General features: G+C 36.2%; 1 protein-coding gene across 1 annotated transcript; it reads right to left on the bottom strand.

Annotated features, from left to right (window-relative positions):
- Positions 1–13,369: 13,369 nt before the first annotated feature.
- On the bottom strand, positions 13,370–56,264 carry PAIP1 (poly(A) binding protein interacting protein 1). The gene is given in 12 exon segments (XM_020996656.2): positions 13,370–14,698; positions 16,403–16,496; positions 19,443–19,497; positions 19,877–19,994; positions 20,922–21,028; positions 23,908–24,033; positions 40,108–40,219; positions 42,603–42,715; positions 50,423–50,611; positions 55,144–55,307; positions 55,915–56,137; positions 56,139–56,264. Coding segments are annotated over 12 exon segments (1,440 nt in total). The 5' UTR covers positions 56,184–56,264; the 3' UTR covers positions 13,370–14,604.
- Positions 56,265–58,292: the final 2,028 nt, after the last annotated feature.

Genomic DNA, 58,292 nt, shown 5'->3' with positions numbered 1-58,292 from the left:
TAAAAGTTGTAGTAAGTCAACACGTTTACTATAAAACAAGTCCATTTCTTCTCTAGACGCTCGTTAATGTAGGCATCCTAATTATATCCCATTTAGACTTTTTGTCTTGAGTAAGATATAGCATGCCCTGTAAAAATAATTCAGGCTACTTTACATTCATCACTTATTGGGAACAGCATCTGTGGGAATTCATGAGTTTAATAAAAATTGGAACTCCAATCTGCCTCAGATACACCCTTCACCCAAAATTAATGCATTAGACCAATAATCAGTGGGAGAGGTCCGAGGAAATTAATATTATAAATATTATTTAATATTATACATAATATAAAACCTCAATTTCTTGTTAATTCTACATCAAGGAAATGGGGACATCACCTGACCTCGCTGTAACTAAGACTTTCTCATGTATAAACGGGAGTTGGACTAGCTACTAGGATGTAGAGAAGGGACCCAGGCATTTAAAGTCATGCTGGTAATAAACGGTAGTCCTGGGTTTCTATTTAACTTCTATTTTGAAGTCAGATCTTCTGATTTAAAACAGAGCTGTAGGATTGTTCTATCCAGACAGGAAATACATAATGGGTGAATATGGCATTGTCCAGACTATGATAGGCAAATTGGAGAAACAGCTCTTAGTGGAAGATTTACAGAGGCATGCAGAAAAGCCCCACTGAGCAAGAGGAGACGGAAAGGTAAAGGTAGTGAGTTGTAACACTGGAGGCCCATCGGTAGGTATACTGCAATAGATGACACAGATGTGAGAATGCATTTTAGAAACTGAACAGTCCTTTCAATGAGCTCCAGATTCTGCTCAAGATAAAAACCGCATCTTTTAAATATCAATATTAACCAGGTGGAATCATGGAATACAATTTCAAAGGAATCAAAACTGCTCTCAACTCAAAGGGCAAGGCAGTAAGAGACACATAGTGGGTAATAAAAAGGCTACAGTATGTCAATGAAAAATTGCATGTAACAAAAGCAGAGAAATGTGTGACCAGAAAGGAAGTGGGTTGGTCCTGCAGTAAGAGATAACAAGTGGAAAGGCAGAATGCTGCTTCATCTGAATAATGGGGATAATACCTACAGTACCTACAACTCAGGGTTGTTAAGCTCAAATGTTAATAAAGTGTTATGGAAGCCTTAAAACACAATATAAAATGCTGCTATTATGATTGTTGCACCAATTCTGATGTAAACAATTTACTATTTTTAAATTTCTGAACCCAAGTTGTCAATATTTTAGTGGTCTCTTCCCCCATCCATCAGAAACATATACTTGTGTGAACAAATTCAGAAACCAACAGCAGCAAACATCTGGTGAAAACAATGTAAAGAGAAAGAGAAACACTTTTGTCAAACGTCTTTACTATACAGCCTTCCTGCACAGAAAGAGAAACAAATGGGTTCTGGACCCATCAGACTCAGAAGCCTGAGAGAGGCAGTATATATTAGTGATATGAGACTTTAATCATCCAAACATCTGCTGGAATGCTCCAACTAAAAGACTAACAGGCAATGATTTCCTAGCTTACCTTCATGATATTTTCATTCTTAAAAAAAATAAAGGAGGAATAACCAGAAATTTCTATTATGGATTTAATTATTACTTACCAAGAAAGGAAGGCTGATAGTTGTGGCAGAAATGGGGGAAGGCTTGGAGGAAAATGACCACTCCTTTCTAAGGTAAGTAAAGAGAAAAGCCTACTTATAAGCCAAACTTGTACCCTAGATCAAATTTGGGAAGGTGGATTTAAAAAGGGTTGAAAGGAATTAGAAATACGGTGGTCACATATTTTTTGACAAGTAGTATTTTTGACAGTTTAATTTTGTGATGGTCATGCATGTGTGCTTCTGACAGTAGGCTGAATCAGAAGACTTGACCTGGATGAGATGAAATTGGATTGAGCTGGTTTTCCTGCCTTTAATAAGTTCTGTAATGAGTGCTCCATTTGGCTAGAGCCACATACCAAAGATGGATAAACTCTAACTGTGAAACTGTCCAATTAATCCATCAGAATCCAAGTGAAGACCTCCCTCTAGAGGGACCTAGCACCTGGAAGGGTTGTTAAATGATTCCTCTACAGTGGGTATAGGTTTTCTTGGCATTGGAAAAAGCAAGACTGGGGGGGAAAGAAGAGGGCTGACCACAGATACGAAGAAAAAAAAATTTGTCATGGCCAAAATGATTCAGAACTTGAATACTTTAGACTAAAACAAAGTAATTGTTACTGATGAAACTCTGAAACACAATTTTTCCATTCAAAGCCATATACTAAAACCACTGTAGTAGTTTTGAGTGAGCCTGTAATATCTAGTAATCTTTAGATTAAAACATGCACCCCCAAAATGCTTGAGACTTGACTTCTAGTTACCCTAGTCTTGTTCTCGTTGAGGAAATTATTAACTTTGATAAATATATTGATAGACTGAGCAGCTGAATTACAGAAATTCCCAAATGAAGATGGAATGTTGGCAAAATGAACTTATACCATGCACCCATGACAAAAGCTTTCTCCAAGAGATGAAGGTAAACATATTTCAATGGTAAAAGAAACTCATGTGATTTAAATCCTCATTGAAAAACCCATGTGATATAATTTTGGCTAGTCTTAGAAAAAGTGGATTCTTCAAAGAGAGGCTTGATATCTAATGTGATAGAAATGTGGCTTCATGATAAAAAACTTTAAAAATCTGTTGAAGTACTATGAATTTAATGTAACATCATGCAAAACAAGTGACTAGCAAAAGGCATATATAAAGTCAGTTCTGCTATATCCCAACATGTTACTAAAAATCACACTATGAAAAATTGTGCAATAAAAACCATAGAGCTTATGGGGAAAATGGAGCACAACACGCAAAAACTTTGAAACTCATAAAAAAAGGATAGATTTCCTGGTCATATAAGCAACAAGATGGAGGTTTAGATATTTTCTCTGATCCCCATGATTTCTCAAATCTCTCCAAAACAGAAATTACGCACCAAAGATAAAGCAACTTGAGCTATCTCCATATTCTAGTATGCCTAGAATCCAAAAGGTTAAACATACACACACACATCCATGAATTGAGGCTTACTGATTCTGAGCTCACTCTGCACCTCTCCCCTACCTCCCACAATACCAGCAGTGAGGCTGCTGAAGCAGGTTCAAAGATATGATACAGGTTTACAATAAAATCTGTCTCCACATACTGGTCCCCCCCCCCATTTCCAGTTTTGTGAAAACCCCTTTTCCAGGTTTACAGAAATTTGCCTTGGCCATGACAGCCTGCCAGCACAGCCCCAGTTCTTTAAGAGCAAAAGCCTATTAGGGGACACAATCCTATAGCACCACCAGTGCAGTAAAGCTCTGAACTGCCAGTATTGGGACAAAGGACTAAGCAATACAGGGAGTGGTGCAGGATACCAGGACAGGACAACATACAGGTAGGGTTGCATGTGGTGTAACACTCTACTAAGCCAGAGGAAAAGGGCACAGCATCCAGCTGGGGCTAGTTCTGACCACCCAAAAGTCACTTGGCACAAAGATCTATACTGGAGAACTGTGAACTACTCAGCATGGGAGGAGGCTGAAAAGGTTTGAGATTCAGAGGAAACCACAATCAGAGGTGAGGGAGCTATAAGGGAAGATAAGGGGAAAAAAAGACTGAAATAACCAAAGACCTCAGGAAGAAAACTCAAAGACTTTGAATATAAACAGATAAATTAACAGGAAAAACAGTAACTACAGGAGGAAATATGGCCTCCAAATCTAATAAATGAATTCAAGTATCTACAAATTAAAACAAAGAAGAGTAATCCAACACTTGATTGAGACAGAGGGTCCTGTGAAATTTCAGAAGAACCACAACACATTATTCCTCAAAAGAGAAATGAAAATTATGAAAGCAAAATTTATGGTGTGCACAGCAAAAATAATGGGCAGAATAAAAAAAAACTGGAATTGAAATGGCAAGCCTCATCAAACAAAGAGAGACCAATAGGTTGGGAATGCAAATACAAAGAAGTGAAGTGTATTCTAGAAGAGAAGCAAAAACAGTAACATTAAAGTAAAATATGCTCAACACGCAAGCAAAATACACCGATCTCAAAGACAGGATGGGTAGAGAAAATCTAAAGATCGTAGAAGAACAGAAGAGCACAAAAGGACAAAAAACCTTAATATCATGATTCAGTAAATAACAGAATTGCCCAGAACTTGTGAATATAGAAAATGAAATACCAATTGAAATAATTCACAAATCACTTCCAGAAAAAAAAAAACCCAAAGCCTCAAATTCCAAGACACACAGTGCTTAAATTGAACAATTCAATTCATAAACAAGTTTTATGAGATCAGAAGACCTTCAAATACAAAGGAAAGGATAGAAAATGTAAGAGGGACTCACTAGAAAAGATAGGAAGGAATGGAATAATATGTTCTGAAGAGCAAGGGAGGTCAGGATACAACTTAGGGTGACATACACTGCAAATCTGAGCTTAATCATACAGGGAAAAAAAGATTGATATTCAAAAATAAGGAAGTGTTTGAAATATTTTTAGAAATACCAGCACTGAAATGATCATTTTGCTTCTCTCCCATCCCACATAACAGAAATGAAGGTAGAATGAATAAATGCAGTAGCCAAAAACACCAACAGCAACAGAGTACAGCAGAGAGACCAATAAGAGATTTTTATCCAAATGTACACAGAGAGGCAGACATGAAGGTGGAAATCTGGGGGAGGCAACAGTGAAGCGGCAAACTGGGAACATTAGAGACAAAATCTAGTGATACTGTCTACAGGTAAATCAGTGTTTCTTGTGGGGTGACATTACAATGTGGGAAGGCACATGGGGGGGTGAAAAGGAGCGGAGAGAGGTAGAGGAGTATGTAATATGCTGGGTTCAAATCAAGGGCTAGCAACGAGGGGAATGTGCCTTCTGGTCTAAGAAAGAGCCCATAGGGGAGTGGGTGAGGAGGAGGGGAGAAGGATTGAAAAGGTGGGGAAAATGAGATCTTGCTTTGGTGGTTGAAGGGAGTTCCAGAGATGAATGTTTTCTGTAACTGAAGAGAAATGGAGATCTTGTGCAGGGTATGGACTAGGGGATTTGATGTTTGGTAGGTCTACTCATTCTACCTCAAGAGGGGTGAAATTGCAACTCCTTGCAACTGGCAGTTGGGGGGAGGGCATGGACCCATGAAGGAGCTTTTGAGGTAAACAGGGAAAAAAGATAGCCAGGGAAGGATATAGCCAAGTGATGGGCTACATAATCATTGACACAGTGGGATAGGGTCCCTATCATGGAGAATGTTCTTTCTGACACCAGCAATAATTGGTATTCTTCTGGGAGTAAGGCACAATGGAAAGGGGAATTCATGGGGCAGGTCCAGTAAAGGAGTAGCAAAAACCACTCAGAGCAGAGAGAATAGAATGGGTATCTTGTAAACTTTGCATGAGGAATACCGAAAAAAGAAAGACCAGATAATTATAGGGGTCACAAATCAGATGAGGGTCTAGGGTAAACAGAAATAAAAGATGAATCATGTAAAGAGTGAGGAAAAAAAATCATTTTTGGAAAGAGGCACAATAGAAATTTACTAAAGTGAAGAACAGGATTAGTTGTGAAGGAGAAGAAAGAGGAAATCTATTTGACTGAGAGGAAAAGAGGTGGGGTGGGGAAGAATTATATAACCACATTAAAACAGGAGAGAAAAATGAATAACTTCACTTTTCCAAATGGAAAGGGGGTAACAAATGAGAGGATGGGATGAAGGGTGAGGAGAAGAGAGGCAGTGGGAACAGGGCCACCTTAAAAATAATATTAACTGAAGGAATAAAATACTGTGTTTACAGCAGAAGGGGGAAAAAACCGTAACTTGGAAAAAAAACAATGCTAGAAGACAAGTGGAGAAAAATATAAACCTAACATAACTTTAAATGTAAATGGATTAAAAATCCAATAAAACGAAAAAGTGGCAGACTGGATAAGAAAATCTGTTGCTTACAAGAACTTGATTAAAAAAATTCATTTTGAAAAACAAAAAAGCTAGAATATAAAGGGAAATGATGAAAACAAGTAGGAATAAGGGGAGACTAGTATTGCAGACCTTAAACTATATTGTAAAGTAGCAGTCACCAAAACCATCTGGTATTGTTTAAGAATAGAGGGATAGATCAATGGAACAAACTAGACAAAGGCAATTCAGAAATAACAGAACTTAATAACCCAGTATTTGACAAAGTAGAGAACTTAAATTACCTAGAAATAAACTCTTCATTTGATAAAAATTGTTGGGGAACCAGGAAAGCAGTTAGGGAGAAATTAGGCTTAGACCAACACTTAACACCATATTCCACAATACATTCTAAATGGATATGTCACCTTAACATTAAAGATCATACTATAAAAAATTAGAATAGAAATATATCATAATTCTCAGAGCTATGGGTGGGGGTGTGTGTGTGCGCGTGCATGCGTGCGCGCGTGTGTGTGTGTGTGTGTGTGTGTGTGTGTGTGTGTGTGTGTGTGTGTGTGTGTGTGTGTGTGTGTGTAGCAGTTGGGGTTAAGTGACTTGCCCAGACTCATACAGCTAGTTAAGTGTTATGTGTCTGGGGCAGGATTTTAACCCAGGTCCTCCTGACTTCAGGGCCAGTGCTCTACCCACTGCGCCACCTAGCTGCCCCAAAGATGATGTACTTTTAACCAAATAAGAGAAAGAGGCACTTAAAAAAGACAGATACCTTTGATTACTTGAAACTGAAAAGCTTCTGCACAGACAATATTAACACATCTAGGATAAGAAGGAAAGTGGTCAAATGGGAAACAAAAAATCTTTTTCGATTTCTCTGATAAGGGTTTGGTATCTAAAACATAAACAATTAATAAATATATAAGGCTAAAAGCCATTCCAATAGATAAATGATCAAAGGATATGAACAACTGTCAAAATAACTGCAAAGAACAGTTTAACAAAGAACACAACCACAGGAAAGAATGCTGTAAATCACTAATAGGAGAAACGCAAATCAAAATAACTCTGAGGCTTCATCTCACTCCCTACAAAATTGGCAAAAATGACAAGTCAACACTGAAGGGGCTGTGAAGGATAAGCACACTTACACACTGCTGGTGAAGCTGTGAAATGGTGCAACTATTTTGGAAATTTGGATATAAATAAAATAACTAAAATGTCCATACCCTTTGAACCAGAGACTCCATATTGCTGGGCTGATAGTCCAAGGAGGTCATTGATTAGAATAGAGTCCCCATGTACTCCAAAATATTTATAGTATCACTTTTTGTAACAGCCAAGAATTAGAAAAAAGTAGAAGTCCATTGGGGAATGGCCATATAAACTGTGATACATGAATGTAATGGAATATTATTGTGCTATAATAAATGATGTGCGATGAATTTAAAAAAAGCATGAAAAGATCTCTAAGAACTAATTCAGAGTGAAAAAAGCAGAGCCAATAAAACAATATACAGAGTTAATTACAATAATGTAAATGGAAAGAATGACACTGAAAGAAAAAAAATCAAAAGTAAACAAAGTTACAAAGATCAAGCAGGACTTGAATGAAGAGATATGAGAAGACAACTTCAACATATGGATGTGGGAGATCCATAAGGTATTAGACATCATCAAATAGTTGTGATGATTTTTTGTCCTCTCCAAAAAATATCTGCCATATGGGATAGGTCTCTGGGAAGGGGTGGGAGGGAAAGATGCTTAGGATAACTATAGTGATGTGAGAAACAAAAAATGTCAAAATAGCACAGTTTTATACATGTTGAATGGTTAAATAATACATAAATACTACAATAAATTGTGGCTGTTTTGGGCTTTGTGCTGTTCAACGGGTTCTGATGTGACCTAGACTGGTAAAATTGATGGCTACAGCTTAGAGAGTGGCTTCTGCAGTACAAATGGGGAACAGGGGCAGTTATAACCATAAATGAAAGTGGAGTGGAATGTATGGGTATGGACTAGCCCTCCTCTGACCACCTCTCCTACTGCACTAGGAAATAAATTATAAACATGGCACTTTATCTTGAAAAAAGAATTGAAAGTTTGCTTGTGGACATAGATGTCAAAATGGTTGTAGTTTTCTAATTATTTTGCAATGGTGTGGTTCTATTTTCACTTTTTTTTTTTTGGTGAGGCAATTGGGGTTAAGTGACTTGCCTGGGGTCACACAGCTACTAAGTGTCAAATGTATGGTCTGAGACTGAATTTGAATTCAGGTACTCCTGACTCCAGGGCCAGTGCTCTATCCACTGCACCACTTAGCTGCCTCATTTGCACACTTTCTTGAAAAAACTGTACATTAGTAACCTCAATTTTATGTTATGTTCTAACTGTTCCTTAATATATCAGTCATGTTATAAATTTGCATTTTCAAAGCAAGTGTTACAGAACTGATTGTATTATATACTAAAAGTATTTTAAAAGATGTAGTAAGTTTAAATGTTTATGTTAATAAATTTAACTGTTTTACTTTGTTCCAGTTAATTTACACAGTGCTATAAGATCCCAAGTACTAAATTTCCACAGGCAACTTAGTCCAAGAGAGATGGAAAGCACATAAGAATGTAATTCTCAAGGGATAAAGGGAAACAATTCCAATATAATGATTTTTCATTTTTCTAACAAAACCTGAAGTTGCTTGAAGAGACAAATGTGAATACACAGGGAACTAACCAACCAACAGAGATTTTAAAATCATATAGTGGCAACAGCATGAATTTTGGAGTCAGGACCTGTCTTCAAATTCCACACCTTTCCTTAAACTTCAGTTTCATCATCAATAAAATAAGGATGATGGACTAGATGATCTCTGAGATTCCTTCCAGCTCTAGAGTTATGATCTTATGATCCTAGGATGGAAGCAGGCCAGGTAAAAAGAAAATGAATATGATTGTGCCACAATCCCATAAAATAGTGTTAAGAAATGATAAAGCCCAGAATCAGCCAAAAACGGAGCAAGGAAAACTATGGACAAGGTGTTGTTATTGAGTTTTTTTTTTTTAATTTTTCATTTTTAATAGCTATATAGGAGAAAGAGCAAAGAATCAAACAAGACATAGGACTGTTGCTTGGGGTGGATAGAATGATAATGAGTTGGCAAGGAGAAAGCAAAGGTTAGTTCAATTACGTTCATAAATCTTGAGTTAGAAGGGACCTCAGAGACCATCTAGTCCAATTTGTTTATTTTAAATATGAAGAAACAGGTCTGCAGAGTTGAAGTGATTTTGCCCAAGGTCACACAAATGGAAGGATCAGGGATAGGAGTCGAATACAGGTTTTCAGACTCCAGAGCTACAGCTTTTCCCACTATAGCTATGTAGCTTTCTTTTTTTTTTGACAAGGAAGACTTTTGCATTTGAAAAGATTGAACAACAAACAACAGCTAAAAGGGAGTTGATACCCAATATAAATAAAAGATAGTAAGAATCCTAAACTGCTTTTGATGATTTTAGGTCACTGGGTCCAGATGGAACTTTGACTTTGAATAATTAAAGAACTATTAGATATGATTAGTAAGTTATCATAATGATCTTTAAAAGACAGTAAGAGAATGGGAGAGTTTTACCTGTCTGGAAAAAAGTAAATATTATGAATCTGCAAACTATAGGCCACTGAGCATGATGTAGATTACTGGAAAAATTCTAGAAAAAAACATTAACAAGACAACTGATGAACATTTAGAAGGAAACAGTGATGATAAAAAGCCTTCAAAAGATACTTCATCAAGAGAGTTATGCTAGACTAACGTTCTTGATAGTATTTCAAAGTAGATCAGGTGAATGCTGAAGATATTTAGTTCACCTGAGGTTTTAGCAAAAAAAAAATTGTGAAAAATGTGGGATTAAAGCAATAATACAATTAGATGGATTAAGTACTGGTTCCTGGATTCAAAATAATATTTAAGGGTTCAATGTCAATTTGGAATATTCTCAGGTGGAGTGCTGCAGGAATCTGAGCTAGGTTGAGTTGTTTTAACATTTTTGTTAACTCCTTGGATAGAAGTATAGTGGCATCCTTATTAAATGTGCAGATGACAGAAAGCAGAGAAAGGTAACTAATGCAAGGAGTGATATGCAATGTTAATATTGACAGTCTAGGTTGAACCTAAAAAGATGAAACTCAATTGGTATAAGTATAAAATTCAACACAGATTTTAAAAAACAACTTTTTACAAGTACAAGATGAGAGAACCATTGTTACAAAGCAGTTTGTCTGAAAAAAGATGTGGAAGGTTTTGTGGATTGCAAGCCCAGTGAGTCAGCAGTATGATATATTAGCCCGAAAAGCTAAAGGGATCTTGGGTTACATTATGATAAGTTTAATGACCATGCTTACAGAAGAGCAGTACTCCGCCTAGTCAGACCACATGTGGGGTATTGTGATAAGTTTTGGGTGCCACATTTAAGGAAGGACATTGACAAGGTGAAGAGTATCCAGCAGAGGGCAACAAACACAGTGGAGTCTATGTCAAAAGGAGAGCAACAGAAGAATTGGGGCTGTTTAGCCTGAAGAAGAAACTTATTTATGTGATAACTGTATTCAAGTGTTTGAAAAGCTGTCATGTGGATACGCGATTATGCTTGTTCACTTGGGCCTGGGAGTAGCAGAAGCAGCAATGGGTAGAAATTACAAAGGGGAAAATTTAGGACACAGGAAAATACTTAACAATTAGGGGTATCTCAAGGTGAAACAGGCTGTCTCAATGGAATTGCATTCACCTGTAATGAAGGCCTTTAAGTAGAGACTAGATGACCGATTATGTCATGGAGGATTTCCTTTTCTAATTAAGGGTGGTACTTAAATGGCAAAAGAGGTCCCTTCAAATGCCACAATTAATGTGTTTCCGAGTAACAGGCTCAAAGAGGGTTAAGTGAGTTGACCAAGGTCTCAAATGATAAAAAGGTCTCAAAACCAGATTTTCTGATTCCAAATCATCTTTCTACCATGCTGCCCTAGGGAGCTTACAATCTAAGATAATTAAATAAGTGACTTGAAGGTATGATCACTCTCAGCAGTGGGAAACAGGGAGGTGGTCCCTAGGTTGGGTCTTTGAAAGAGGAGATTGGGAGGGAAGGAGCCCATTCCAAATATGTGGTAAAGGTAAGACCAAAGACAAAAGAGGTCGGGTGGAAAATACAGAATGATCCATTTAGACAGGGAAGTTGATTAAAGTAGTATGAGATGAGGAAGGGTAGGTTGGAGCCAGATTATTGGATCTTGTACACCATGACATGTAGGTTTTTATTTGCTCAATGGGTAAGATTTTGGGGCACAGGATCAGACCAGTGCATTAGGAAAATTATTTAAATAAGAAATGTTTAAAATGGATTGGAGAAGAGATACACTAGAAGCAGGAAGAAGAGCTAAGAGTCATTTACAATTTTCTAAATGAAAAATGAGGATTTTAAGTACGATGATTACAGTGGAAAAAGGAGGGAGAATGGAAGGACACCTATGTGGTCAAAGTATATGAACAGGCAGCAAGCACATGAAAAAATGCTCCCAGTCATGAATAATAACTAGCACTTACTTTAAGATTAAACTTTAAGATATGCAAAGTACTCTACAAACAGCTCATTTTATCTTCATAACCCTGGGAGGTAGGTACTATTATTATCCCCATTTTACAGAAGAGTAAACCGAAGCTGAGAAAGACCAACTTGCAAAGGGTCAAACAGTTATAGCCTGAGGCTGAACATGGACTTATAAAGTCTTCTTGACTCCAAGTCCAGCATTCTATACACTGTTATATAGCAGCCTCCAATAAAAGAAATGCAAATGAAAACACTACCTCACCAGATATGCAAAAATGACCAATGACAAAAATGGTAAATGTTATTAGAGGAGCTGTGAAGATAGGTACACTAATACATCGGTGGTGGACTTATGAAATGGTTCAACCATTCTGAAAAAATTTTAGAAATATACTTCAAAATGTCACTAAGTGGCACATGTCCTAACCCAGTGATACTACTAACAAGCTTATCTAACAAGGAAGCAACAGTCACATATGCACAAAAATACTGACAGCGACTCTGTGGTAGCAAAGAACTAGAAGAAAAACAGGTGCTCATTGATAGGGGAATGGCTGAACATGAAAAATTCAGAGGAACTTGGTTAGACTTGTAAAAGCTAATCCAGAGCAAAGTAAAGAGAACCAGAAAACCACCAAGATGACCATAATACTGTAAAGGAAAACAATGTTGAAAGATTTTAGAACTCTGATCAATGCACACACCAAGCATGACTTCAGGAGTAAAAAGTGAAGCACTTTCCATCTTTCAGTTTTGAGACACAGCCAATGTGTTGATTTATGAAAGTACAAAAGAAAGTTTTGTTTCAGGGAAGGAAGTTATTGGGAAATGGCAGCAGAAATATTTTTGTACAAGAAAAGGCAATGGACTGAAGAGGTGTTTTTTTTTTCTGGAAAAGAATCATTTAGGACCTAAGCATTTGATTAATCATAGGGAAAGAGTAGGGGAAAGGAAAGAAAATAACTGAAAATTTCAGGACATGTGTATATAGTTAATAGTACCAAAAACATTCAAGTCTGGAGGAAAGGCATGTTTTCAAGAGAAGTCGATCAGTTTAAATTTTGGACATGTTGAGTCTGATCAAGTTCTACGGAAACATCCAGGTGGAGATAACCAGCATGTAACTTGGTATTTGGAAATGTAGTTGGAGGGAAATGTTGGATCTGAAGATGTTAGTTATAATTTGAAAGCTACAGGTAATATTAACAGCTATAATGATCTCAAAGACCTACTTGGTATGCCAACCTGAGTTTTAGTTTGAGAAACACGTCCTAGGCATTATGGTATATATTTTGAAATGCTGTTGTAGTGCTTGGTGGTATTTCTTTTTCAGCTATATGCTAGGTGGAAAAAAAGTTTTAGCTGAAGGGTTTTTTTTCCTTCACATAAACATTTGTTTTAGATTACCAGAATAACATAAAGGAAAACAACACTGAAAAGATCAATTTTTACTTTAGAGGACTGCAAGTGAAGCATAATTCAGAACTGGTGGAATTTAAGTGTGGAAAGAGGCATACATTGTGAAAACATGGCCAATACATTTATTTGTTTTGCTTAACTGTTTCTTTGTTGCAAGAGAGAGTTCCCACTGGTGGTGATGGTTGTGATTTGGGGAAGTAATGGAAAGTAAAGCAATATTAGAAAAACATCAATAGAACATTTAAAAAATAAGTAAAAATAAATTACTCTTTGGTCAGTAAAGTAAGTTTAAAGATGAGAACCTTACTTATGCTAACATGTCACATGTGGGACAAGCTCTTTTAAAGCAATTTAAAAATGAAACAAAACAAAGCCTGGCAACCACTACAAAACTTAATTTAAAGAAATCCAACTCTGCTTTATTTTTAAAAAAATCATTTTAAACTAATATGTTCAACAAATAAACAGGCAGAAAATTTAGTCAGAAAGCTAACTGTATTAACTGACACAAATAAATGTTCCAAATGTGTTACAGTGCATTATTAACAGAACTATTTACATGCATATTTACAATATTTTTTATACATAAGTTTTTGTTTTTTACCTACTTTTAGAAGTTGTAAATAAGTACAGGTTCAAGTTTGGGAGGCAATTAAATTACTTATCAGTACACAACCAAACTAAAATTAAAGGATTATTAGGGGAAAATGACTCTCTTTAAAAATTATAAAGCAGAAAAAAATACCCAGAACTATAAGTAGTAGGTGAATAAACCTGTTAAAATTCTCAAGTACAAAATTTCCAATACTACAAAAAGAAACTGAAGAAGTTATATAAATTAAATCAAAAGATAATGTTCCAGTTCTTTTCTGGAGGATAACCAAGTTAGTGATGTGAAAAAATTAAGCTTGTAGATCTAAAAAAGAAAAAAAGAAAAAGCTGCCAAAGTAGCAGAAAACGTATGCTTGACTTTGTTCTTGAAATAATTTTATCACAGAAGCCCTATTGTTATTCGAGCTTTCTCCTATAAAATGCTTTAGCTGTCAATTTTCTTCCACAAACTAATAATTTTTAAAGACCCTGGTAATCTAAGTAGTATTTAGTTTGCATATGTAACATGAGTTAAGAATGATTTCAAACTCTGAATGCTAAAGCTTTTTTCATGATTATGATTCATATTTGAGACCCAATTTGTTAGTGGGATACTTAACCTAAAATTGTATTATTAATAGCTAATAAAAAGGGTGCTACATTTATGTAGTAATGTAAAAACTAAGGTTTATTTTTTCTCAAGGAAAATAGTATTTTATTTTAGTAAGATAAGCTTCTAATCAGTAAAATTTTCTTTCAACATGTCACTTATTTCAAATAAATTTTATTGCAGCCAAAACAGTTCATAATATGTACATAATAAACTATGATATATATATATACACAATTTAAGTTATAGGAAATAAGTTTACTTTTTTTGGCAGATATTGTTAAACAAAATTAAAGTTGCATACATTAGTAACTTAAACTCAACATCCTTAATTTGGTATAAATGTGACATGTTTCCTTGCTTCCTTCTGTTTTGCTAATCACCATACCTAAACTGCCTTATAAAGATAATTTCTTTCTATCTAACTTTACTGTTTTCTCTTACGCTCTGATTCTAAGCAAAATTTTTCATAGGCTTCTTCTATTTCTGGGTCCATCTCATCATCAATGTCATCCAAGTATCTGTAAAAGAAGCAATGATGATTCTAAATTATTTATATACCTATCATTTATTCAGAAAGTAGCTGCTTCAATTCTAAGACACTGAAACAGTTGGTTATCTACTTCCTGAAGTTCTCTTGTCTCAGATTCATGGTAAAACCTAAACCTAAACTGTATCAACTTATAAAAATATTTCATGAAAAACTCTCTCTCCAACAACCTATTTTGAAAAAAACTAATTCCATAAATATCTATCTGATTTAATAACAATATGCCATAAACTACTATTCCAAACACAGAATTCTAAAATTATAATATCTCATCAGTTTGGCTCTGTGATTTGACTTTTAATGATGCTTTATTATCTGGTACTTACCAGAAATTTAATCTCACTAAAAAGACCATTCCACAATTGATATAGCTGAACTATGTAGCATTTACTTAGAATCATACTTCTAGGGTAGAAAGTAACCTTAGAGAGCATCTTAGACCATCCACTGGCCCAAACCAGTAAATTGAGGTCTGGAGAGGTTACATGACTTGGCCAACGACACACAACCTGTTAGCAACAGAGTAGAGTTAGAACTCATCTCTTGGCTCCTACACTGTAGTGAGTCATTCTACTACATAATGCTTACTGTTGTTGTTACTAAGTTCAAAATTTACCCTTCACACCTAGTCTTAAAGTATAGCTACATTTTAGCAGAGTACTATTCAAATTCTACCCCTGACAACAGCTGTGTAATCTTTGTGTCTTAGACTACTCCTAAGACTTATCTAATACTTCCATTCCCACATAAGGACACTAATAACATCACAAATCCTTTTTATATTAATAAGATTACTCAGAATAAACACTCTGTGCTTATTTTAAGTGCAAGACATAAGTTCTGTGTATCTGTTTATACAATTTTGAAAGTATAAAGTACAAAAATACAATGTTCTAAAATGAATATTTTTGGAGAGGAGAGGCTCATATTTTAAGCATGATATTGAGAAAACATTTTCTTTTTTATAAATAAAATGAAGCAAGCACTGCTGTCATATAATACCTACAAAATTATTGTTACTTTTTGATCCAGTGACCTCACTATTAGGAGTATACTTTAAAGGATATTATTTATGGGAGAAGACTTTGCACAAAAATATTTTAGCAGTATTATTTATGCTAGCAAAAAACTGAAAATACATTAAGTCAAATGGCTGAGAAATGGCTGAATAAAACTGTGGTATATTAAGTAAAGTACTACTATTCTGCCAAAATTATAAACATAAAGAATCCAAAGAAATATATAAACCCTTATAGAAAATAGGAATGAAAATAATATACATACTTGCTACAAACTATTTAAATAATAACTATAGAAGTCTGAAAATACAAACAAGATTTTAAAGGGAATATAGAAGCAAAGATGTTTCTTATCTTTCACTTAAAGTTACTTTCTGAGACAAACTGTAAATAGCAAATACTTACAGTTTTATAAAGTTTGTTTTTAGTTGATAATTATTAAGCTTAAAATTTTTTAAATTGTCATGTGTTAAATACCAGGAAACAGACAAATACAACTCTAAGTATTCAAAACATATGGCCCCTCAACATCTAATTTTCTGACAACAAATTCATCTAGGAAAATGCTTTTTATAAGAATGATGGAATATTTTAAGAAAGCTCTGCCATAGAGAGATGTTTTATAGAAAAAAAAATCAGCTACAAATGAAACATACGGATCTCCAGCCCCTGATAAGTCTGTTCCATTTTCCTCATAATCTGGGAAGAAATTCTCTCTGTCAAGTAACTCCTGATACTTTTCTTGATAATCTATATAAAAAAAAGAAATATCACAGCTTAAGATGCTTAAAAAAAAATCTTTATATACAAATATTTCTAAGTAATTCACCTATAACTATGTGACATGCTGGGTTTCTTTTCTTCCTAATAGTAGTGAAAAACTGAATTAATCCACACACTTTCAACCCATCCCTCTTCTGTGAGTTATCTAAGGTCAGGACAGAGCCTGGGACAATGGAGAAACAAAACTAAGTAGCTTCTGTGGGAACAAAACTCTAACCCCAGTTTGTTATTACTATGACATTTTTATCAAGTGAACTAACTGAAAAAAAGGTAAGATTTATTAATATTAAATATCATCTAACAATCTATTTTATTCTGCTGTTCAAATGGGAACCATGCTAAATATACATCATCCTGTAGAAGGCAATAAACAGTAGCTCAAGAAGAGAGACAATGATAACTCTGGAATTTACAAACATAGTTTATACCTGGTAGGCAATATTGCCAAGACTGAAAAGGACTTCTAACCCAGCAGTTCTTAACCTGAGGTCTGTAAATTTTTTTTGCTTTTAATATTTTGTTCATTGTATTTCAATACAACTGATTTCTTTTGTAATACTATTTATTTTATCATTCTGAAAAAGGATCCATAGGCTTCATCTGACAAAAAGATCCAGGACACAAAAAAGTTAAGACCCCTATGATAAGCAATGTGTGGTACAACAAGCAAGTGTAAGAATAGAGAGGCTGGTGATGAACTTGGAAGCAGAAGACCTGAATTTGAATGCTGGCTCAGACACTAGAACTTTGGTACCCTTGGCAACTCAATGAGACTGTTTCCTTGTCAGTAAAATGAAGACTATTCATCTACCTCACAGGGTTGCTGAAAGATCAGCTGGCACATGCAAGTAAAGATCTTTGCAAATTTTGAACTGCTAAATAAATGTTAGCTCTTATTAGTAGTATTAATGTAACATTCACCATTTATAAGGATCCTTCAGGTAGCACATAGTACAGTATTCTTATACTATATTTTAAGAAAGCTCTACCACAAATGCTTCATAGAAAGAAAAATGTTTTTTCTGTTTCTGTTAAAAACAAGTTACTTCAGGTCTGAAAAGAATGAACAAATTCCTTGTCTGATTTTTATTAAATACTATATCAACTCATTAGTCTCATCAAAAAAAGCCATTACTTTCTGGGAAACGCTTAAATGGCAAACGGGAGTGGGGTTAAAGTTGTCTGGTACTATAATTCCTACCTATGTACTTCAAATCCTAGGCTCAAATATTATTTTTTCCATGAAGTCTACCTAATCTCTCATACAGAAGGAAATTCAACCCTAAAAAACATTTTATACATTTCTCATTGCATTCCACTTTTTGTGTATTATTTTATCTTTCCTTCTAAACCAGAGGTTGACAAACTACAGCCCCTTCAAGCTATAGAACTAGCCTGCTGATGGATTTCGTATGCCCAAAATATTATTTGAAAATGTAAACACCATTTCTAAGTCCTAGACTATACAAAAACAGGTGGAAAGAGCTCAGACCATGGTTTACCAACTCCTGCTTTAGAATGAGCTACACGAAGGTAGAGACCATGTCTTATTTTCCTTTGTATTCTCGTAACAATTAATAGTGCCTTAAACACAGAAAGTGCTTTTTTGAATGAAATAATATATAGGACAAAAGTAGATTAAACTACATGACACAAATTAAGGATGCTAGAAGACTATCTACTTAATAAGGTGCCCTTTGTTCCTATTCCTGGTTTTATGTGTTGTTATTGCTTTGAATGAATGGCTGTGTGGGTGTTTTCTGCATCACAGCAAATCTATATGATAAGGTACTATATATAATATGGTATAGGCCTACATGGCTTCGTAACTGTGGGTTATTCTATTGGATCAGTTTTTTAGTTCACCAGTAAAATAAATGTGACATACTCAACTTTGATGTACTTTAGTAGGTAGTTTACTAGTATTTATTAGTATTGGAAGAAACAGAAAAACAGAATGTTATGTTATAGTGAATAACGCAATAGATTTGAAGTCAGGAAGAAACAGGCTCAAATCCTGCTTTAGTTTCCTCACCTGGAAAATGAAGGAGTTGGACCTGATGACCTCTAAGGTCCCTTTCAGCTTTAAATCTATGATTCTATGAACACAATTTCCATCAATCCTACACTACTGGCCAATGAGTACATATTTCTAACCTCCACAATTTCTCATTCTTCTGTTAATGGAACTTTCTCATAGTTAAGACTGGTGAGACAAATGTTTTTATGGCACTTAAAAAGTGCCAAAATAAATGCAATTAAGTTATCTATTTGGTTTGCTTTCATCTACCCCTCACTTCCTCCCCCGCATGTCAACACAATGCAAAATAATTTTAATATTAGCCTTATATAAAATATAACCAATAAGATATATCTGCTCCCAGAAAAGTGATATATTATACAAAGCCAAGTAATTCTTTTGTATTTTTAACTGTTCCCCGTCAATAGTAAGATTCTGTTCACATACTTATGTATATATATGTATATTTTTACATCTTATTAAGGCTCAGGTAAAAGAAGCTTATGTAATAAAAATAATAAAAACTAGCCTTTTACGTATATATGTATATTATTTATGAGTACTAATCATGTCAAATATTAGATGATCTATGGGTTAACAAAGCTATCACTTCAAAAAACAAAGAGGTCATATGTCTCCAACATAGTCAAACTTCCAAAAACTATAGTTACAGCTTACTTCTAAAGTAGACATATACAAGAGAAATTGATATGTCTTACTGATTTCCTACATATATATTAAAAGAAAGTCAATAAAATTGTTTTCTTTATAAAAATTCTCTAAAGTAGATGATAAAAAGCATAAAATCAACCAATCTTAATAAATATCTGACTGGTTGATTTCATGCTTTTTTTCATCTACTTTAGAGAAAACTTATTGTTAAAACAACATACCTGGATCAGCAGCAGTAAAAGGAATGCCATCAGATGTATAAAATGTTGGCTCATTCTAGAATTAAAATGGTATAAAATATTATGTAATACACATTAGTTTATTCAATTATTGCTTCTTAAGAAAATATTGACAAAAGATAAATCATTGACTGTCTACATTAGTAAGCCTGTAGGAGCAGATAAAAATCTATGCAGTCCATAAAAATGTACTGGAGCTTTATAGTTCTAGTATCCCACAAATCTGGTATTTATTCCCCTTATATAGGCCATTCCTCCTCATTCATGCATGGTTTTGGTTGCTACTTTGTATGCAAGAAAGTAGTAACAGTTGGCTAACATCAAATTTGGGGGACAAATAATATAGCAAATTTATTAAATTTAAAATTGTGATTCATACCCCAAATAAAGTATTTCAACTTTGAACACTGTCATACCATGAAATAATTAGGATCATTTTCAGGTGTTGATTCTCTATATGTTGAGGTGGCATGAACTCTACCCCAGTTACTTGATCGGAGTTCTACTAGCTTCAAAAGCATCTGTTTTACATCTCTGCAGTAAACAAGAGTTTATAGTACATTAGAACAATAATGGAAATTTTCTTGAAATCTAATAACACATAATCTAGTTTCTCAAAGTCCTTAGGGTTTTATTTGGCCTTGCTGCTTAAATTTTCCTATATAGTCAACATCTATCTCAATTTCTACAACTTCAATGAACATGAAGGCCTAGACTAAACTACATCTTGAACTCTGCTCTAGAATGCCATCACTAGTTCACACTCATTATTTAGTTCTCTGAGGACAAAGACTGCGCCATTTTTTTAAAGCTCTATAATGGCCAAAGCATCATAGACACTCAAATGTGTTGAATGAATAGGATATTCTTGACTTATTTCCTTATGTTACCTGCTTTTGTCCCATTTGTGAAAAAATATGTAAGAATACTAGAATTTACTTATGAAATTACATTTACTGGACTTCTAATAGAAGGTATACATCTGACTATTGATATGACAATATAAATCTTGGTATTTGTAAACGTGGTAAATAGTTATAGACCCAAGGAATGTTAGAAGTTGCTGACTGAATTATTACAATCCAAGTTCAGAATCAAATTATAACGGCAATGAAAACATTTTTAATAAGGCACTTTTACCTAGTTACCACACTAATAAACACCTCACTCAGTTATCTATACATCTTGCTAAGCTTTTAAACTGATTCTTCTGTAGGAGAAGGGGTATAGCACAAAGAATTGAAGCAAAGTGGCCAGATGAGCAAAGGTCAATCAATAAAGTAGTAACCCTTTGAAGAAAAATTTCTGCATCTCTGGAAAATATTTAACACAGTGAATTCACTTGCTCTTAACATAAAATGTCCCTAAAAAAAGTACAGTAAAACAAAACACCCCACAAATAGAAAACAGGGATGAATTGCATTAAAATTAGGCTGCTATCTATGTCACTTCTCTTCCCACCTGCTGCAATTTGCATCTAGGACAACATTTTCAATTCTCAGAATCACTTCTTCCATATCTGTCTTTCCTTTTTCCTTCCATGCATCTTCCAAAACTGACCCTGTCAACTAAGAAAGCAGGTTATTAGTAAAAATAAAGAATTCAGTAAACTACAGAAATTCTAAAAAAAAAAGGGCAAGATTATTAGTTGCATTCCTAACATTCTCTGAGAAATATCATAGAATCACTGAGCCAGAAGCAACTTTAAGAGATGATCTAGCCCAACCTCATTTTATAAAATGAGGAAACTGATGATCTGAGGTGAAATGGATTGCTCAAGATGACACTGCTAGTTAATAGCAAATAAAGGACTAACACTAGTTGCCATTGCTCTTCCCATTACAGTAAGCCATCTCATTTTCCTATTTTTTTCTTTATGACTAATAGAACTCCTAATACTACTTTGGGGTCTTCAACTTGCTATGGTTCTCTTTTGGATTAGAGAACTTTAGCCATGGCACTAATAATCATATACAGTTTTGCTTTCATTTCTCTTATACCTAGGCATTCAGGTCAGTAATCATTTAAAAAGGGTTAACTTTTTCCAGTAAATCTTTAAAATATATTGAGTGCCCTAAAGGGCACAACAATTCAAATGTAAGCACAAAATTAAACTCCATCCTTAAATAAATCTGAAAGTTAGTTTCTATAGTGACCTAGCTCTTGTATTGAAGTGGATTATTAAGAAGACAAACATAATAGATAGCACTTAATTAGTAAAATTTGGATATACCTATGCTTTTTATTATGAATGTGTACCCCCCCATCAGCATGATCTTTTCTGCATCTTAAAATTTCTCTTCTACTTTTTCAGTCAAAAAGAAAATAAATCCTAAGTGAAAACAATTAACACAAAAGTTAAATGTTCTTTCTGCAATTGATCCTTTATTTATCCACTGTTCACATAAAGATCCTTCTTTGATAGAAAGGAACCAGCTATTTGTGAAAAGAAGTGCTTCAGTTATTTTGTGACATTTTACAGAGCTACACGCTACCCATATCATGCAAAACTTAAGATTAACACCTCATAATTGAAGTGAAGTTAAATGAGCAAAAAATAAAGAAAAACCATAAAGTATCTCATCAAAGACTCAGACCCCCAATTATTAAACAAGGTAAGGATATCTTAAAACTGTATATAAACATATGCATATAATTATGCATGTGTGTGTGCGTGTATACCCCCACCCCCAAAAGAGCAGGTCCACATATGTAACTGAGCTGTGTTTCCAAAGTTCATTTTTAAAGATGGCCCAAGTATAACTTTGTTTCTCTGGGAAAATTTAAGTGCTTGGTAAGTGCCCACTTGAGTCCACAAAAGCTCATTCAACGCTTTATAAAGAATACTGCCATTTAACATAAAGAAGAATAGCAAACAATACAACTGCAACAGTAAACCAAAATATAAAAATAAAAACTGAATAAAAGGTTTTTATTTTTCTTGAATGCTAGTGCTTGAGGAAAATCAACTTTAATTGAGGAAGTAAGAGACATCAAGTGGAACCTTTTTGCATACATTTCTAGAATCTTTCAAAGGGGAACTGGCAGCCCCAAGGCCACATGTGGGCCTCTAGGTCCTCAAGTGCAGCCCTTTGACTGAATTCTAATTTCACAGATCAAATCCCCTTAATAAAAGAATTTATTCTGTAAAACTTAGACTCAGGCAAAAGGCTGCACCCAAGGACCTAGAAGGCCACATGTGGCCTTGAGGCCCACAAGTTCCCTATCCCTGAACAGCATGCTAACAATGCTAATTTTTTAGGTCACAAACTAGATTGGCTCATAAACAAGAAAAAAAGAGGAAAAGAAGAAGGAAATGAGATTTTTCTAAAGTAACTAAAGAAAAGTTGGGAGAGAAAGGCTAAAAATTACCAATAACAAAACTGCCTAAGGTGAAATACTGAACTATGAATAATGAAAAAAAAAAGGAAAAAAGGGGGTGAGGAAGAAACAGGGTTAACACTGCCTGTTTATGATAACCCTTATGGGTAAGAAATAGTGTAGAGAGAAAGAGATGATAGGCAGGAAGTTCTCTCTAGGGCACACAATCAGCTCAGCAAAAGCTTGAAACATCTCCAGATGTTTCAAATTGAAGAGGTTGTTAGGCTATTCCTATACACAGGACATGTTCACGTTTCATGTTTTGAACTCCAGGGCCTCTATATGAAGACAAATATTTATGTTAAATAATCAAGTATCAGCATGCTTCTCTTCCTATTGCCCAATTATTTCTTTTGTAGCATTTAGGGAAGGTTGCTGCAAAAACTGCTCATTGTAATAAAATTCTGCTTCCATTGAATACTTTATAGAAGTTTTAATGTTATATCTCTTAGTTTCATGAAGAATCAAAATGGAGTATTTGAGGAATATTTGTTAAGGAAGGCAACAGGAAGTATAATCATTAGAATTAAGAACAAAAGCTAGAAATAGTGAAAACTACCACTGAGGCCAGAGGTGCTGGGAACCCCAAAACTCAAGGTTACTTTAGACTTTACTATAACTTACAAGTGGATGATGGAATGCCTTCAAGCAAATTTCCTTAAAGTTATGTGAGTGGAAAGGTTTTCATATAACTAACCATTAGAATAATAAAAATTAACAGTACTTTTTGTTATGTGATACAAAACATTTTCATTAAATAGCAGGAAAAATCATAAAAACTGAATTAAAGTTCACAAAAAAGAACATGAATAAGAATAAGGTGTTAATATTTTTTAATCAGCCCTCAATAAGCATTTACTTAAAAGCATAATCCTAGCATATACTAGCACTGTGCTTACCCTTTAGCTCTTCAATGTAAGAGTGTAAAATGTATCTGAAGTTCTTGTTAAAAATACTTAGTATGTGCATTGCAATATATAATGTGGCCTCAATTTTTCTTTTTTCTAAATACAACAGATACAGTGAATATTAAGATATGAAAGAAATTTTTTTAGTAAACCCCTACCTTCAGTAGTTTTACTGCACAGATTAAATTGCTGTCCACAGGATTAGAAAAAAGGGCGTTCAGTAATTCCCGAAGACCAACCTGAAGAATATCTGCTCTTGTAACCTGCCCCTTTGTTCCCTTAATCTATGAAACAAAATAAAATGATTAAAACTTTGCTACCACATCATAAAGCTCTAATTGGACAAAGTTTAAGGGTTATGGAAGAATGTTTATGTTTAACTTAAGAATAAAAAGTATATTTTAGTTCTACAAACTGGTATCTTAATGGAATTACCTTGTCATAATTACCTTACACATACCCATAAAGCTTATCTCTATAAATTGATCAGGTTACTATAAAAATGCAATTTTCTCAAAATTTTCAAATATCCCAAATAGCAGATAGAAATAAGAACTAATTTTAAATGTCTGCAATACAAAGAACAAATTAAGAACGTTACACAAATAGATAATGCCGAACTTGGAGTAGTGAAGATGAGAATTTGAATCATGATTTAGACACCTACTGGCTAAGTGACCTTGAGTAAATCACTTCAAGTCAACAAGCATTTATTAAGTACCTACTGTGTGCCAGACACTGTGCTAAGCGCACTTGAGATCTCAGGATTCAGTAAATTCAGGGGAGTTCAAGAGAACACCAAAATAAAACATAAACAGAAGACGGCACAGGACAAAGCCCTGGTGTACACATGTACATAGAAGCAGGACATCAATGATGATTCAGCAAAGGAGACTTAAAAAGAAGGGATCAGCAAGGTAGAAGAACCAGAAGAGGAGTATCATGAAAACCCAAGGATATTCAGGAGGAAGGTATGGCCATAAGAATCAAGTGCTACAAAGAAGAATGGGGACTGAAAAAAGGACAGTTAATTTGGCAACAAAGAGCTCTCTGGTAACCTTGAAAAATGAGAGGTGAGAAAGGGAAGGAAATGAGTAAAAACACTAGGAGTTTGGCTATAAAAGCAAGACAGCTATAGGACAGTAATTTGAGTTGATGACAGGGTTAACTGAAACTTTTTTAAGTATGAAGAATTTAGCCCATTTGGAGGTAGAAGGGAAGGAATTAGCAGACAAACTGCATTCAAGAGAGACAGAGAAAGGATGGGATGATCAAAGGGTAAGCTCTTAGAAAAGAAAGGAATAGGATCAAAGGCAAAATCAGAGGGGGTTGGCCTTGGCAAAGAGAGTGGCCACCTCTTCCTCTAAGACAGGAATAAAAGAGGAAAAAACAGGATGAAGTTGAAAGAATCTAAGAACATAATTCTGAAAAGAAAAGGGAGCTTATGGTGGTAGGCCTCAATTTTCTTGGTAAAGTATGTAAAAAGGTACTGCTTAGGGTGAAAGGACTGGAAGGAAATATATACTGTGAAGAGCATAATAGGGAGTCAATCAGAGAAGAATAAAATAATTACCAGGAAGTAGAAAAGACAGTTAAAATAAGACAATAAATTTGAAGTACACCCAGTCAACATTCTTGGATGACTTCCTCTAGTAGCATTCAGCAGAACAGGAGTAGGAACTTGTAAGACAGATGGTAGGGCTGATCTAGGATCAGGTGTTTGGAAAGCTGCTCGTAGAAACAGGTCAGGAAGGCAAGGGATTCCAGTGTACAACACAATGTAAAGCTGAACTGGTTAACTATAGACTGGGAATGGAAGAGAATGAGACTATAGCAGGGACTGTGTTACTAGGAAAGCAAGGAATCGAGAAGTGACTGGAAGCTGTAGTAAAAATCAAGAGCAGGCTTAGGAAATTCCATTTTACTGCAATTTCTTCAGGTGTTAAAGTTTTCTTCCTTTGCCCATATTCAATTTAAATTAGGTAGTCATTTGAGAATATTAACAGGAAGAAGAAATTATGCAGTTACATAACCAACCTTTATCAACTTGGTTGAAATAGTCTAATTGCTTTTTAAAATTCACACATCAATTAACAATGGAAAACAACCACATTTATAGAATTTTTCGAGTTTGGAAAGGACATTAGAGACTTACTCCAATGCTTCTCAAATTGATTTGAAATATACTAAAAGATCCTTACTGTTACAGAGGGAGTATGGGGTACTAGAATAAACTTGGGATAAAGGGAGGAAAGGAGAAAGAGGAAATTCTGAAGTGGAGCAGGTAATGGACATGGATGTGAGATTTGTTGTAATGGTACAAGTGACAAGATTTAGCAATGTGAATTTTGTGAGAGCTGAGAATAAGGTATAGAAACTCATAATTATAATTTTGGCCTGAACAACCGGTCCAACATCTATTAGAGCAGGGATTTCCCCTTACAACATTTCAGAGTAAAAATAAATTTTTGTTTAAAGATCTCCAGTGAAAGGGACTGTCCTCAAAAGACCCATAAAAAACAACAATTCTAGCAGCATTTTTTTTTTATTGAAGTAAGGAACTGGAAACAAAGTAGGTGTTACTTGTCAGTTGAGGAATGGCTGAACAAATTATGGTATATGAACAGAATGGAGTTATTACAGTACCATAAGAAATAGACTCAGGGGAAAAAACTAGGAAGTTTGTATGAAATGATGCAGAGTGAAGTGAGCAGAACCAGCAGAATTATTTAACAAAGACCATAATATTGCAAATGAAAATAACTTTACAACATTTAAGAACTCTATCAGTACCACAGTCAATCAGAACTCCAGAGGGTTGATGAAGCATGCCCCCCTCTTTGGCAAGGTAAATGACCATAGGTCCAGAAAGAGACATGCATTTACAAACGAAACCAATACAACACAACATGTTTTTCTTTCGCTATACTAATTTGTTAAAAGGGAAAGGCTGAGGGGGGGAGGGTGACGGCGAGAGAGAGGAAGGGGGGGAAAGAGGGGAAAGAGAGACGAAATAATGGTAATAATGCAAAAAATAATGTTAATGAAACAAAATTCAAAGTAGAAAACAGAAGGAAATTCATAATAGGACACAGACATGGGCAATACAACTGTGACTACATTAAACTTAAAAATAACTTTAAGTAATTGATTCATGGTTTCACACATAAAACTTTTCTATCCTTCTCTGTATATGGAAATGTTCATATTTATGGATGATTTTTTAGTTGATAATCCCCTCCAACACAGTCCGTTCTACTTCTCATCAAACCAAAAACTGCTTTTCTGCAATATTTGTTTAGCAAATATATCTCATCTCTCTATCTCCATGACAAGTCTTCAAATGTTTGGAAAACAGTTATCTTTCTACACCTGCACATATCTTTTCCTTCCCAGGCTAAATACTTCAAGTTCTTTTAATCAATCCTACGGTTTCAAGTCCCATAAATCATCCTGGTCACTCACCACTAGATATATTCCAGATAGTTAATACTCTTCCAAAAATGTGACATACAGAATTACAAATAACACTTCAATTGTAATCTAACCATGACTATCACCTTCTTTGTTCAGGACATTAGATGCTTTAATATTAAATGAAACAAAAGACCACATTACGTTACAGGAGCCTAATTATGGATGCCCAATGTCAATACTGACACCTTCTTTAGGGAATAAAAAACCAGAAATAAGTATAGCTAATAATAATCAGGCATTGTTAGACTGGATCTTACCAGGTTGTTATCATCACCATAACTTACATCAACATTCAACAACCTTTTATTAAGCAGCTATTTGGCAAGGTACTGGGAATACACAGTCTTTGCCCATAAGGAATTTATAATCTGATGTGTGTGAATGTGGCAGCACAAATTAAGATATTAGACAGCAAAATCAATAAATATCCTCCCGAACTTCCCACCCCCACCCATTACGAAGTGGGAGAAAACCTAAGGCTAAATACCATAGGTATTGCTAAACACATCCCTCCCAGCTGATTACCAGTTGCTCCTTTAAATACCCTCTGATTCTAATCAAATGCTTTACCAACACCAAACAATGCATTCTCAATAGCTTCCACTCTACCCTACTAAATGTTTCACATCTCTATTCACCATTCAACAGACATTAAGTACATACTATGTGCCAAACGCCATATAATCTCTCTTCTTTATTTGGAAGAGCAGCACAATTCACCACTCCCTTCATAAGTTTATCCCACAGAACAACACAGGGGAAACCTCCTCAAATATTACATGAACACACCTGTGTTCACTTGCACTGCTCCCTAATTCCTCATTGTCTCCCAACAGATATATGTGTATGTGTGTGTGTGTGTATATATATATATACACACAAATACATATACACACATATAGTGCTGCATGTTACATAAATAATAGTGCTTACGGTTTATTAAATTCCCTGTTTTTCTCCCACATTAACTATACATATAGGTCTATGCATATACATGTCTGTCATTCTATATTTCCACTATGTGTTTTTTGTACCTAAACCTAAGACTAGATTCATCCCCATTAAATGTCATCCTTAAATCTGGTCCATTACTCTAATCTATTGAGAACCTCTTGTCTTTTTGGAGCCTGGTTCTTTCATCTAATATACTGACTATTCCTTCTAGCTCAATGTTATCTGAAAATAGATGATGATACTAATAACATATTATTATAATGTATAACAATATATAATACATAATTGTACATTATAGTGTACAATATATTAATATACTGAATTTTAATAATAATGATGATGATGATGATGATAAAGCATGTTATACATGCCTTTATCTAAATCAATGACAAAAATATTGACCAGAACAGGGGTGAGGATAAGAGTCCCAGAACACTCTACTACAGACCTCCCTCCAGGCTGACATGAATCACTACTTCTGAAATTGATTCAATCAATTTAAGTAACTATCACACAGTTCATCTACCTACCTTCTCCACAAAATCGTGTCAAAAATTGAGGTAGACTATCCCATCAATCTGTCAATTAAATTAAAGAAATAAGATTATCCTGACTTGACTTGTTTTTGATGAAGTTTTGCCAGCTCATAACAACTACAGCTTCCTTCTTGAAATGCACACAAACCATCCCTTTAATTAATGCATTTTAGAACTGTTAGGATAGGTTATCAGTCTCCCTGGTCTACAGTTGGAAGAATCCACTTTAAAGATCTACTTTTAAGGTTTGTAACCTTAGCACCATCTGTTACTACATCACCTTCTCTCAGCCCAGATATCTAATCTTGTCATTTTCACCTGTACAACATCCAATTTCTTATCTTTACTCATACAACCACCACTTAACTTCAGGCTATCATCACCTGTCACCTAGACTACTGCCTCCTGATGGGTCTCACTGCCTCAAGCCTCTTCCACTCTCCAAGCCATCCTGCACATAGCTGCCAACGTACTTCTTCTCAACTGCAGATCTAGCCCTATCACTCTCTTACTCAATAAATTCTAATGGCTCCCTACTGCTATAAGATAAAATAGACAGTTCTGTTTACCTTTCTAAGCCCTTCAAATCTAGTTCCAATTTATTTTTTCGGCAGCATCATAACAGCACTCCTCTTCCCATGCTCCACAATCTAACCAAACTGGCCTTCTCTTTGTCTTTCAAATATGGCATTCCATTTCCCACATCCAAGCCTTTGCCCTGACTTTCCCATATGCCTAAAATGCATTCCTTTTTCATCTCTGCCTCACCAAATCCCTCTGTTCCTTCAAGATGCAACTCAAGTGCCATCTTCCGCATGAAGCCTTTCCATATCCGAACTGTTAGTGTCCTCCTTAGGTTTTCTATTTATTTTATACTTATTCTGTCCATACTTACATATGTACATGTTACCTTGGCCAATAGAACGGAAGCTTCTTGAGGTAAGAGATTGTTTCATTTCTTGTATTCCAATGCCTACCACAGCACCTAACAGCAGGCATTTAAATCCTTTCTGACTGGCTGAGACAAGTCATAAATTTCTCAGCTGTTCTGCTTTTAGCAGAAACTTCCAGCAGTTTTCTGAATATATGTAGTCTCCCATCAATATTATACCATGTCAGTTTTTTAACGTGCTTTTAAAACAATATTCATTTCTGTCTTTTGGGTAGCAGTATGAAATATTCTTGCAGGACAAAATCACCATCTCTCTTTTCTTTGATCTTTACCGAAATGCTTCTGACCATGCTTTACCCATTTTGGTTTATGAATTTCCATACATGCAGTGGAACTTTATGAAGCTGTATTTATTTCCTTGCATTAAGAATGCTAGGTCATTTTATTACCTGTACTTTATACATTTCTATATAGGCATGTGAGATCATGAATATTACTGCCCCTCTTCCCATGTATCATCTGCTATGAATTATTGGGATTTTACTGTTATTCTTACTCTTTAATGCTCATCTTTATAGTATTTGGATTTATAGTTGTAGGTAAGCTCTCTTCTCCCCCTCCAATTTCATGTTAAAGCATGGTCAGATTGACAAGCCTCCAGGCAAATGAAAACAGGCCCTCCTCTCACATGACTGCCATTACATGTCTGAAGATAGCTCTTACGTCCCTTTCAAATCTTCTTTTCCCCAGGCTTAAACACACCCAGTTCCTTCAACTACTTTCCATGACATGTTCTCAAAGCTTCTTCAACATCCTGGTTACCCTACTCTCGATATTCTCCATCTTATCAATATCCTTAAACAATGGCATCCAGAAATGAATGCAGTACTATAGATGAAGTCTGCCAAGGGCACAATACAGTGGGACTTCTGAGGAAGAACCGGGAACTTCTCAGCTTCTCTTAATGTAGACCAAAATCACATTAGCTTTGTTGACTGCCACACTACCCTAACACCTCCTATTAAGTCTGTAGTATTCTAAAACACCAAGATTTTTTTCAGAAGTGAAACTTTAAGAACACTTTCATATACCTATATATGCCATTGCCATCTTATACCTGTTGAATTTAATTTCTTGTACTGAAGAGCAAGACTTTATATTTATCCCTACTGAATTTCATCTTATATTAGATTCTGCTCAATGTCTATCAAGATAAAAGTTAACCCTATATAAATAAAAAGAAGTAGAGTGGTCCTGGGGTTTGATAAGTCTTGAGAAATAGGTGTTACAGATTAAAATTATAAATTCAACAAACATCTAAACACCTACTACGTGCAAGGCACACAACGATTCAAATTAAAGTTTACATTCTATTAGCAGGTACAAAACATACCAAAAAAAAGCAAAATGCAGCAAACATTGTGAGAATGAATATTCACAAATGTAGGGACCAGTGACAGCTTCAGAGAATGTGACACCTGAGTTGAACCTTGAATGATGATAAGGATTCTAAGAGGTACAGATGAGGTGGGAGTGCATTCTAGGTATAGGAAACAGCTTGTGTGAATTTACAGAGTTGGGAGATGGAATATCAAGGTAAGGGAATGACTAGTAACCTAGTTTGACTGGAATGTAGTTTGTGAAGACAAGTAACATAAAAGAAGGATGGAAAGGTAGGTGAAAGTCAGATTTTAGAGAGCTTAGCTGTAAGTAAATTTAATGGTACAACTCTTTTGTTCAGTATTTGTACTCTGATACAATGTATATTAGCCCTGGGAAGGGTCTTAAAGGTTATTCTGTATATAAGGAATCAGATCTCGAGAGCTGAAGTAATTTGCAGGCATTACTTGGTTATTTATGTTTTAAAACAAACGTCTGCTGAATGGCAACACACACACACACACACACACACACACACACACAGAGAAACTTAAAAAAGGAAATAAAATAAACTTCTGATGAATGAATAAACAATGCACAGAATTCAATGTACTAAGTTCAAAAAACAAGGGAATCAACCAGTATTCATTTATTTCACTTCAGATAAAGTGGGCTTAGTTACAAGTTGCTCCTTGCTCTGGCTTTTTTAGCAACTGATTCACTAGACCAGGTACTCTCTCAGGGTCCTTGATGTATTATGATCTCAGAGATGTAAACAGAGATTTTATGCCAGTATGTTCTAAGTATAAATCTGCTCCAAGACAAGTATATAGTGGCCTAGCATATTTTTAAAACATGTGACTATTGAATAACAAGATTAATTTGCATAGACACCTAGAAGTATAACTACCATATAATCACACTTCGTATGCATTTATTGAGTGAGGAATTCAGAGAAACATGGGTTAGATTTATATGAACTAATGCAAAGCAAAATAAACAGAATCATGAGAGAATAAATATGTAAAAAGACTATGAATGGGACAAAAAGGATCACTAAAAGGAAATTTAAAACGGAATATGGGGGAGGGGACGCAGGGAGAAGAAATCAATGAAGGTCCCAGGAGATAATAAATCATATTTCCTTCCTTCATGGGCAGGAAAGTGGGAGGGCTAACAGGATACAGTAACATATTCATTGTCAGGGAAAGTTTCTATAATAGATGACTTTTTAAAAAAATTGTTTCTCTCACAAAGGAGGGGTTCAATCTGGAAGAGTGGAAAATGATTACATCAGGGGAGGAAGAGAGAAGAAGCTAGCATTTACAAATATTATCTGATTTGATCCTCAATCAAAACAACTAACAACTCAGGGAGGTAGATGCTATTACTATCCCCATTTTACAGTAGAGGAAGCTGAAACAGAGATTAAGTTACCTGCTCAAATAAGTATCTGAGGCAGGATTTGAACTCATGTCTCAATGACTTCAACCCCAGCAGTTTTTACTCACTATACCATCTTACCGCTTCAGGAGAGATGTGAGAAGATACCCCTACTCCATCCCTTTGCAGAGATGAGAGGTTCATGATTATGGAGTTTTGCATGCATTTTCACACTTTTTAAAAAAATATTGATTCACAATGATACAAAACTAATTTCAAAGGACTCATGATTAAAAAATGCCATCATCTCTAGAGAAAGAACTGATGGTATATGAATACAGACCAATGCATAGTATTTCACTTTTTTTTTTGTTGTTTACGTTTTCCTCCACAAAATGACTAATATGGGGACAGGTAGGTGGCACAGCGGATAGAGCACCAGCCCTGAAGTCAGGAGGACCTGAGTTCAAATCCGGTCTCAGACCAAACAGTTGACTCTTACCAGCTGTGTTGACTTTGGGCAAGTCACTTAACCTCAACTGCCTCAAAAAAAAGACTAATATGGAAATGTTTTACATGATTGCACACATATAACCTGTATCAGATTGGTTACTGTCTCAGGGACAGGGTAAGGAGGAAAGGATAGAATTTGGAGCTCAAAATAAAAAACAACTTATATTTAAAATTGTAATCTTATGTGTAATTGGGGGAAAGTATCATTTAAAAAGAACGTTTAGAGAACAAAAAAAGTATTGATTGATTTTACTTATTTCCCTCTCCCCCCCACTTTTGCTTTTTTTTTCCTTTAAAAATATTATTTGCTACGGGACAGCTCTCTGGAAGGGGCAGGGAAAAGGATACTGAAATTCTAGTAATGTAAAAACAAAAGATACCAATAAAATTTTATTTAAAAAACTAGGAAGAACTGAATAAAGGACATCATCAGGAAATGAATGCTAGAAAAAATTAATGGGCTTGTCACATGGAGAGAACAAGAGATAATGGGTAGGCAGAAAACAGTTTATGTACTCCAATGTTATTCTCATGATACCAGGCACAATGTGGAAAACTCAGGATAACTGTGACAAAAGTTACACAGAATGAGTAGGCATAAATAGGTAGTTATCTGTACACTTGGAGGAATGTCCACATTAATAAGATTAAAGATTTATTTAAGAATCTAAGCAATACTATATTTATCTGACATCAAAGAATTATTCTACAACTAGTAACCTCCTTAAAGGTCAAAACTTCTTTTAGTAATGATTTCCTTATAAGATATTAAAATACGTATGCTCTATGCTTTTTTAAATTCTGGGATTTTCCCCCTGTAGTTCTTCACAATCGCCTATCTTACATGAAAGTTATGAACTGTCACTATTTGCTGTCAGTGAACTTGCATCCAACAATACCCCTTTCTCACAACTGACCCTTGTCTCATAATCTGCTTTAAAAGGAGAAAAGTCATCACCAAGCTTTTTAGGACTGTAATTAATGAAGTTCTGGATATGGGCTTAGCATGAAAGTAGTCAACCTAATGGATTTTCTTTAATACCTCTGTTTGAAATTACCTTCCTACTTATGCATATAGCCAATTACAATAACTTATCAATTTGAGTTTGTGACAGTAATGCAATTGTGAAGGGGGCTAAGTTGCCATAGGGTCATCTTTCAAAAGGCCAATTTAATCCACAGAAATGTTATTTTTGTTATCTGTATTAACCATTTCTTCCACAAAATTCTTTTTCAGAGCTCCAGGAAGTAAACAAAAATGACAACTGAGCTTACCTTAACACTTTTTTTTTAAAGGTAATTGGGGTTAAGTGACTTACCCAGGGTCACACATCTATTAAGTGTCAAGTGTTTGATCTGAGGCCAGATTTGAACTTAGGTCTCCTGACTTCAGGGCTGGTGCTCTATCCACTGAGCCACCTAGCTGCCCCTACTTTAACACTCTTTGACCCACACAGGCGGAGTACAGTGTAAAAAGCAACAAATTTGGAGTAAGAACCATTCAATATGTGTGACAATATGCCAGGTAAACCATAACCTCTTTGTGCCTCTGCAGTACTTACCTCACAGGGTCGTTTTGAAAATCATGAGATACACCTTGCAAAGTGTTAAGCACTATATACAACAGTTTCATTATGACTATTTCTCTTTCTTATACACTGCTAGAAGATGAGTAAAATACTAAAATACTGACAAAACAAGAGAAAAATCAAAATGCCAAGATAATCCACACAATTACCCCGTACTAAGTTAAGGTATACATTAACCCAAACATGTACATACATACAGTTGTACTAAAGTAAACTTAATGAGAGGCTAAATAGTATAGTGTATAGAGAGCTAGCATCTGACTTTGTATTTCCAGTGTGGGGCACACAGAAAGCACTTAATAAATGATTACTGGCTGACTGACTAGGGAAGACCTGAGTTCAAGTCCTCTGTCACATATGGCAAGTCATTTAACCTCTCAAACAATTCTCAAAGTTTACTTGAGAAGGTGCTATTCTGTAGTGGTAGATTAAGTTTCCTCACCCAGAGCTTCCTACATTAAAGAAATTACAGGTCTGATTTTTTAAATTTTTATTGGAAAAACATTTTTTTATAAATTTGTAAAATTTATTTTAAACACCAATAGAAAATGAGAAAAGGAAAAAAATTTGCTATGTACATAGCAGAACATAAGAGAGGATTCAATATAAAACAATAAATTTCCATTTCAAGAAAGCCTATATAGTAAATACTATACACTGTTTTCAAAGCTGCGCAGATAGTCTTTCGCTTCCTCGTACGTTTTCTTTGATTCTCTGCTGTGTACTTTTTACTTTACTTTTTTCCCCTTCCTCCCCCTAACCCCACTAAGAAGGCTACAATTAAGTGTGGATATATACACATATACATAGATACCTTTAAACACATATACTTAAGTTCATACTATGTTTATTTCCACTTGTCATCTGTTTCTCTGACGGTGGATAGCATCTTCCTTCATATATTGAAGTCTATGTTTTTCTAAATCAACCAGCACACTGCAGCAATATTCCAACCCAATCACATCCTATCTGTTAGAGTGTCTATTAAAAGTGTTTTCCCAATTTTCTGCATTCCTCCTATTCTTGGCTGTGTAGGTTTTATTTATGCAAGAAAATTTTAATTTAATTAAAATTATTTATTTTATACTTCAACAATACTCTCACCCTATAATATAGTTTAAAGTCTAATACTACTGAATCTGCTTCTTTTACATCTTTTTTCCTGGTGTCTTTGAAGTTTCTGGCCTTTTGTTCTTCCAAATAAATTTTATTATTTTTTCTAATTCAGTAAGATAATTTTTAAGTAATTTAATTGGGATGGCATTAAATAAACAGATTAGTTAGGTAAAATTGTCTTTTTTTTTTAAAAAAAACTATATTGACATTACCAACCCATGAACAATAACTATTACTTCAGTTATTTAGATCTGACTTTATATGCTTTTTTAATATAAATTTATTTTTAGTTTTCAACATTCACTCCCACAAGTTTTTGAATTCCAAATTTTCACCCCATCTATCTCCCCCCACCCCACCCCAAGATGGCATACATTCTGAATATCCCTTCCCCTAGTCTGTCCTCTCTTCTCTCTCTCTCCCCTTCTCTTATCCCCTTCCCCTTCTATTTTCCTGTAGGGCAGGATAGACTTCTGTACCCCATTTCCTGTATTTATTTCCCAGTAGCATGTGAAAACATTTTTTTTAAACATATGTTTTTAAAACTTTAGGTTTCAAATTTTCTCTCTTCCTCCCTCCCCACCCACCCTTATTGAAAAGACAAGAAACTCAATATAGGTTGTACATGTACAGTTATGCAAAACACGTCCATAGTAGACATGTTGTGAAAGACTAACTCTATTTCCCTTAATCCTATCCTGCCCTCCCATTTAATCTATTCTTTCTTTTGAGCCTGTCCCTCCTCAGAAGTATTTCTTCTGATTACCCCCTTTCCCAATCTGCCCTCCTCTCTATCATATCCCTGCTGTCTCTCCCCCTATTTTCCTGTACGGTAAGACAGATTTCCATTCCCAATTCAATGTGTATATTATTCCCTCCTTAAGCCAAATCCTATGAGAATAAGATTCACTCATTCCCTCTCACCTTCCCCCGTTTCCCCTCCACTGTAAAAGACTTTTCTTTTCTGTTTTTTTTTGTGAGATAATTTACCCCATTCTACCTCTCCCTTTCTTCTTCTCCGAGTATAATCCTCTCTCATCCCTTAATTTTATTCTCCAGATATGACCCCTTAATCTTCAACTCACCCTGTGCCCTCTATCTATCCATCTACATATGCATACATATAATTTTTTTCCTCCAACTACCCTAATACTGACAAAGGTCTCATGAATTATAAATATCATCTTTCCATGCAGGAATGTAAACAGTTCAATCTTATGATTTCTCTTTCCTGTTTACCTCTTCACGTTCCACTTGAGTCCTGTATTTGAAAGGATCTGACTTTATTTGTATAAAGTGTTTTATGTTTATGTTCATAGGAAAAATTATTTTTGAATGACATTCCTTAAACCTGAATTAACTTTTTTTTCCATTTTTTTTTTAGGCAATTGCGGTTAAGTGACATGCCCAGAGAACCTGAACTAACTTTTAACAGAATCTATAATTCATCTAATTTACCTGAAAGTAAGTATATTCATCCAACATTTGCATTTAGCCAACAATACCTCTTGACTTCAGATCCAACCTTATTACAAAACCCACAAAACTCAGAGTACACAGTCAAAGACATGTATTTACTTTCTCACTTCTTTATGATATATTCCCTTCTCATCTCCAAATGTTCTTTCAAAGTCAGCTTAACTTGGCTTTGCTATTTTCCCCTCCCACTTCTAGTTGTTAGACTCTTGTTCTCTTCTAATTACCTTCTATCAACCCAAGTTGTGGCATCATGGATAATGTTAGACTAAGAGTTAGAAATAACTGACTTCAAATCCTGCCTCAGAAGGGAACTTTACTCTCTGTCTCAGTTTTCTCATCTATAAAATAAAGATAATAATTGTACCTACCGCATAAGGTTGTCAGGATCAAATGAGATAATGTATGTAAAAAGTTCTGCAAACCTTAAAGTGTTATTTGCTATTATTATACAAAGTAACCTATATTGGCACTTATCTATGTATGATATTGTATCCCCAAGCATAACATAACCCAGCACTTTAGTATCTTTGACATTCTGTCTCTCATACTTTTTCATAAATTGTAATCACATACCATACATGCCAGCTCAACATTTTACATCAGTTTCTTTACATTCCACTGCCACCATTTTAATGTAGATCTTTTAAGGCTTTTATAACTACTCACATAAACTATTCTGATGGGCTCTTCACAATTCTAAGACCACACTCTGCTCCAATCCACCTTTAAAACTGACACCATAACAATTTTGTACACATATATACCTGGCCATGTCACTGTTCTACTTAAAAGACTTCAATGACTCCCCAGTGAAGGTCAAATTCTTCTGTGGCACTCAGGGTCCTTCATAATCTGTCCCCTCCTCACATCCAGACATCACCTATTACCTTTGCTCCAAATACCTACTTTATGCCTCCCAAACACATAATTCCACCAATGCCTTTGCTCACCTTGTTCTCTATGCCTGGAATATCCTCTCTTGATGTTTTGCTATGGAATTCCCACCCATTCTTTAAAGTTCAATTTAGCATTAAAGTTTTGTTCTGTTCTCCAGAAGTCCTCCTCTCATCTCTTTGGTCAATATCCACTTACCCTGAAGACTTTACCAAGTGCTTTGTTTCGTAACTCTTACTACACTAATTGATAGTACATTAATTATGGCTAACTGTATTGGTATAATTCCCCTGGCATATTTTAAACTCCATGAATTCAAGAACAATGTCTTAAATTTTTAATATTCCCTTGTGCTTATCTTACAAACACAAGTATGTACTTAATAAGCACTTCATGGTGTGGTCCCTAAAAATAGTTTACTTAGTTTACCAACTAAAATTACAGTCAAACCCAAAATGGGTCAGGTGAACAACTCTGCCTCCTCTCTAAAACTCATGATAATGAAGAGAGTAGATAGACCTTACTGCCTATCTTCAAGCATTTATTTATTGCTCATTAAGCCAAAGAGTAGTAAATCCAAAATAAGAACTTTCTAAAAACCCAATAAATATAGGACAGCGTCAGTAATTAAGTGCTTGAAGACTTGTAATGAACAAGACGGAAAACTAACAAGCACAGTATCCTTATTCTTAGGATAGTGTTTCACAGATCATTATTACTATTGCAAATCAAAAGGCAGACCAGAATCAAATGACTAGGAATTATTGAATCAGTACAATACTTTCTAGGAATACAGAATTTATCGCCCTTATATTACAGAGTTTAATTAGTGCTTTCAAATATTATTCTCCTTCTTCATACTAGTCTCCAATACTAGGAACTAAAAGGACTTAGTATGGATATGATCCACATAGTAGATTATGCCAGAGGGATAAAACAATCAATCTATATTTACAGAACACTTTATTTGCATAAAACATTGTAATGGAATGCTACAAAGAACAAGGCAGAGACCTTTCTTTCATATAATTAACAAACTAGATGAGGAAGCAAAGATATATGCCTATGTATAGGATACAATATAGGATAAACAACAGTTAATGCTATTTCAGAAGACAGATTATTTGTGTCTCTAGGTGATTCAGGGAAACTCAGAGAAGTAGGGCTGAAACTGAATCTTAAAGCACTGGCTAGGATTTAAGGGGAATGGGGCAACAGAAGGAGGGAAAAAGGGAATGGCCTATCATTTACTTCATAGCCTGTCCTCTACCACTATGTACTGGGAGGAATGATTTATAGGAACCATTCTAATTGAGCTATTGCATTTAACACGTTGAATTCAGGTCCTGTGTGAAGTAACAAAATAGGAAACAACCAATATGATATTACAGAACAGTAAGATTTACAACTAGGAGCTAGAAGAGATCTGAGACTATTTAGGCACACCCCTTCATTTTACAGATGAGGAAATTAACTGAGGGCCAGGAAAGTTAAAAAATTGTTCAAAGTTCTTAAGAAGTCTACAACTTAAATCATTTAATTAATGAAATACAGGGATAGACAAGAGTTTGACTGTGAAAAGCTTCAAGTGACAGGCAAATAGCATGTAATATTTGTTAACAGTGGGAATTGCCCAATTCAATATAGACGGGACTAATCATGATATAATAGTTATTGATCCAAAAACACAGTGTGAGAGAAACAGTGAATAAGTGTAATAAAAATGACTTTCAATTCAATTCTGGCTGCTTTATGCCATGATGAAATATTAAGGCATTTTATAATAGAATACTTTCAAAGAATATATACCCCAAATATTTTCCAACTAATTGCAATTTTAATCAATGAATTATTTTGTCAAGGTAAAATTAACATAAAAAGCTTCCATTGTCTGTCTTACAGTACATGAGTTGAAGCACAATGATCTTCTTTACTTAATAATCATAATCAACACAAATTTATTTTACAGTTACTTTTAACCTTTAAAAATATTGGAGAAATAATTATGACTATTATTCCAAATTATTTTGGAAAATGTTGCCTCCTAAATTATTTTTTAAAAACAATAAAATGACTAATACAAAAATTACTCAATAACTTAGAAGTTTTCAAGACAGGTCAATAAGAAGAATTGTGCTTTCTTACCTCCAGGTTAAGGTAAAGTTCACCCAAGAAGAGCACAAAGGAATGAAATCGTTTTCTGGTAGCTTCATCTCCTTTTGCAGCCTGATCTTTGTTTTCATACTCAGTTCGACATCTAACAGACACACACAAACACAGATAAAAAACTCTCAAGATTTTAAAATGCTTTCTTAAAGTAACTTCTGAGTTTCATGTTCTCACAAAATCAACTATAAAAGAATTAGAAAATGGCCTTAAAAATAATGTGTATATAAATACACACACACACACACACACACACACACACACACACACACACACACACACACAGAGCAGTCCAGCAAAGACGACAGTAAAATGCATTCCTATAATAAAACCATCTACTTAAACTCAAAAAATTCAACACACATAAGTTCTAATATGCACAGGTACTAAGCTAAGTGTTAGGAATACAGAGACAGAAACAATTGCTGTTCTCAAGCTGCATGAGTTCTACTAGTGGAGGAGGAAAAACATAGATAAGTAAATATAAAGTGCTATTAAGCACAGGGGTTAGGTAAAGATGTCATGTAGAAGGGACTCAAGTTGTGCTTTAAAGATCGGGACTCTATAACAAAGATATAAAGAGTAAGTACATTTCAGGCATGGAGGACCACTTGTGGGAAAGCACAGAGGCAGGCAAGGTAGATGACAGCCAGACCGTGAAAGGCAGGCCAAGGGAACCTTATATTTTATACTACAAGCAAGAGGAGGTGGGGGTGGATTTAGCTTATGTTTTAAGAATAACAATTTGGCAGCTGCGTGGAAAATGGAATGGAGAAGAGATTAGAAAAATGGAGACTAGTGAGGATGTTGTTCTGTTGGGACTTCAGACTCAGCACATTTAAAGCTTAAAGTATCCTCTTTTCCCCCCAAACTGGTTCAAATACATATTACTACAGGGGAAAAAAAGTCCTCCAATTCAATCTATTGCTGAGAAAAGGACTTAAGACAGTTGCCTACCCCAAGGCATGATAGACACTGGAAGACTAAATTAACCTGCCCTTCACTGTACTTTCCTGACTCCTTTGACTGCCAACCTTCCTCATAGTAACTAGCAACCTCAAAGTTTATTCAAGTTAAAAACCCCACGGGTTGAATAAAGTGGTCTAGCATAAATCTTTCCTGACTCTTCTCCATCCTATACATTTTCTTCAATAATGCAAACATCCCTGATTTCACTTGTGTGGGCATTTCCTCCAGAACAACCTCTCTACAATGTAGTACACAATACTTCAAGAATTGCTGCAGTCAAAAAATTCAGTCCTTCAGTCAATTTAGAGTCAAGCCTCTTTGATTTTAGTTAAGGCAATCCCCAAATGAGAAATATTTAATCCACATACAGTCTACTGCCAGATATACAGTCAAAGCTTTCTGAGATTTGTCAGAGCTTGTGCTTGTCTAGCATAATCTCTGAAAGTTTAGGCTTCTCCATCCCACAGCGACACATCAGAATAGGACTTTAGTGGAGGGAAGTCCTATGTGCATAAATGAAAAAGCTCAGTCTCCTTACTTTGTTTTACTTGTGAATAAAGGAGAATTCTGTTCTATTTAAAAGCCAAGGAATTTTAATTTATTAACCTTTATTACATCTCAAAAGTAAAAATTTCAAAGCAAAAATTCAAACTGACAGCCCTATATTTTCAACCCATTAGCCTACCGTCAGGAGAGTCTTTCAATAGATGGTTTCTCAAACTTGCAGTGTAAATAGCTCTCTTCTCTTACCCCTAGAGACTTCTATACACTGGACAACACAGCAAATTTAATAAAAATGTTTGTAATATGCTACCAGTGATTTTTAAATACATTGGTGTTAAATGTTAAACTATATGTTTATGGCTTAATGAACTTTAGGAGGAAATTTTTAAATAAAAGTTTGGAATTTTAAAAATTAATTTTATTTTTTCTTTTAGAAGAGATAAGTAGTCTGTGAAGATCAAGGGAGTGGGGGCAGGATAACTAACCCCCAACTACCTACAGTCTTGGTTGGCTGGGCTTTTGTCCTGGTCAAGAATTTCACCCTGTCATCTGGTCTCATATACCCCTTAGAAAGTACAATAAAGTTGGGTACATCAAGAGAGTAAGAATAAAGGATCACAAGTGAACATTACAACAGGTGGGTAGGAAGCAGAAAGGATGTAATCCCAAGGCTGATTTAAATGCTAATAATTTAAAAGGTTTTTTTAAGGTTCTCAAGGTTTTATTTTTTTTTAAATTTTATTTTATTAATTTATTTTTAGTTTTCAACAATCACCTCCATAAGCTTTTGAGTTTTAAATTTTCTCCCCCTTCCTCCTCCCCTCCCAGGATGACGTGCAATCTGATACAGGCTTTACAACATTTCCATTAAACATATTTTCACATTAGTCATGACATTATTAACATTATTCACATGACATTAATCCCAATTTAAAAGTTTAAGGTGAAAATGAAGGAGGCATGGAAGAAGAATTTCATGTATTTCATACATTTTCCCTTACCTTTTAAGTAGTAACTGCCGGAAATTTCCACTTTGTGGACTAATGGTTAGATGATGAGACAAATAATTACACAGCCTTGCTCCCATGTAAGAGAAGTGTGGTACAGTTGTGGCCTTTTGATGGAAAATGGGAATACAACAATTTTTACATGAAACAAGCAAAACATGTAAATTAATTTTTTTTAAAAAAAATCCTTAATGGCAACAAAATGACTGAGGAGTAAATCCAAGTAAGAAATTGTTGTATCTCAATTTAAAGAGCTGGGTATATTATATTACTAAGCAAACAAATCTCCAACCACTTCTGTTCGGAGTAAGAAAAACAGCCTTCCCCCAGTGGGAAGTGGGCTGCTTAATGCAGCCAATTTAAGAAGAAAAACAAGCTTTAAATCAACTTTAAAGTGTGCCTGTAATAAAAAAGTATAAATACCCAATACTCAATAAAACAATACATTCAAAGTCCACTAAGTTCAAGCCAATTAGAAATACCACAGTGATGCCAGAAAGGACATATCTTTTTAAAAAGCCTTTTTAGTTAGGCGTGATAGCACAAGCCTGTAATCCCTTCTACTGAGGGAGAATGAGGCTGGTGTGTTGCTCCAGTTAGGGAAGTTCTGAGCTGCAGAAGGGCTAAAGGAAAGTATAATGAAACCATATTCATACTGGTCGGGAAACCACAACCTATAATAATTTATATATAAAAATCAGTAGGAATTTTTAAGTCATAAAGACCTTTTAACAAAGAACTCTACTCAAATTCCAAAGAACAGAAATAAATGTTCCACCCACCTGAAACTTATAAAAAGTCTTACATAATTAATGCTATATGACAAAATTTACCATGTTAAAAGAAAAAGTATATATTGTTGAAAGTTATGTTTTCTGTATGGCAACATTATGTAGGTTAACATAATGACCTGGCATAGGAATCCTGGTTTCCATTACCAAACTTCAGTTCCTTAACTGCTTAATATCTCAAATTTCCTCATCTGTATTAAAATACCTTTTACAAGTGTTCTGCAAAAGACCAATACTATATTAGACATACATATGTAACACATACATAATTATACAAAGTTCTAAAATGTATTTAAGATATGTTTTAATTGTATGGGCCAGATTTTACATAAATAGACTGGTTATTTTCACCTTCAGGAAAACTTTTTTTAAACTCATGTTCTGAAGGCTCATACCAAGAAAAGCACAGTAGGACAGTCAACTCCATATTTAGCTTAGAACCCAGTCCTTGGTTTTAATGACCAATGAGAGAGTATATTCTAAATTTCTATCTTTGTCATCTTTGGTCTACCAGAAAACTAAAATGATTCCTGGCTTTTCTCCTTATCTCAAAGCAAGCAAATAATTCCTTCACTACTTTCTATCACTTAGGTTTTCTTGAATGAGAAGGTAGAAAAAATTATAACTGCTCCTTGATGTTTCACTTAGATTTTTTTAGATCTAGTTGCCTGATCCTGGGGTTCAATTACCCAACTGTGAGGTTACTGAAAGTGTGTATGAGAAATTACTTTCAATTTCCAAATAATAGGTAAAAATTGCACAATAAAATCTCAACACAGCATGGTTAATGCAAATAAGTTAATCATATTCCTAACACTAATATCATCAAGCCCTTCTATTGTATTACTTTTATAAAGTACAAATTGTCTCTCTACAGGTTAATTTTGATAACCATGTAAACCAGTAATTTATTGTGATCCTTTGCAGTTTTGCTTTGAAACTATTAAAGGCCATGCATAAATACACACGTAAAAATGGCTAAGTGGAAAGATTGTTTCTTGTTGATGGGTAAGACAGGAATTGAAACAAAATAAGAAAAACAAGATTTAGGACTAAACTTTTAGTAAAGAAAAAGAGTTTTGCCTTCCTATCTACTGGATTCAGAAATTAATCTCTTTAAAGTTACTTAAGAAAGCCATTTTACTACTGCCATTAGTATATCCCAAGTTCTTCCTGTTGTCAAGGAAAGCTGGACAGTGTCATCTTGTTCTCTCTAATTACAAGGGTGAACTCTGTGTCTCTGGTCTTGGGAGTTTTTTTCCTATTTGTATCCCTAGTGGTTAGCACAGTGCTTGGTCCATAGTAAGCACTTAATAAAATGCTTTTTTATTCATTTATTTACTTATTACCACAACAGCAATGAAGTTAACAACTGCCACAATTTTGGCAACCACATCCAAGAGAACCCTAGATCTAGCTTTGCAAAGCTAAAGGGAAATCTTTGGCAATTCTATTTTTGGCTACACACACAGTTCCTTTTCTAGTTCGCACAGCAACTACAGTATTCAAAAGCAGTAAATTAGAGATACTATTAGTATCTCTCTTACTAATACCTAGTATTAGAGACCATAATACCAAAAAACTATGCACCAGTTCTCTTTGAAGGTATCTTGTTTACAGTCAGTATCTTAACATCAGCTGTCCTAATTCACACAGTCATACTAAAAAGAATATGTTTTTAAAGGAAAAACAAAAGACACAATGTGGCACTTTTCTCATTAATATTTCAATGTTATGACTGAATAAATACATGAATGAAACTTTTATTGAGCACTGCCACATGCAAAAAGCACCTTACTAAGTGCTGGAAATGCAAAGAGAAAAGTAAGCCAGTCTCTCCAGGAGCTCACATTCTAATGGGGGATACAGTATATATGAAAGGTTTACACTGCAAGTTAGATGGAAAGGTCTAATGGTCCTTATGGTGCAGTGGCAAAGCAGATAGTACTGTCACCTCCACTGATAAAAATCTAAGAGTTTCTAAAAATGAACCATTTCATAGTGCCAAGGGATTTGGAGAGGAGCACTGTATTTTCAAATGATGCGACCACGGAACCTGATGGAACAGTTGCCAAGCTGTATCTCCACAGGTACTATTTTCTAGGATTATAGCCTTGTACACTGGGTCACCACTGAAGATTGTTCATTTTTTTCCCCTTTACCACTTCCAAGAATTGGTATTAGCCTCTTTCTCTTATTTGGTTTACTAGTTGATAGATAACCACCAAACTCTATGGACTGACCTGGGGTCAATGCATTGCTCTGCAGCTGATTGGTTGGTTAGTTATCTTTAGTGAGAGTTTTTCTATTGACAGTTATCAACAAATCATAAAGCATTCAAGAGCCTAGCAACAGACTCAGCACTCGATGAATGTTTATCCATTTGGAAAGTTTGCCTTTTTAACTTAGCATGACAGAATCTTAATGTAGCAATGGGGACCCTAGGGATCATCTAGTCTAAGGATTCATGAACTCAAAAAAACCCAAAACTATTTCAATATAAATGGTATCCTTTGTAATTCTACAGTTTACTTAATACATTTAAAAACATTCTGAGAAGAGGTACATAGGCTTCACCAGACTGACAAAAGGGGACCCATAACAAAAAAAAAGAAAGTTTAAGAACTCTGGATCTAGTCTCTCTCATTTTGCAGCTGAGAAAACTGCTGTAGGTTAACAAGTAGGAAAGCTGAGATTTGAACCCATATCCTGACTACAAATCTGGAACCCTTTACATCACACCATACCATACATCTCTTCCTATATCATCATGATGCATATCATCCTCCTCCCTTTCTCTCCCCACCCCCAACTCCCAATTCCTTTAGGTCACTTAAATTTTTTATGATTAGGAAGTGAAAAAATGTTCCCTCTCTCACTGGTATTACTAGGTGGTAAAAGATAGGAGAAAGCATTTTTCAAGAGAAAGAACACTAGAATTGGCAACAGAGACCTGGGTTTTAGTTCTAAGCTCTGACACTATATGACTACAGCCAAGTCACTGTCTTTAAGCCTACTTCTTCACCTAAAAATGGGGATTCTACCACTTGGAACAACTACCTCACAGGGCTTCTGAAAAGAAACTGTACAATACTCCTTAAGTTTAAATTACTACTTTAGATTACTTGTTTATGTATCTAAAGACTTCTAATGCTACTAGCACTCTACAAACTACTGCAGTTAAGCGATATCCTCAGGGACTTCTCTCAGCAAGAGCCTACATATTTTACATCAGAATGTTCTTACAAAATTTTGAATGCTTTTCCTACATAAAATTTAAATTTAATTTTTGAAAATATTCGTGGACCTAGCTCAAGATAATGAAAAAGAACACTCTGCCCCTAGGATCTGAAAAACTGCCACTATAGCCAGATAGTACAAAAGCTAAAAGCCAGCATTTATATTTATTGCTTTAGGGTTTTGCAGAGTACTTTACATACATTATCTAATTTGATCCTTAGAACAACCCTGGGAAGTAGGTGCTATTTTACAGATGACAAAATTAGTCTTAGAGTTTAAGTGACTTCTCTAGGATCACACAGGCAGTAAACGTTTGATGAAGGATTTGATGTAAGGACTTCCTGACTTCAATCCAGCACTATTCCACCTACACCCACCTACTATTTAAAGAATAGGTGAAACAGGGAGCAGCTAAGTGGAGCTGTGAATAGAGTACCCGCCCTGGAGTCAAGAGGACCTGAGTTCAAATTCAGCCTCAGACACATAATACTTCCTAGCTGTGTACCTCACTAAAAAACAAACAAACAAGAATAGGTGAAACAGGAGCTAAGTTTTGATTCCTCTATCTCATTTACTTACGTGTTCCTCCATTTCCAATCCTTTTAGAGCTTAAAAATTCAGAAAAGCTTTTTTCTCCATACAAACCTTTCTGAGGCACACTACCTGGAATTCAAACATGTACCAGGAAAAGGGATTCAAAAATTCTTGCCACGGCTTCTCTTAATTCTAAGGCCAGAGAAGCATAAATATGCTTTCTTTGCTTCTTGACCTAATTTTCCTCCATTTCATTAGAATCTTTCATATTTAACATTAAAGTAACATTGGAGTCTTTTGGAAAAGACACTATTGTGGGATTGGGGGTTAGGAGAGTGAAGGTACACGCCTGTAATCTCTGCTAAGGCTGGCAGATAGAATGAGATAGGGAAGTAGCCAGCTGTAGGACCACTATGGTGAGCATCAAGGAAGGACTATCAGGCTTCTTAAGAGTGAAACAGCTTAGATCAGAAACAGAGGAGGTCTGCACTTCCGTGCTGATCAACAGTGTGTTGCTGCTGCACTTTCAGCATGGGCAAAAGAGAGAGACCAAATGTCAAAAAAAATTTTTTTTTAATTAAAAATAAATAAAAGGAAAAGACTACTTAGTCAAAGCCTGGAACATAGTTAGGCACTTAGTAAATGTTTTTCTGTTCCCCCCACTAGCCTTAAAAAAATTCTTATTTTTAATTTCACCATGGTTTTATTGCTATGTTATTTCATCTATAATAGAGCTACCATAAGGCCCAACTGTAAAAAGTTAAAAACTAGGGGATAACGGTCTTTCTAGATAATAGTTTTATGTGACTTAACACAGTATTTTTTATGTCTTGAATAGTTTTTAAACTCTTTTTGATCTGTACTAGTAATTTGTGTACTGGTCTTATCTTCCCTAGTAGATGATAAATTCTTTTAGGGCAAATGTTATAGCTTGCTCATTTCTGACACAGTGCCCCTAGCATAACACAGAACTCAGAATATACTAGCTGAATGAAGGCCTTATTTTTCCCTAGTGGATTAAAAACTGCAGTATTTTTAGGTACTATGTTTTAAGTCTGCTCTTAATTTGCCATACACTCTTAATTGGTCTTGATAGGTGAAAAATACTCACAAATAATCCAAACTGTTTGTAAGGTGTAATATCTCCCCCATCACTTCTTCTACCAGGGCTGCTATAAACTGGCAGAAATGAATAACCTGAATTTTAAGTACTTTTATCTTCCTTGTCTACCATTAGAAGTAAGAAGACATACCTACCTCTTTACAGAGAAGTGATGGACTAATAAGCAAAACTGGATCTATGTTTTTGGACAGGGCTAATATGGGGATTTTCTTTGCTTATGTAAGGGTTTAGGGTATCGCAGAGAAAAAATAAATACTAGATAATTAAAAATAAAGTTTGATAGATTTTTTTAAAGTAAGCAAAAGGATAAGGACAGAAGATCAAATAATCCACAAATTTTATAATCTCTCATAATCTGAGAGGACATTGATTTTATCATTATATGCCATATCTATGAAATGAAGCTAGGAATATAACTTGACTTTGACAGAATCCCTTAAAACACTCAGTAAGAAAATAAATACTAACAGGTTAACACACTGGAAAACATTTTTAAAAGACTCCTTTTCCACGGAATAGAAACTAAAACTTTGGCAACTAAAAAAAAGCCAAGGGAGTTTTTTTTTTTTTACCCCTAACTTGTTTCATGGTTTTTGATTAATAAGCCTGGAGAGGAACTTCTGGGTGTCATGATGAAGAGAGGATAATATAGCAAAACAACAGAGACAGAACAATATTATGCTTTAATTAGAATGTCATCTTCTTCCAAAGCTGTGTTTTTCACAGACAAAGACCATCCACTAGGCTCTGAAGCCTATGTTGTTTTTTCAGTAGTCATGATGGAATGCTATGAAGCTTCTATTCTCTTTCACCCAATTCCCTATGACTAACTGCATCCATTTCCAAGATTCCTGGCTCATTAAGGGTAAATGCTGTGCCTATCAAACTCTCTCTGAAGCTAATTATCCTAGACAAGAAATCATATCCAAAACTCTGTTCCTATTACTCCAAACTGAATTAACCAGCTAAAATAATCATCAAATATTTTTTCCACTGATATAAAAAGACCTATGCCAATAAGTGGAAAAATACCAAACACAAAGAAAATATAAGTTTCTCAAAAGTCTATAACCTTAAAAACCCCAGAAGTTTCATCATAGTAAGAGCTAGCATTTATGTAAGGTTTACAAAGTAGTTTGTATGTCACCTTATTTGAGCCTCACAATGACTGGTGAGATAGGTACCATTATTATCCCAATTTTACTAAAAGGGAAATTGAGGCAAATAGCTTGAATAGGGTAACACAATTAGTTTAAAACGTTTGTGGTGGGAACTGAACTTAAATCTCCCTGACTCCACAGCCAACGATCTATCTGCTGTGCCACCTAGCTGTCTAACAAAATTTGGGCTAAATGGGAAAAGACCATAGAGGACCGAAGTTGTAGAACTGGTAATCCCCTTATTTCACAAATGAGGAAATGAAGGCTCAGATAGCTTAAGTGACAAGCCCAAAATCACACAGTAAGTAAATTGGAAAGCCAGTATTTTAATTTAGTTGTCTCACCTCAAATTCAGCAGTTCTACTATATCACACTGCCCAATGAAAAAAATTTTTTACATGACTGCTAAATATTTATTTCAACTAAATATGTTTAAAAGTTTCTAAATTCCACTTTATTGTAGAAGCAGATTAAGAGCATTGATTGTAAGCTGAACATTTTTATATTAAAAACTATTTTGTAGGATTTTAAAAATACCCTGGCTTTTACTCAAGTCCCTATTGATGACATGGGGGTAAGAGGACAGGAGAAAAAGGAGGAGGAAAAGGTAATGGTTATAAGGTTCATGAGGTCAGAGACTGTTATATTTATTAAACTTTTTTCTCTAAACTTATTGTTTCTGCATGTTCTCACTCCTATTTCAATATGCTATATAATCTAAGCCAAAGAAGGAAAAAAGTAAAGTGATACTATTTATTTCTAAATTTTATAGGTAAAAGGAAGGGGGTAGGAAGAGTCCTCTCGTCCATGCAATTTAATACAACTCCAAAAGCATAAAAAGGTAAAATAAGTACAGGCTATCATCTGTTAAGCCTCTCAAGCACTGGACATTACCAATTTCCTCTGGGCTCCAAGGAAGCTATACTTAAAAGAGCAAATGATATAAAACCAAAATATAGAACATACCTGCTGGTAGATGAGTTCCACGAGGTCTTGCAAAGCATCATCAGTAGTGACCCAGCCTTTAAGAGTGTCTGCAAATTGATCAATTTCAGTTTCAAAACTTCCTGGCTGTTCTGTAAGGTGATTCAAAAACTCCTGTACATATTCTGTAAGAGTGGGATAACCATCACATCCATCTTCATAGGAAGAATCCTACAAGATATAATCACACACACACACACACAATGAAATTCATGAGTAAATCTCAGGTAATCCCTCTGGCAATGCAAACTACAGATTTCTCTACCACTCAGAATCTGACTTGGCCAACACAGCCAGTATGTGTTGAGGCAAGACCCCAGGTCTTCCTGGCTTCCATACCAGCTTTCTAATTATTCCACCAAGATGCCAACTATCAGAATCTAAGAAATTATTTTTATATAACTTTAGAGAAGATCTCTAAAGGCTAACAATGAGCTACCAAAGTATTGATTTTTAAGCTCTCTTCCCTAAAGGTTAGTATTTCTTAATTTAACTCAAACTCAAAAACCTGAAGTTTGAGGGGTGAAAAAGCTACTTTTAAGAATACCTTATGAAAGATGCTATATCCAGTAGAAGTCATAGGCTATAAAATCTGGATCTAAAAAGGCTATAAAATCTGGATCTAAAAATTAATGTCTTTTAAAGAACCAAAGACAGATAACAGGCATACCTCTAAAGCCAATTTTGTTAAATCTACTTTTAAAACTATAATTTTGAACAATTTTCAAAAAGTCCTTACATTGGATTCACTATTTGACCAAAACTGCTGGGAAAACTGAATAGCAGTCTGGTAGAAATTAGCTTCAGATCAATACTTCAAACCACATACTATATAAAGATAAGCTCCAAATGGATACATAATTAAGACATTAAAAGTCACATCAAATACATCAGAGGAACAAATAAATTATCTCCCTAGATTTATGGATAAAGAAACAGTTCATGAAGTGATTAAGTGACAGGATTAAACAAGATAAAATGGATAAACATCACTATTTAAAATTTAAAAGTTTGGCACAACTCATTTAGTAAAAATTGGAAGAGAAACAGATAACTGGGAAAATAAATCCTTGCAACATGTTTCTCTGATAAAAGTCTCACTTTCAAGATATACATGAAGATGTGATTCAAATTTGTAAGACTAAGAGTCACTTTCCCAATAGATAAATGGTAACAGGATATAAACACGTAGCTTTTAATGGAAGAAATTTAAGCTATCAAAGTTATACAAAAATACTTTAAATCACTAATAATTAGAGAAATACAAATAAAAAGCAACTTTGAAGTTCTACCTTACCTCTATCACACCAGAAAAGATGACAAATATTGAAGGAGACATATACTAGGGCACCTTACTGTCTGTGTATCTGTCCAAGCAATTTGAAAAACAATTTGGAATCAGGCCCAGAAATCCACCAAACTGTGCATACTCTAACCCAGCTATACCACTACTAGGCCTATACTCCACAGAAATTAAAGCAGAAAAGGTTTTATATGTCAATATTTATTGCAGCTCTTTTTATGGAAGCCAAAAAATGGACACTAAGGGGTTTTCTTATTACAGGAACTGCTGAACAAACTGTGATATATTAATGTACTGTCATTTTAAGTGGATGATTTCTGAGGAAGAAAGGAAGTCCATTATAAAATAATGCAGAGCAAAGTGAAAATAACTAGGAAAACAATTTATATAATAACATTACAGAGAAAAACAATTTTCAGACTTCAGAACTTTGATCAATGAATTGATATATCATAAGTTCAAAAGAATGAAGATCAAACAAACCACTCACCTCCTGAAAAAGTAATGAAATTAAAATATAGAAAGAGACAAATTTTCAGACATTGTAATGTGGGAATGTGTTCTGCCTGATTATGAAGCTATGTAATTAAGGGGTTAAAAAAATTATTCAACAGAGGGTAGGAGTAGGAGGGACAAATTTTTAAAAATACTTGTTGAAAATTTTTTTTATAAGTCCTCACACATTTAAGGTTCCCATTCATAAAAATACATGATTACCTATTACAAGGTCTCCTTTGCATAATTTAACACACTCCATCCCCCGGTTAAATCTTATTTCAAAACAAAGTAATAAAACTGGTAGGTAAGCAATTCAGCATTCAAATTCCAGATACATTTAATTCACAAATTAAACAACTTTAGAAGAAGAAACAATGAGATCTACAATCTACTATTAACTGATCAGATGTAGTAAAAATACAAGAACTCTCTCCAAATTCATTTGTACAATAGTGTCAAGGATTAATGAAGAAATAATGGCAAAGGGTTCCTGAATATATTGACTCCCAAGAAGGTCAGTGGTAATTTGGGGGTGAGCGGAAAGGAGGATTGTTTCACTAGTGTAAAGGAACTTCTGGTCTGAGAGGATGAAGAACATTGGGCACGGCCAATATGAGGTTACCTGCATTGGCTAGCTGAAAGTTTGAAAAGGTCCTAAGAGCACACTCAGGTCCATACTTAGTACAAAAAAACCTGCTAATTCAGGAAATTTCTGTAATCAAAATAAGGCAGATTGTCAGGTTTTAGGTGGCTAAAGGAAACTAGTTACTACTTGAAGTTGAGGCTTCAACATGGCTGCAAAGCAAGAGAGGACCTCCCCCCCCCCATCATACTCTGGTGGAAGAATGAATTAGCAAGTAAGAAAAATGGTGCCTCCCCCTCCCCCCCAATCTTGAGGAAGTAACAACACTGTGGTGGAAGCAAGAATGAATTAGTAAGTAAAAAGAATGACTCCCAAAAAATCAGATTATAGAAGCCTAGATTTTTGAGGAAGTAACTTGGACTCCCAGGACCTCTTGTTTTTTTTCATCTGTAAAATAAGGAGGTTAGACTAGATGATCCCAAAGTTCCTTTACCACCTTAACAGTTATTAATTCTAGGTTCTAGAAGGGATTGATCGATGCTTTCAGTCATATGTAACTGAATGATGAGACCTTTCTATGTGTAGTTTTAAACCCAAAATTCACTTATACTGTAGCAAAAATTTCACATACCTCTGAGCTAGTGATGCCCTGGCAAACTAGGCAGTGCATTGCCTTGGGAGTCATCTGTGCTATGCACCAAGCACATTAGCGTAGCAGGAACAGTCAAGTGCTTGTTAGAAATAAGTTCCCTCTACCAATGCAGACCAGCATTTTGTCTGCTACTTAAAATCTTACAGAGTTGCCTACAGCAGTGGTGTCAAACTCAAGGCCTGAACCAGATTACAATGTAATTGGGAAATGTTTAACAATATAAAACAATACAACATAAATTAATTTGTGGTTTTATTTTAATTTGACACCACTAGTATAGAGTTCTGAGAGGTTAAGTGACTTGCCCAAGGTCATAGCCAGTATCTGTCAAAGACAGAACTTGAACCCAGGTCTTCCTGGCTTCTAGTTCACAGCTCTGTAGCTACTACCCAGCGCTACTTCTCTGCTAAGTTGTGAGAATAAAATGAACATTATGGGAAACAGACTGAACTCTTAGAAGAGAAATCCACCACCACTTTTTTCCCCTTGTTATGAATGACAGCAACCCAAGTTCTCTTACAGCCCTTCAATAGCTTCCTTTTGTATTTTGGGCAACAAATAATTTCTGAGAAGTCTTACATATCTACTCTCACCTGTGCTATACTTATACAGAGACTACCTTCCACTTTCAAATTCTCTAGGACAGATCAGTTTTGTTCTTCTTGTCTCCCCACACTTATTTTCTTCCTTTTCTACCTCATTTTTTCCTCAAGGGGTCTTCAACATATTTGAATTTTTCTGAACCACCAAACTAAATCCTCTTTAGTTCCATAATCTAAGAATGAACATAATCACAATTTATACTTTATATAGAACTTTTAAGATTTCCAAATTTCTTTCCTCACAATGCTTTGAGACAGTTATTACATTTTGCAGATGTGGAAACAGAAGCTCTGAAAACTTAAAGGACTTACTGAAGGTCACATAGCTACTAAGTGAAATGGCCAGAAGCTGAGATCAACTATTCTTTAACCCATTAACTTAATCATTTCCTCTCATTTCTCTTTGACTAAAATCTTTTTTCATTAAGAGACTGTAATTTTTTTTATAAACCGTTCATAGTGTTTCTAGTACTATGTTGTCTTTGCTTACTTTATAAATCTTAGATGCCTGCAGCTTTTGTATTTTTGTAATCTTGATACAAAAAAAGACTCAAAAGGGAAAAATCAAAAAAGACAGTATTTTTTCCACATATGCATTTTAAAACACGTTTTTATGTGTTAGTAAAAGGTGTTATATTTGAATGTGTTCATACTTAACTTACAACGCATCAATTTGAGGGTACCTAATCTTTCCACTACTAAAGCCCTATCCTTAATTTTGGTTAGTCAAATAGTCAATTAAAGATTATTAAACCAACCAAAACATGCCACATAATTTTTGCATATAACACAATTATCAATAGAGACCTAATAACACACTAATTTTCTACTTCGTATTTTCTAAAACTTCTAGGGGTTCATATCTTCTGAAATATAATACAGTTAAAGCCATCTTTAAAACCTCTTTAAAACCAAAAATGATAAAAAAAATTCATTATTTCCTTTACAGATAAACTCCAACTGTACATATAAGACATCCTTCACACGCATAAACATGCTGATGATATATTCGAAAAGTCAATAACTATCACAAAGCTAACTGTAACAAAAAATGCCGATACTTACTGTATAATTAGAAGTGTAACCTGATGGGTAAAATTCTGGGGCATTTACGGACAACTTCGACACAAACACAGGTGCTACAACCACCTGGGGTTTAGCCATTACTGAAGCACGGGGGGAGATTTTATCCTGTGAACTAGGTGGAGCTCTCGTAGGCTTCGGATGTTCTAAGAAAGAACGGAGAAAGATGTTAACTCTTTAAATTCCTTTGTGATATTGCTTTCAAGAGAAAAGCCCTCGGACGGAGTCTTCCTTTTTAAAAGTTACAACACAACGACAAAAAGTACGGCCATTTCTAAGGAAGAGGTGAAAACCCCGAAAAGAAGCTGCATATGTCCGAGCAGCTTTAGTAGCAGTGTATGGCCCCGCTGCCCAAAGGGAATGCTGAGGACATTGGGGCGGGGGGGTGGGGGCTGGGATAAAATGGGGGTTAGTACCCGGCTCTCTTCCAAATAACAGGGGGGCTGTCTTTTTTCCTCTCCCCACAGCAGGAGCGCTCGGAGGCCCGAACCCAGCCCTGCCCGGGGAAGCACAAAGGCGCCCCGCCGGCTTCTTCCCGTCCCTCCCCCGCCCCCCCCAAAACTCAAACCATAAAGTCAATGAAAAACAAGGCTCCGGGTGGGCGAGAGGTAGGAGGGGAGGACGCGGGCCGCGGCTGCACGCCGAACCCGTCCCCCGTCCAGGACACTCGGAGAAGGGGGAGCGGACAGTGTCCGGGTCGGGGCGCGGGGGGGCAGGATGGGCCGAGGCTCCCCCCCCCCCGCCACTGTGTACCTGCGGGAGGCCCGCCCGGAGGCGGCCGGTCGGGAGCGGCCGGGAGCTCTGGCAGGGCCCCGGGCGGAGGGGACGTCTTGGGCGGCCTCAGCGGCTCGGGGGGCGGGGGCTGCTGCGGTCGGGGCCGCTCGCCCGGCTCCGCGGTTCCGCTGCTATCGCCTCCGCCGCGAAAACCGACGCCCTCGGGCCCGCCCCCTCCGCCTCCTCGGCCCCGGGCCCCGGCCCTGGCCCCGACCAGCACCTGGGGCCCGGTCAAAACCGTCCGACATGCTCCTCCTCCGGCTGCCGCCGCCGCTCCGGGAGGGAGGAGGGAGGGAGCAGGGAGAGAGCCGGGGCTGCGGAGCTGCGCTCTCGCCTCGGCCCGCCCCCAGCGCTGCTCCGCCCCGCCCCGCTAGGGCCTCATGGAGGGAGGGAAGAGTAGGGGGCGGAGAAAGGGCCAGGCCAGCCGGGACGCGGAACCCCGAGGCAGCGGCCCGGCCCCGCACCCACCCGGCTCCTTGCTCCGCCCCCCACACCGGCGGCCTGGGCAGCTACTCGAGGTCTACCCCTCCGTGGGAGTCGGGGGGGGGCGACACGCGGCCACAGCGGCCCTGGGTGCGCCCCCGCGAGGGCCCGCGCCGCCCCGGGGTCATCCGCGGGGAGGCTTTTCCACTCAGGACGCTCCGGCCCCGCCTCCCCCAAGCTCGACCCCAACCCCACCGCCCGAGGCACCGCCTCCGGCCGGGCCCAGGCCGCGTCCCCACGCCCCCCCCTTCAGGGGCCAGCTGACCTCAGCCCGAGGCCGCGCTCGAGAGTCGTCGGGGCCTCCCCGGGGGACCGGGGCAGGGGCTCCCTCGGGGCGGCGGCGCTCGGCCGGCTCCGGACCGCGGGGGTGGGAGTGGGATGGGGACTGAGGAGAAAAGGCGTCGCCTTACCCTGCCCTGACCGTGGCTCCCGCGGGACTGAGCTCCCTCGGCGGACGCGGCTCGGCGGAGCCTCGCTCTCCTGACAGAGCCCGGGTCGAAGCCACGGTTGTGAGGAGGAAGGGGGGAGAGCGGGGGAGGGTGAGGGGAGACCTGTTCACTCCGCGCCGCCGCCGGGGTCATCCGGGTGCGCGCTCCGCTCCCCAAGGCGGGGCACTCAGCGCTCTGGGAGCGTACGACCGCGCTCCTGGCCCCCCCCCCCGACCGCGAGGAGCGTGCAAGCGGGCATGCAGACTGACAGGCGGGCGAGCGGGCTGGGACAGCGCCGGGGAGCGTGCGGCTCCTCCCTCCATCTCCCACTCCTCGGGGTCTGCCCATTTAAAAAGTAAAAAGATCAATTCAGTGGAACAGAGATAATACTCAGTTATTACTGGGCTTAAGAGGGAAGAGTATTATAAATCCTAAACTGGAAAAGGCTTTAGGAATCACGTCGTGCAAACACATCTGGTAGTGGAAGAGAAAACTGACGAACTCGGCGGCGACTTGCCCCTAAGGTCATACTAGAGGCACAGGTTCCCCCCATTCCCCCCCCCCGCCAAACTCCAGGCCCCTGCACCCAGAGGGAAAGGCTGGGCAGGGAGTTGAATGAGCGCTGCTTCTATAAGAGAAAACCTGCAGGAGCTCAGCCCTCTGCTAAGAAACGAAACAGAAACTATTCTGAATGCTGCCGAGCCAGAAAGAACTCAGCCCCTTCTAGAAAAACAGGAACCATTCTGAATGCAGCCGAGCTCTCCCAGAAAAGAAACAGGAACTTCCAAATCCTGGCAGGCTGTGAGCCTGTCTTTCTCCCCCTCCCACCCCCATCCCCAGGGCCCCAGCACTTCCACCAACCAAAAAGCAGAGGGGACCTTCTGAGCGATGATACTTGGCACTATTGTGATTTGAATTAAAGGGCAGTGCCACAGAAATACAGACTACTGTCCATAGTTTTTTTGGAGGACAGCCTTATATTCTAGAAATAGATCTTTCAATGAAATTCCTATTTTCTATACCATTTATTTGTGCACCTTATTACACATACAATATTGTGGGTGCCAAAGCACTAAGGCGCTTCAAGAGAAGTGAGACTACTATAGGTAAGGAGAGAGAAATGGGGCACGATTTTTATTCTCCTCGTTCTGTTGCTTACATTTTTATGACTAACTGTTGGCAGGCCCTGTGTTTTAAGGTCAAATGGCAACATTGCTTAGATGAGTATTGAAAGGAGATTCGAGGCATGTCCCTCAAGCATTGTCAGTCTGTAATCATGTGAGATTGTGGAAAAGACCTTTATAAATCACCTTCCAACAACACTTCTACTTGCCATTGCAAATTCAAGAAAACAAAAACAAAATAACTTCAAATGGGAAAACATTAGCTTTCCCAAGACAAACAGAAATAAATAAGGATATCTTTGCTTCCCCTTATTATTTGGCA

The sequence above is a fragment of the Phascolarctos cinereus genome, unplaced genomic scaffold, assembly GCF_003287225.1.
Source record: "Phascolarctos cinereus isolate Bilbo 61053 unplaced genomic scaffold, phaCin_HiC Scaffold_4;HRSCAF=312, whole genome shotgun sequence".
NCBI classification, from domain to species: Eukaryota; Metazoa; Chordata; class Mammalia; order Diprotodontia; family Phascolarctidae; genus Phascolarctos; species Phascolarctos cinereus.
This window is presented reverse-complemented; position numbering and strand designations above follow the sequence as displayed.